This window comes from Loxodonta africana, chromosome 12 (assembly GCF_030014295.1).
Source record: "Loxodonta africana isolate mLoxAfr1 chromosome 12, mLoxAfr1.hap2, whole genome shotgun sequence".
Taxonomy (NCBI): Eukaryota; Metazoa; Chordata; class Mammalia; order Proboscidea; family Elephantidae; genus Loxodonta; species Loxodonta africana.
Genome location: NC_087353.1, coordinates 11,758,180 through 11,830,268, shown reverse-complemented (window position 1 = coordinate 11,830,268; position 72,089 = coordinate 11,758,180).

Below are 72,089 nucleotides of genomic sequence, written 5' to 3'. Positions count from 1 at the left end.
AAAGCGTTTTCGTTGGCTGATTTTTCAGAAGTAGCTCTCCAGGTCTTTCTTTTGAGGCACCTCTTTGTGGCCTCAAACTTCCAGCCTTTTGGATAGCAGCTGAAGACGTTAACTGATTGCACCATCAGGGACTCAAGGTACCCAACATATACCAAACATTTAACACTTTCACTGTAAACAGTCACCCGGCAATGCCAACATGAAGCCATTGCCAAGAGTTACCTGCTCCCTGAGATTCACCCAGGCTCCTGGAGCTGAGGTGATGGTTGGGGAGAGGCCAATGGGTAGGGATAGGACAATACAAGGCTCAGACATATCTGTAGTTAGAAAAAAAAAAAGAAAGAAATTAGAAGTGTAGATTTTTTTTACTTTGACATGACATTTTGACAGAATTTTGTCAACATCCCTTTGCCAAAATGGCTGGCTTAGAACTGCCATTTCAAAATCTCCTACTGTGCCCATCAACTTTCTGCTTTTTTTCCCCCCACGGATTATCTTTACTTACCTCCCCACATCCTTTCTAAACAAAAAAAACCCAAACCCATTTGCCGTCAAGTCCATTCTGACTCATAGCAACTCACTGCCCCATAGGGTTTCAGGGAGTGGCTGGTGAATTCGAACTGCTGACTTTTTAGCTAGCAGCCCCATTCCTAACCACCCATCCTTTCTAGTGGCTATAAAATTCATCAAGTATTCCAGTTTGAGAAACAACAACAACACAACAAGAAGCAATAAACAAACTTCTGTGAACCTTGTTTTCATTTTCTAGGTGACATTCCTTTCCTCCCATCCTTTTCAACTCAGTTATTTCCTCAAAGAATATTTTACTTTGTCAAACTTGCCATTCTTGCCTTCTATTCACTTCTCAGTCTCTTGCAGTTTGGCTTCTGTGTTCGTTTTTACTGACACTCCATGTCATCTGTGAGCGCAGGGCGCTTGTTGGCTGTCCTCCCTCTCCTGAGCACCCCTGAGGCCCAGGAGATGCGGTGAGCTGCTGGCTGACTCATTTCTGTGGCATCCTGTGCCTGAATCAGCAATCAGTTGCCCTCCGCTCACTCAGGATACAGCATTCCACCATGTATAATAGAGTTCTGACGGAACTCTCCGCTTGTACCTTTCCTTGTGCAGAGTAAGAAGCGGTTCTAGACTTTGTATTCCTGCCTGTTGGAGCGTGTGGTGAGGCATCTAGACCTGAAATCCCTCCCATGTCAAATGGATCCAGATAGGAGCCAGGCCTGGTATCTACATGACCAAGATGAGAAATATTTTGAGACATTAACATGTATTTTTTTTTTTCTCCGTAACTTGCCCTTTCTTGTCCTTTTACTCTGTGGTGAAAAGGAGCCCTGGCGCAGCAGTTAAGCACTTTGTTGCTAACCAGAAGGCTGGTGGTTCAAACTCGCCCAGTGGCTCTGCAGGAGGAAGACCTGCTGATCCGATTCTGTAAGTATTGCAGCCAAGAAAACCCCGGGGTGGTTCTCTCTGTCACTTGGGTTGCCGTGAGCTGGAACCGATTCCACAGCATCTAACAACAACCATGTTGGAAAACTGACTTAGCTTGAGTCTCCCTGCCTCTTTTTTTCTCCCCAATAACCTAAACCTTCAGTCGGCAGAGGATTTTTGAAAATAAGATTATTTTTTAGACACAAGCGGTAGGGAGAGTGAGGCTTCATCTTGAGAGAGAAAGAGATTTCCTCAGGCTTGGGAGATTGGAGAAAGTACTAAAAAGAAAGGAAAAAAAAAAAAAAAAGGTGGGGGGGGAGCGAGGTAGAGCCTCCAGAGAGAAAAGGAGAAGACCCTCTCTTTACTCTGCAGACAATACTTTTGAAGGGACGGGGGAGTAGCTTCCTGTGGCAATGGCTGTGCCATGTATCTATGTAAATAAGATCATGGGAAGCCCCACAAAGGCATCCTGTCCTGGAAGCTGCAGAGACAGCCATGTGGAATTATTGCAGTCATGATAGGGGATGTCTCAGAGAAGACCTGTCAGGACTGATGATGGTTCAAGATCAAATAATCTTTCCACAGCCTGATCTCATGGTAGTGCTTAAGCCACTAGAATTATGGCATACCCCAGAAGAATTGGCTTTAAATGTGCTGTCAGCTTGGAGTAGGAAGTGAAAGATTTAAAATAGAACTTAAAATTAGTGAAATTGAAAACAATAAAAATAAAAATTATTTTGCACTTGATTTTGAGAACCCACTTTATACTGTAGAGTCATCCTGTCATGGGTTGGAAGTGCTTGGACCTGGAAGGTAAGGTGGCCCATCCACAAACACACTGTCGAGGTTCAATGTTCCATTCTGCACTGAAAGAATCATGTCTATTAATTCCAATATTTTCTCCCCTTCCTAAATGCTCAGAGTTCTTGTACATCACCCTCAGCGCATGAAATCTCAGGTTGTTGAGCCACGGCTAAGTGGTACCTGCTTTGCAGCAGCCTTTCTCACCGTTTAATACAAGGTCAGAGATCTGTCTTTTCACCCTCTGTCTTGCCAGGGGTTAGAAATTACGTGTACTTTCCAGCCACTCTATGCTGTTAAATAACTTTCTAAGACTAACAGGCATAATGAGCTAATGTCAATGCATTTTCAGTTTTAAATCACATGCAAACGATAGTGGACCATTTTAAGAACTTTATGTCCCTTCTTCATGGCTTGTTATTGTTATTCTCTCATAGTCTAGTGGGCTGGAAGTCCAAATTCAGGGTGTCAGTTCCAGTGGAAAGCTTTTTCTCTCTGTTGGCTCTATGGGAAGGTCCTTGTCATCAATGGTCCTGTGGTCTAGGAACTTCTCTGAGCAGGAACCTCAAGTCCAAAGGATGTGCCCTGCTCTCAGTGTTGCTCTCTTGGTGGTATGAGGTCCCCAACTCTCAGCTTTCTTCCTTTTCATTTTGTCTTGTAAGATAAAAGTTGTGCAGGCCACACCCCAGGGAAAGTCCCTTTACATTGGATCAGGGATGTGACCTTAGTAAGGGCATTACAATCCCATCCTAATCCTCTTTAACATAATCTAATTTTGCCTCATTAACCACAGGCAGAGATTAGGATTTACAACAAATAGGAAAATTGCAATCACAAAATGGAGGACAACCACATAATACTGGGCATCACAGCACCCACCATTCCTACTTGTCCATCCAGAATCTTCACAGTTGATAACATGGTGACCTTTATTATGGCCCTCTCCATATGGGAAGAGATTCTGAGAACTATCACTTCTTGTGTAGGCCCCACTTTTCCCCCGTTGACTTCATTTTACCAAAGTTAAAAGGCATGGTGGCACATGTCCTGCATAGTTTTACACGTAGTGCGATACTTCCCTGAGGTTCAAAAACCCCTCTTCCTGGAAACTCTCCTCCTGGAATGAGGTTCTTTCCTTGAATCCTACAGATCGTTAGTCAGCTCACTTTAGGGAGAAATCAGAAAGGATCAGCCTTAAGCTTTCTCCAACTTCTGTCTCTGTGGATAGGACCCCATACTATCCCATGATCCACGGTCGACACATGTGCAGTGCCTGAAGCTGACTCTTAAAGGCGGAAGTTGATTACTCCTTTCTTCATAGTGGCTACTGCTTTTACAGCTCTTCTTTGAGGCATGCATCAGTACACAAAGAAGTGATGTGTTACTTAAAAAATGGAACATTTAAAAAATACAGTAGTATAGAAACTAATATAATCAATGCTTAGGCATCCACCATTGAGATTAAGCACGTGTTACTATGTTGGCGTATTTTCTTTGGCTCTTTTTTTAAAAGAAAATAAATGAAAAATATGGCTATTGCCATGTTCTTACTTCTTATTTTCCCAGAAATACCCAACGTCTTATGATGACATATGTCTACGTAACCATTTCCTTGAAAGAACTGGACTAAATTCCTCCCCCCCGCCCCCACTCTGTCACCTTTCCTGTAAATCCAGTCGGTAGCCTTGGCCTACCTGAGAAGGTAGACTATATGAAGAAGAACAGGGCATCAGGATTGGAGGAAGACTCATTAACAACCTGCTATATGCAGATGATACAACCTCCATTGTTGAAAATGAAGAGGACTTGAAGCACTTACTGATGAAGATCAAAGACCACAACTTTCAGTATGGATTACACCTCAATGTAAAGAAAACAGAAATCCTCACAACTGGGCCAATAAGCAACATCATGATAAATAGAGAAAAGGCTGAAGTTGTGAAGAATTTCATTTTGCTTGAATCCACAATCGATACCTATGGAAGCAGCAGTCAAGAAATCAAACAATACGTTGCGTTGGGCAAATCTGCTGTAAAAGACCTCTTTAAAATTGTCATGGATTGAATTATGTCCCCGCAAAATATGTGTATCAATTTGGCTAGACCAGGATTCCAGTATTGTGTGATTGTCCACCATTTTGTCATCTGATGTAATTTTCCTATGTGTTTTAAATCCCATCTATATATGTTAATGAGGCAGGGTTAGTGATAATTATGTTAGTGAGGCAGGACTCAATCTATAAGATGAGATTGTGTCTTAAGCCAATCTCGTTTCAGATATAAAAGAGAGAAGCAAGCAGAGACACATGGGGACCTCATACCAAGTAAGCAGCCCCAGGAGCAGAGCATGTCCTTTGGACCTGGGGCTTCTGCACAGAGAAGCTCCTAGACCAGGGAAAGATTGATGACAAGGACCTTTCCCCAGAGTCAACAGAGAGAGAAAACCTTCCCCTGGAGCTGGCACCCTGAATTCAGACTTTTTGCCTACTAGACTGTGAAAGAATAAATCTGTTTGTTAAAGCCATCCACTTGTGGTATTTCTGGTATGGCAGCACTAGATAAGACAAAAGTGTTGAAAAGCAAAGACAGTCACCTTAAAGACTGAGCTGCACCTGACCCAAGTCATGTCCAGCATGTGAAAGCTGGACAATGAATAAAGAAGACCAAAGAAAAGTTGACACCTTTAATTATGGTTTTGGTGAAGAATATTGAATATATCATGGACTGCCAGATGAATGAACAAATCTATCTTGCAGGAGGTACAGTCAGAATGCTCCTCTTAGAGGCAAGGACTTTTTTTCCATATCAGATAACATTTACAGGTCCCAGAAATTAGAACCTGACACCTTTGGGGGTTGTTCTCAGCCTACATACTGTATCACAGTCCTGTCTGCCTCTGGCTCCTCTGAGGTTGGGGTTGGTGTGTGGGTTGGGGAGGGGAACAGAAGAGGTAGGAAAAGTCTTCCTCAAGTGCCCAAATATAATTCTGCTTTGGTGCCTTCCGGGTTTGGTGGATTCCCAGTGTTGATTTGTTATTTTATTTCTTTCATACTTTCTTGGTTCCTTGGCTCTGGCCCCCTGGGAACGTCTAGCAGGAGAAGCAGAGCAGCACAAGCCTTAAGAGGTCTTGATCATGCGAAGCTTAGTTAACATCTCTGTCCTTCATATTCTTCAATTTTAAAACAGAAATATCAATAGTATCACCTCATGGGGGAGTTGTGAGGGTTAAATGTAAGGATTTTAACACACATAAAATATTGTATAGAATGCCTGGGAACACAGCACCTGCTAAGTGAGTGCTGATCGTCATTATTATTATTGCCACCGGCTTGCACTTACCACCCAGGACAAAGCCTCTCTTTCACAGGCCACTGAAGAGTCCTCCCTCTGTCTAACAGTACACCTGCAACCCCTGATGAGTTGGCCTCTTCCCAATAGGAAGTCCACTTGGAAGTAATTACCACAAAATATATTGTACATATAAAAGTACACATATGACTTGTAGGTACAGTGGTTAAGAGCTCAGCTGCTAACCAAAAGGTTGGCAGTTGGAACTCACCAGGTGCTCCTTGGAAATCCTATGGGGCAGTTCTACCCTGACCTGTAGGGTTGCTATGAGTTGGAACCAACTTGACGGCAACGGGTTTGGTTTTTTTGGTTTATGTACAGTTAAGAATAAACTGTTCCCACCAACAGTTTAAGAAATATAACATTACCTGTACCTTTGAAGGGCTGTGTATATCCTGCTCCCCTCATCTTCAAAAATAGAGGTAATTCCTCTTGATTTTATATTAAACAGTTCCTTCCTTTTCTTGAAAGGATACAATCTCCAAACTTTCTACCATTTAATTTCGCTTAGTTTGATCTATGAATAAAATGGGTACTACTGACTGTATTCTACATTGACTTGCCTTTTTTTTTTGTTTTACTTAACATTTGGTTGAGATTTATGCATGTGGTTGAGTATAATTGCACTTTATTATTATTAGAGCTGTCACTGTTGAATACTATCCCATTGTCTAAGCACACTATGATTTATCCATTCTACTTTTCATGGGCATACCATTATTTTGCTACCGCAAAGAATATTGCTTTGAACGTTCTTATACATGTCTCCTGGTGCTTCTGAGCTAGAGTCTCTCCAGGGTAGATGTCTGGGAGTGGCATGGCTGGGCTGTGGGGAAAGTGAAAGTTGAACCTATGTAAGTGATGCTGAAATGTCTTTTCCAAAGTGGTGGTGTCAATTAATACTCCACCAGTAGTATAGAAGGATTGTTTCACACCTGTAGAAGAGTGTGTTGTTTCTCACTACTTATCTCCTTCTCCTTCTAAGGAGAATATAGACCCCCATCTATTGCCACCTTCCAGGGCTTCCTTGTTGTTAGAGTATATTTTCCCAACTTGTAGTCAGGCTTTGTCATGTGACTTGTTTGAGCCAATAGAATGTGAGCCGAAGGGACGATGTACCAGTTCTGAGCTTTAGGAGATTATCAAATGCCCTTCCCCTTGACCCATGCCCTTCTCCTTGGCCAGGAGGGCAGCGCATCAAACATGGAATCTCTCCTTCAGCTTGAGTCTCGTAGTGAGAAGACACATGGAGCAGAGATGTAGTAGCCAATTCACAGCCACAAACATATAAAATAAACAATAAATAAATGAGATTCTGTGGCTGCTTATTACAGCAGCAAAAGCTGACTAATACATCCTTCTTAAAGCTGGATATCACCAGACTATAATTTTAGCATATCATGGTGTGGTTATAATATGCTTTCCCAGTTCACTAATGGAGTTGAGGGTTGTTTTTTTGTTTTCATTTTTCTGGCCACTCATGTTTCCTCTTCTGTTAAATCTGTTAAATGCCTGTTCATGTCTTTTGCTCACTTTTTTAAAATTGTGTTATTTCTATTTATTTTTTTCATATTTAGGAGTTCTTTATAAAATCTAGATGCTAATCTTTAGTTGAATATGTGTGCCACAAATATTTTCTCCCATTTTATGCATATGATATCTTATGTTGAACAGAAATTCTTAATTTTAATGTAGTTAAATTTATCAGTGCTTTCTTTATTGTCTGTGAATTTTATAGCTCTTTTCTTTACTCTATGGCCATAATAAAATTCTCTTGTTTTTTTTATCTAAAAGGTGTACAGTTTTGGGTTTTACTTGTAGGTCTTTAATCCATCTGAAATTTATTTTCAAACAAGGAGTAAAGTAGGGATCACATTGATCTTTTTTCCCAATATATAAATAATTATCTCAGCCCTATTTATTGAGTAGTCCATTATTTCTCTCCTGAGTTTTAATGTCCTTTCTGTTGTTTAGCAAGCCATTCTATATATATCATCCATTTTATAGTTTCTCTATTCTGTGCCATGCGTCTATTGGTCAGTTTTAAAGGCTATAAATTTATCACGTATTTTGCTGACAGGGTGATTTCTCTGTTCTCGCTTTCCTATCCCCCTTCTTTTAATTCTTTTTATGTCTTCAGAATATTCTTGACAATTCTTGTCTCCTTAATCCTCTGTATGAATTTTAGAGTCAGCTCATCAAGTTCTATGAAAGATTTCATAGGATTTTAATAGGAACTGCAATTAATTTATATATTAATTTAGAAATGATTGCTGTCTCTATGATATAGTCTCTTTAAGCATGCACTACACACACATACACACACATATGTGTATATACATGTCTTCTTTTTGTGTCTTTCAACAAGGCTGTATAGTTTTCTCCATAACAGCCTTGAAATTTTTGCTACATTTCTTATTAGGTTTCTAATTTCTTGTTGCTATTAAAATGGTATATTTCCCTCCCAACTTTTTATTTTAAAACAGTTGGAACCTATAGGAAACTTACTAGAAAAATATCACAATGAACACTCATATGCCCTTCACCTAGATTCACTGGTTATTAGCATCTTTTCATGTTTGCTTTATCTCTTTTCTTGTATAAGTGCTTGCTTTTTGCTAACATCATGACATGTTACTTGAATGTGTATTAGGCAAGAACAAAAACATTGTCCTAAATAAACAGAATGTAATTACCACACGAAAGGAATTTAACATTTGTATTGTACTATTTTTTTTAGTGGGTTATTGTACTATTATCCAACATAAGGTGCCCTGGTGGCGCAGTGGTTAAGTACTCAGCTGCTAACCGAGAGGCTGGCAGTTTAAACCCATAGCCACTCTGTGGGAGAAAGAAGTGGCAGTCTGCTTCTGTAAAGATTACAGTATTGGAAACCCTATGGGGCAGTTCTACTCTGGCCTATAGGATGGCTATGAGTTGGAATGGACTCAGTGGCAATGGGTTTGGTTTTGGATTATTCAATATACAATCCATATCAAATTTTGCCAATTGTCTCAATGATTTTTTTTTATAGCCCCCACTTATCTGATTCAGGATTCAATGAAGGGTTACACATTGTGTTGAGCTGACATGTCACCTTAGTCTTTTTCAATTCTGCTATTCCTGAGATAAAGAAAAAAAATTAAAATTCCATGACACGTACATGTTTTAAGAGTCCAAGCCAATCGCTCTGCAGACTTTTCTCAGTTTGTATTTGTCTAATTGTTCCCTCATCATTAGATCCAGGTCAAGCATTTTTGGCAGGAATGCTATGTAGGTGACGTGTGCTCTTCCCACTGAATCGCCTTTTAGGCACGTGAGATCAGCATGGCCCGTTATTGGTGATGTGAAGCTGAACCACCTGGTTAAGGAGGCATTGGCTGGGTTTCTCCATCCGAAAGGTACCTTTTCCTGTTCCTAATTAATAAGGGATCTGCCAGGTGATTCTTGAATGCTGTGACTATTCTGTTCCCTCATATTCTTTTACCCAGTGGTTTTAGCACCCATTGCTGAATCTTTTTTGAATTATTACTATGCTGGAGGCAAAATGGTGATTTTTCTATTTTTATCATTTCTTTCTCATTCATCAGTTGGCATTCTACCATTATGAAGACCTTTCTCTCTCTTCTTTCCTGAAATAATTTTAGTGTCCAAATGGATTCATGGATTCTTCCTGTTTAATTCAAAGAATTATAATCCATTATAATTATAATCTGTCATTATTCATTTTGATGTTCAAATTATTCCACGTTCAGACAGTGGGATCCTCTTCAAACTGACTTCTGTGCCTTTTTTTTACATGTTCCAACCAGTTTTTGAAAATTAAGTGGTATATTTTAAAGACTGCATTTTTATATTTGTTTATTGCTTGTGTAATAGATCTTGCTATGTTGACCTTGTATTCAGCAGCCTTGTTGAACTCTTCTGTTAGTTCGAACATGATAACTGGAAATTATTTTGGTTTTCCATATTGATAATCATTGTTTGTGATAATGACAGTTGAGTTATTTCTAAGTTGTACTTCTTATTTCTTCTCTTACTGAGCTGGCCAGAAGCTCCTATATGAGCCAAGTCCTTTATAAGAAAGAAAATTTACAGGCACTTTGTCTTCTCCCTAACAATGAAGTTTCAACATTAAATATGATATTTGTTCAGGGTTATTACTTGCTATCCTTTTTCCCATTAAGGGAAGTCTCATTTTGAATCACTAATGGGTTTTGATTTTTATCAATTTGCTCTGCATTTATTGAGATAATGATACATTTTTCACCTTTAATATATTAATGTGGTAAATTACAATAATATTTTTTTGAGAATGGGAACCATCCCTACAAATTGTCAGAATAAGGTTTATTTTGTATTTTAAAATATATTTTTATATTTAGCTTTACAATGTTTTATTTCACCTGTTTGCATTTATCTGTGCCATCAGCTTACATTTTTCCTTTCTTATATTTCTCTCTTTTTTCAGTATCTAGTTGTCTGAAATAGTTTGCATTTCAGTAGTTTGTGATTTCTGTTCGTGAGTGTATGGAAAAATGTACTTTTTAATAATCTGGGCCTGTTTCATGTGCATGTGGCACAGTGGTTAAGAGCTATAGCTGCTAACCAAAAAAGATCTGCAGTTCAAATCTACCAGCTGCTTTTGGGAAACGCCGTGGGGCAGTTCTACTCTGTCCTTTAGGGTTGCTAGGAGTCAGAATAGACTTAATGGCAATGGGTTTATGTGTCTGTGTGTGTGTGTGGCGGGGGGAGTTTAAAATACGCATTAAATTTCTTAAGCGAATGTATATCCATTCCGGTTCCTTTGACTTTGTGAGTAAGATTGGTAAGCTATAATGCTCAAGAAAGCTCTCCAGCAGGAGCGGACAGGAAAGCCGGTCATAGGAAACCCAAGGTCGAGAAGGGAGAATGTTGACATGTTGTGGGGTTGTTAACCAATGTCATAAAACAATCTGTGTACTAACTGTTTAATGAGAAACTAGATTATCCTGTGAACGTTCATCTAATGTACACTAAAAAAAAAAACTAAAAAATTCTCCAGAGATGAGTCCAGATGATACAGAATCAGAAGGGGTGAAGGAGTGACAGTCATGGGACACTGGTTACATTCAGAAACAGGAAACTACGCTGCTTGCGTCTTAGAGGGGTCTTGTTCTTGGTCATGCACACCCTCTCTCAGGGATCATCAAGTCCCCAGTCCTGGCATGGGATCTGTAGCTCAAAGTCTCTGTTATTTGCTGTGAGCTTCCCTTCTGCAGGCAGGGGAAGTGTGAGTGCTGAGTCCCTTGTGGGGATAGAGCGGATGTGAACCAGAGGAGAATCTTCACGCTGGGCTGCTGTCTGCTTTCTTCTCAGGCATCTACAAAACAGACCCATCTCAGACTCCGAGGACTAGTCTCCTGTAGGACTGCCCCACATTTTCATATTAACTCTCGTTAACAAAGGATTTTCTTATTATGCAGAAAGAGGTTTTTGCTCTCTCAGCCCTGGGCTGTACTAACCTTGCTGGCATTAACAACAGAGGGCTTCAAGCCTAACTCATCGTCTTTATCTAAGTGCTGGGGCTCTCCGACGCTGCAGAGGTGTGTGTGTGTGTGTGTGTGTGTGTGTGTGTGGTGGGGGAATTAGAGGCCAGTCCTGCTTCACACATTCATCCCTCACTGCACCTTCTGCTACCTTAGATTCCATCGAATGAGCCTGCTTGCTGTCCTTGGAATCCGTCCTCTTTTCCTGCTTCTTGCCACTGCTCTTGCTGTTCTTTGTGTTTGGAAGGCCTCTTCTCTCCCCCAGTATTCTAGGAGTTGAAATCCTCCTTCTTCTTCAGAACCCACAGAAAATGCTGTGTTCTCCCTGATGTATCTCAGCTGGGGATAAACATTGCCTTCTCTTTTAAGACTGATCACATTCTGCCTTGAATTATACATGTGCGCAGCAGAGGGCTCCTTTAGGATAAGGATTATAACTTATTTATCTTTAGCTCTCTCCTGATAACTCTCCTCACCCCAGTACCTAAGACAGTGTCTGGCATGTAGAAGGCACTCAACAGTTATTTATTAAATTGAATGTTAATTGAGTCTCCTTATTTAGATGTTTAATGATATTGTGCAATTCAGGGATAAATTATCCAATCTTCAGGTGTAGAAATGGGAGCTCTCTGCCTTGCATCCTGAGGCTAAAGTAATCCCATCCTCCTTTCATCACCTTGTCTTTCTGTTTCCCAACCTTGATCTGGCATCCTCTCACTTCTCACCCCGCCGTAGCTGCTCTGACGGGGACCTCTGTGCCATTCTCAGCCTCCCGCAGCTCCGAATGTGAGCACACTGGATCATTTGCGGACCGTGTGCAGGGTGTTATTGGATGCCTCAGAGCAGTTTTCCCAGATCAGGGAGGTGAAACGATTTTAGCTGCGTTCTCATGCGTGTCACATCGCAGCAGAATTAGTACAGGGGCTTGAGAAACGACTCCTCAACCCTACCATGTCTTGAATTATCCCATGGGGTGTTGGAAGTTTTCAAAACAGAGTTAATTGCAATTCGTAGTAATCACACACATATTTAATGGCTGTGCAATACTTCGCGTCAAGACGAATGTTACAAAAATCGAAGTGTCAGAACTCTAGGAAGTTTGTGATGCAGAGCAATTGAATTATTCTTCTCTGAGAAAGAAAAAAAGCCCCCGGAAGTCATATGACACTGTACACATGAAAGTCAAGTAAGCTCATGTGCTGCAGTCAAAGACCAGTCCCCGGGACGTTGGAAGCCTGGGCCTGCCGCCTGCGTTGGAGACCGGCTCCGAGAGCCTGGTCCGCGGTGGGTGCGTGCCTTCACCTTGCTGAGGCTTGGTTTCCTCAACGCTAGGGTTTGGTTTTTTTTTTTTTTTTTTTTCTGGTTCTGAAATCCCACAGCTCTTTTATTGGTCTCGGTTTTTAGATTATGATGATTGCATTCAATCACATGCATATTTTATTCAATGCCATGTTTTTAAAATACTATGTGGATATTTTATGACACCTAAAAAGGAAGAAACAACTTCCTGTCTCTGCTCATTTCCCTCTTTTGCAGAGACACCTTTCCTTTCTCCTTGCTCACCAACCTCCAGGCACCCGGGGGCCCAGTGCTGGCCTGCCCTGCTTCATTTTTCTTTTAATAAGTCACAACTGGCGTCACTTCCACCTAAGCACTTTGTTGTCTTCGCTTCCTCATAACAACTCTGAAGCACGTAAGGCAACTGTCGTTCTCATTTTATAGGTGAGGATCCTGGGGTTCAGCGGGTTAAACGACTCATTCAACATCCCAGCTGGTTAATGCTGAATCCAGGCTTTGATCCTGGTTCTCTGACTTCATGTTGAGAAGTCTCATGCCATCCCACTGATACAAGTCACTTTAAACTTGTGCCATTTTACCAAATCCAACCTTGGGATTCACTGGTCTCCACCTACTGCCTTCATTTCATCCCTTTCCTTCTTTTTTGGATACTCTCATCTTCCCATCTATCTAAATGTTAAAAAGCCTTCTTGTATCCTGAGCTGGAGATGAGTCCTGCCCCTCTTTGAACTCCCCAGCACCATTTCTTCCCTTCTCATACGGCATTTCATGCTTTATACCTGGTATAAGAATCTTATGTCTTTTGACTCCGGTTCCAGATTGTGAGTCCCTTCAAGGTAAGTGGACTGTGATAGTTACGGTCGTGTGACAACTTGGCTGGGCCATGGTTCTCAGTGGTTTGGCAGTAATGATGTAGTTTCAGTCATATAATAATGTAATTGCCTCCACGATGAGATCTGATATAATAATGTAATCACCTCCATGATGGGATCTACTGTGAGTAGCCAGTCAGTTGGAAGGGAGTTTCCTTGGGAGTGTGGCCTGCATCTAGTATAGGTGGACTTTCTGGTGAGGCTCTCTGGCTTTTGCTCGTTCTGGATTCTGCAACTGGGTCCTGTTCATCTGACCTCCAGTTCTTGGGACTTGAGCTAGCACCTGGCCTGCCGATTTGGGGATTTTTCAGCCTCTGAGGTCTGGATCTTGGGTTCACCAGCCCCTACAGCCATTTGAGTCAGGAGTAGCCTCCAGCCTGACGCATAGACTTGGAATTTTTCAGCCTCTACAATGTAGTGAGCCATTTCCTTGATCTCTCTCTCTCTCTGTATATATACATATGTATACGTATATTCACAGAGAGACACTTCACTGATTTTGCTTCTCTAGAGAACCCAGCCTAAGACAGTGACTGTGTAAGTTATGGTCTGAATTGAGACAGTTCTGGGAGGGAAAGGGAGTACTACTATTAATTACACAAGAACAACAAATGTGACCTTGAATGGTCCCAGGCAAACCATATTATGTGGACACTCTATTTGAGGATAAGGAGGTGTCTGGGTCATTGTTAAATAAGTGAAAGGATGAATGTGTTTCTCTAAGTTGGAGAACATGTTTTTTTAATGTGCTCTTGTGGTGCAGGATGCATTCTAAGTACCCATAAGTGTAAGATGTTACTGTCATAATTACTATTGTTGCCAACTGTTAAGAAAACATTAGACATCCATGAACAATAACAAAAATCAAACTCATTGCCATCAAATCAATTCCAACTCATAGTGACCCTATAGGGCTTCCAAAGCTGTAAATCTTATGGAAACAGACTGCCACATCTTCTCCCATGGAGCAGTTGGTGGGTTCGAGCTGCTGACCTTTGGGTTAGCAGCCCACTGCTTTGACCACTGTGCACTAAAGGGACTTCCATTTCAACATCTCAAACAATAAAACTTAAAATTTACTCATATGTTTACGTCCTTAAGAGCAAATTAGAAAACTTTCAAAATATTAATACTAGGAGGGACCATATAAGTCTCCTAGTCCAAAGACCATATTTTCTGATATGAGAAACTAGAGTCCAGAGATAGAATGAAGAAGCCAGGCCTCCCGGTTCCTGATCAAGTTACAATTCTTTTCTTGTTAGAACTGTCCAATAAGAAGATGAATTGAGTTATGTTCTCATGTAATGGGTGGAAGATTAATGCCAAATCACTGCAGTATCTTAAGTGGGGTAAATAACTTGAAAAGACATTAAATTAGAAAATAATTTTACACTTAGCATATAGAAAAGACTATAAGCCAGGCAGCACATATGGAAGTAAAATTTATACAATTGAACAGTGTAAATTATTCCAGATAATATCTGAATCTTGGAGACTCAGGGAAATTTAGTGGCAGCACTGCTGGCTGTGAATGCCCACCCAGAGACCCTCAGGCAGGCAAGCATGAGCAGTTGGGTTCCAAGCTCATGGGTGGACTCAGGAAAACGGCACCTCTGGGACCATCACAAGATTTCCAGCAGCTCCCTCTTGCATGTGTGTGCACGTACACACGCCTATCTAATATTTGGCTGAAAGGCGGACTTTAGGAGTGGTTTCAGTACTGAGTTAGCACAGTGTATAGGGCCATATTCTTGGGGACTCCTCCAGTCTCTGTCAGACCAGCTGCGAAGATTGATGAATTCCAAGATCGGCAGATGAGACCACAGGTAAGCTGCTAGGTCAGGTCCCAAGAACCAGAGGTCAGATGAACAGCAGCCAGCTTCAGTATTCAGTGTGAGCAAAAGGCCCGAAGCCCTGCCAGAATGTCTGGTTATATTAGATGTAGGCCACACACCCAAGGAAATTCCCTTTCGCCTGATTGGCTGCTCACAGCAGATACCATCATGGGGCTAATCACGTATCAAATCTCAACAGAGAAGTGATCACATTATACGACTGCCAGAACACTAAGAATCATGGCCCAGCCAAGTCGACACACAATCTTAACCATCACAGTCCACCCCTTGTCAACTTGGCACCTGTACACATCTCCTTAGACTGTACATAATCTCTGAATAAAGACAATTATAACGTTAAAAAAACAAAAATCTGAATCCTGGAACTCTTGACAAAAATCAAGTTTTCTAAAGAATGTGGTATGTGTATAAATGTGTGTGTGTGGGGAGGTGTTTATCCATTACCTTCATAAAGAATTGAAAATATTGTGAACTCTTTCATTTATTTTATCAATGCAAACTACTTGGCTTCTGAATGATCTGTCTTCTAATTCTGAACAAAGTGGTCATACCCTTGACAGCTCCCCGCCTGACCTTATTCTGCACAGACTCACTTTCAATCACTTCATCTGGTCCAGTACAGCTTATTTAGGAGCTGGGAGTCACTGCTGGGTTAGTTATTAAGTGGCATAAATCAAGTTGGCCTTCTTTTGCTTCTGAGGAGAACTGACCCACAGTTTTGGAACCTCAACAGGAAGATCTTGGATAAAGTGGTCCAGGGAATTCCACTCTCTTCTTTCTGAGTGCTGTTTTTACACTACAGGTTCATGTACTCATGGTTGGGCCAGGGGACTGCCTGTGTCGTCTCCTTCAGCCATTGCTAACCCATGTGGGAACCCAGGTACTTCGTTGTCCTGAGACTATTATCCAACTGGGTAGTGATACTCTCCAAGGGTCCGATTTCTTTAGAGGACTGTCATAAGAATTCCTGGGTGGCACACATAGTTAAAAACTTGGCTACTAGTCAAAAGGCTGGCAGTTCAAATCCACCCAGAGGTGCCTCGGAAGGAAGTCCTGGTGATCTCCTTTTGAGAGATCAGAGCCGCTGAAAACCCTGTGGAACACAATTCTGCTCTGAAACACACGGGGTCACGGTTGGGGCAGGCGGGACGGCAACTGGTGTTTGGTGATAAGGTCAGCAGGTAAAGATTCAAAGACAAAATATATCCAAAGATATATTTTAATTGTAAAACACAGGGAAATTTAAGTTAAAGATGACAGAATGAAACTAAATCTTAGAATTCCTGCTCCAGTACCTGATGAAATAAATAAAACTAACTAACTAACTAAATAAATTGCAGCATGCACTGACAGCAATTAAACATTAAATCTCACCCATAAATTTTAAGGTGAGCAGCCAAGCAAAGGAGCCGAAGGCTGTAACACAGCTGGTGATGGCTCCATACTCCACCGTTCTCTTCCTCTCCCCAAAGAAGTGCAAGGAAAGGAGATAACTCAGTAAAATATTACAGTTTCAAATTTTGAGGAAACCCAGCTTTGGACTGAGTAGTTTTTCTTCCAGAAAACTGTTAAAGACACTGGTAAAGAGATTCAGAAAAATCAGAGAGAAAATGGGGAGAAACTGCACATGTCTTCCTATTGAGAAAGCATCTGAATCCTAAACAGAATAAATAAAGACAAATGTACCTAGGAACATTGCAGCAAAAAATATTAAGGACAAAGAGAAAATCTTAAAAGCTGTTGGAGAGAGAAAAACAGAGAAGGGGAGAGAATGCAGATAACAATAAAAGTTAAAGCTCATTGTCAATAGCAGGTGGTAGAAAAAAATGTACTAATGACTTCAGTTGGTTGAGAACAAGCAATAGGTTACTTAAAATGCTATACCATGCTGACTATAATTCAAAATGACGCCAATATAACGGCATTTTCAGACATAAGATGGGCCCTTACTGAAAGAACTACTAAAGAATATACTTCAGCAAGAAGAAAATTGAATCTAGGTTGGAATTAGAAGAAAAGAGCAATGGTGATTAACAAAAGAACTAAATCATGTTGGTATGAAAATGTAATAGGTGCTCTTTCATAATTTTGAAGCACAATGGACTGAACACACTAGACAATGATAACGTGGAAGTTGGGAGGGAGAGTTACAGCACAAACGTGGATTCATGTCTTTCTCTTATTTGGAGGGAGTGTATGGAAATTGACTTATATTAGGAAAATATAAAATGTATGGAAGTTAAGTATAAAGAAATCAGTAAAATAATAGAATGTACTACGATTTGCAAGCAAGCAGAGGAGAACTAAAGATTGAAAAGAAAATGATTTATTTAATAGAAGGCAGAAAGGGAGAAACAAAATTAAAATTTTAAAATCGTAAATGAAAAATACAGACTAAGGTGGTAGAAATATATCGGTAATCACAATAACTGAAAAGACACATAAAATTTACTTACTGAAAGACAAAGACTTAATATTGAAAAAATCCTGGTATATATGTTATGAGACATGCCTAAAGCATATTTATACTTAAAGGTTGAAGATGAAATTATGTAAAATGTATAACAGAAGAAATATTAACTGAAACAAAATTAAGATGGTTATTTTAATATGTGATGAAATATATCTTTAGGGAAAAATTATGGGTAAATTGATGATAAAAGAAGCAATTCATTGGGAACTTACTACCCTTACAACCTCGTATAACTTTATAAAAAAAATAGTCTTGCAAAATACATGGCAAAACTCAACAGAATTACAAATAGAAATAGAAAAATCCTTAATCATTTTGGGGGTTATTAACAAGCGACTGTCAGAAACTTATAGATGAAGTTGACAAAAAGTCAACTTATAAAGTGTTTAAATAATATAATTAATTTTGATTATATGTACACACATGTAAGCAACAAATTGAGAATGTACATGTTCATTGACAGAGTATTTCCCCAAAAATGTTTGTGAATTTGATCACAAAAGAGTTCTCAATAAACCCAAGGAATTTATATAATAAAGACCATCTTGGCTGATAATAACACAATAAAATCATAGATGAATGGTGAAAAAATATTTCTCTCTAAAACTATGTGTTTGGAAATTAACCTTACATTTATTAAAGAGAATTAATGCTTATGATCTGATCCCATTTATTTAAAATAACATGTATGTGCACGCTCGTGTGTGTGGGTGCGTGTGTGTGTGCATAAGGATACGTGAAGGGCGTATATGAGGGATGATCATCAGCAATTGTAGATGGTCTTTTTGGAGTGGTGCAATTTAGGTATTTTTACATTCTTCATTGTGCTTTTATTTAGTCGTTGCTTTTCCATATATCATTACTTGTCCATAGAATTTTCGTTGTGAAAATAATTTTCTAAATGGCTTATGTTTTAATGATAAATGGAAACGTTTTAAAGTTGAATGGAAAAATGAAATATTTAGTATTGAACAGCAATGAATGCACTATGCATCAAAGTAGTTAAGGGAAGCTCATATCCTTATACACGTACTTAAAAAATGATAAAAGTTAATGAACTAAGTGCTTAATTAAAGAAAGTAGGAGAGGAGCAACTAATCCCAAATGAAGCATAAGGGAGGCATAACAATTATAAAAGCAAAATTAGTAAAAGAGGAAACAGAGGACAACTAGAGATGACTGAAAATATTAGTTCTTTAAAAATTAGAATGAAAATATTGATTTAAATAAAAAGAAAGAAGATGCATACAAACCGATATTAGAAACAAACACGTATAAGATGTAAATACAGATATTATGGTGATTAAAAAAACAAAAGAGAATACAAGCAGTCCTCGATGTGCACTGTTGCTATGTGCACAATTTTCAGTTACCGTGGGTGAGTTAAATAGCACCAGTCCCCCACAGGCACACAGTAATTACTCATTAAACTTAACCAGACATGGTGGACAGTGGTGTGTGTTTGCTTACCTACATAATCCAGGATATTTTTATTCATATTTGGCTCTTATATATCGTTGTGACATTTAGGTGGTTGTAGATAGAGTTCATGCCTTCAGTATAGATTATACCTTAACATAGAGGAAACAAAAATCCTCACAACTGGACCAATAAGCAACATCATGATAAATGGAGAAAAGATTGAAGTTGTCAAGGATTTAATTTCTTTTGGATCCACAATCAATGTCCATGGAACAGAGGTCAAGAAATCAAATGATGTATTGCAGTGGGCCAACTGCTGCAAAAGACCTCTTTAAAGTGTTAAGAAACAAAGATGTCACCTTGAGAACTAAGGTGCGCCTGACCCAAACCACGGTGTTTTCAATTGCCTCATGTACATTTGAAAGCTGGACACTGATTAAGGAAGACCGAAGAATTGATGCCTTTGAATTGTGCTGTTGGTGAAGAATATTTAATGTACCGTGGGCTGCCAAAAGAACGAACAAATCTGTCTTGGAAGGAGTACAGTCAGAATTCTCCTTAGAAATGAGGATGGCGTGACTTTATTTCACATACTTTGGTCGTGTTTTCAGGAGGGATCAGTTGCTGGAGAAGGACATCATGCTTGCTAAGTAGAGGGTCAGTGGAAAAGAGGAAGACCCTCAACGAGAAGGACTGACAAGGTGGCTGCAACAATGGGCTAAAACATAGCAACCATTGTGAGGAGGGTATAGGACTGGCTGGTGTTTTGTTCGGTTGTAGTGTCTCCCTCTGTTGTACATAGGGTCCCTGTGAGTCAGAACTGACTTGATGGCACCTAACAGCAGATAGAGTTCTACAAAATATTCCTCAGATAGAGTTGTATTTACAGATACAACTCTCTATAGATAAAGTTCTACATACACCCACCTAAATGGGGCCCTAGCGGCGCAGTGGTTAATAACCACAGCCTGCTACAGCTGCTGACCAAAAGGTCAGCAGTTCTATTCTGTCCCACAGGGTCGCTATGAGTTGGAATCCACTCGATGGCAATGGGTTTGGTTTTTTTTGAAATGTTGCAATAGGAGTTCTTGGGTGGCACAGATGGTTAAGCGCTTGACTACTAGCTGAGAGGTCAGCGGTTGGAACACACTCAGAGGTACCTCGGAAGACACCCCTGGCCATCTGCTCCTGAAAGGTCACAGCCTGGAAAACCCTATGGAAAAGTTCTACTCTGTACACATGGGCTCACCATGGGTTGGAATCAGCTCAGCAACTTAAAACAAGATAGAACTATTACGTACACTATCTGGTAAATAGTTTATCAATGTAACGGTTACTCTAGTTTACCTGTTTGAATTTGAATATTCGATTACAGAAAAGCTCAGGATTGACTCACAATCTGTTCCTATCTTCATTACCCTCATTTGTAAATCAAATATTTTACGATTCCCTAGCCTTTCAAATTCCAGCTTCATTGATTTTTGAGCAGAAATTAATGGGTGTAGCTAACCTGTGAAGAAACCATGAATGGAGATGGAGAGAGAAAACCCAGAGACTGAAGCAAATTTGTCTCCAAATATCCTGGCAGGCAACCTAATCTATACTCATGAATGCTAGTCCCAAGAGATAACTAGCACGTGAATATTTTAAAGATTTTGGTCTCCTATTGATTTGTGGCATGTCAGTATCCAACCGATTAATTTAATTTGATGCAAAAACATGAGAAATTTGGAGCAAAACGTATCTTTGAGCAGGGGTGCTGGGTAGATAGAATGTGTTCACCATTTGAGAGAAAACTTCACCACCTACTGGCAGGGAGAAAAAAGAGCAAATGCAACGAATATCTTCCATCTTAGTTTTGCAGAGGCATATCCACTTAAGAGATTTGAGGGAGGAAAGGCTTTTTTTTTGTCTTTCTCTAAAATTATGGAAGGAGTAGTCTATTGCAGAAAAATCTGAATTCAAAAAAGACTAATCATACTCAAGCAAAAATATTAGTAATCACCTTTTTAATGTTTGTTTTCCAAATATACCCATTGCTGTTGAATCGATTCCAACTCATAGCAACCCTATAGGACAGAGTAGAACTGCCCCATAGGGTTTCCAAGGAGCACCTGCTGGATTTGAACTGCTGGCCTTTTGGTTAGCAGCCAAAAGCTTAACCACTGTGGTACTGAGGCTCCATTCCAAAATATAATTAGCTTAAAAAAAAAAAGAAAAGAGTTTGTCTTATTGCCTTTCTTTTCCCCTAAAGCTCTATGATTGAACAGAGGGTCAAGTACTCTTCTAATATTCTGGATTCTGTAGAGTTAGTATAACTCTTTAAGAAATTTACACATTTATATCATCAGGTGAATTTACATATTCCTTGGTTCCTCTGTGATCTATGCTACTTATTCTTTAGTTTACAGATTATTATTATTTTTAAGTTTAAAAGCATTAGTGGTAACAAAAATTCTCTTTGACTAAAAGCCACACCATTCCCAAACATTCCTGTTACCTCCTTTCAAACAAGGAATGGCTTTTGTGGGATCGATTCCCAGAGATAGAGTTTTAGCAGAGAATCATCTGTCCCTTAGAAGGAAAAAATCTCTCTTGACAAAATTCCCCTTTGAAAGAAATAAAATATGTATGCATGAGTAACAACTTTTATATGCAGAGACATTGTTCATAAATGCAGACAGTTGACCCTCCAAAATATGACTTGAGAGAGGTGAGTAGTACCATATTAACTTTGCCATATAATATAGTAGTTTTTACTATATAGGTGAAAAAAAATCCTTGCTCAGGAAAAGTAAGTTACGAACTAGGAATCAATTTCCTAAGGCAAAATGCTTGCCATCTCTAGTAGACAGGATTCTAAAGTGTCTCTCAAGATTCCTGCTCCATACTGTATACGCCCTGTGAAGTGCCCACCCCTTGAATGTGAATGGGACCTGTGAATATTGTGGTCAATTCCTTGATTAGATTATATGGCAAAGTTAATACGGTACTCACTCACGTAATTACATTATGTAAGACTTGGAGCCTTGGTAAAACAGTGGTTAAGAGCTTGGCTGATTATCAAAAGGTTAGCAGTTTAAATCCACCAGCCATTCCCTGGAAACCCTATGGGGCAGTTCTACTCTGCCCTGTAGGGTCACTATGACTCAATGGCAACAGGTTTGGTTTTTTGGTTTAAGATGGAGTCTTACGTAAACACAACAACAAGAAAAACCTGTTGCAATCAAGTCAAGCTCTGCTGTGTCCCATAAGGTCACTGTGAGTCAGAATTGAAACTATGCAGTAATAAATATATGTTATTTACAATAATTTTTTATGCAGCAATAGAAAACTAATACATCATCTAACTGTTCAAAAATAAGGAAGTTGTCTCCTGGACTTTTTTTTTTAATTTGACTTTAATATACTATATATCATATTCTATTAAGGTTACCATTAAATACATATTAAATGTGTTTGCTTATGTCTCCCGAAGTGAGTGTGAAGAATCTAGCCCCTGATGATCTAAGCCCTTTCCTTAGATTCGAATGTTTAAAGCTTGCAGAAACTCTGAGTAGCAGGTACTCTTATCCCTGCTTTACACAGAAGAAAGTGAGAGTTTGGAGAAGTTAACTGACTTGTTGGAGTTGATCCCCCTAGAAGTGGAGATGAGGTTGAAGTCCAGGTGTCTGGGACTTCAGAACCTTGCTCTTTCCACTACACCTCACTGTCTCCTATAAATCCGACTGTATCAGCCCTATACCCTTCACGGTTCAGGAGGCTTCCTTCTCTGCTTGAGTGATTTTTCTGCATTGCACCAATATCATAGGATTCATTTAGGAAAGGCTACTGACCAAAACTGTTATGTTTGTTCATTCAGAGGGGTTTTGGCCTCTCTGTCCTGTTGCAGGAAACCCTGATGGTATAGTGGTTAAGAGCTATGGCTGCCAACCAAAGGGTTGGCAGTTTGAATCCACTAGGTGCTCCTTGGAAACCCTGTGGGGCAGTTCTAATCTGTCCTGTAGGGTCACTATGAGTTGGCATCAATGGCAGTGAGTTTAGAGTTTTTGAGTCCTGGTGGCATAGTGGTTAAATGCTACGGCTGCTAACCGAGAGGTCGGCAGTTCGAATCTGCCAGGCTCTCCTTGGAAACTATGGGGCTGCTCTACAGTTCGAATCTGCCAGGCTCTCCTTGGAAACTATGGGGCTGCTCTACTCTGTCCTATAGGGTTGCTAAAAGTTGGAACAACTCGATGGCAGTGGGTTTGGTTTGGTTTTTTACGTTGCACCTGGGACGTACCAGGAGGCTGCTCTGAGAAACCTCATGAAGGACAGAAGAAGGAAAACGTGGAGAGTGAAAGCCAGAGGTCAACAGAGAGGCTCCGACCACCTGGATTCTCAGAACAACATCATATTTAAAACGTACCTTTTTACTGGGAAGCAATCATGATGGGTTCCTATTAGATGAGTGTAGAACAATGATTATTGTCTACTAAACGGAAAAACTATTGCCATTTTGGTGTTTGCTGCCATTAAACTGTCAACAGAATTTTGCACCTTCCATCAAGAATGGTGTCGGTTTTTCAAAAAGAGGAGACTGAATGGAACAAAGAGATTGGGAGCCAGACGGGCTAGGATTTTATAACCAGCTCTCCACTTTGTACCTGTGTGAGCCCAGGTAAGTTTATGATCCCTCAGACCCGATTCTGCATGCTCCCTCACCCTTTCAGCTGCCAGAATCCTCATCTCTGCGTAGGGGGGCTTTGTATCTGAAGAGGGGAAGGCCTGTCTGCCAGAGAAGTCACACCCTGCAGGAAGGGATGACTCCAGGGATTTGGTGTATACATCCTTGGTCCCTTGCCTGTCAGCTGGGGAAATTCTGAGGCACGTGTTTACGCTGTTTCCCTGAATTTTGCTGCAGGATTAAGTCTCAGTCTCTCCCTGTGTTAGCTGGCTTCATAATGCATCATTTATTAGTTGTCTTCTCATTCCTATATGGCCTCCTCTCTTTTCTACTATATTCTGTGCACTTCCCAGGGAAACTCAATCCTCGTCTCCCAGCTTCCACGATAACCCAAACTCAGACTAGCCTCTTTGAGTGTCAGTTCTTCTCACTGGAAATCGGCGATAACGATTACCCTGAAGATGTGAGGGCTGGGAGATACACGGGGTGGAAAGGGCTGTTTGTAGCACTGGCATGTCAGAAAAAAAACAGAGGCTTCAATAAATATTCGTTTCCTCTCTTTAAGGGCTGTATCCAACTTGCTGTTAGGACCCAGAGCACACTCTGTGTTTGCTCAAATATGTATAAAGTGCTTTGGATACCTTCTCCAATTTTAAGGAGAAAATAGGAAACTGCTTTCCTCTACATAATTTTCTTCCTCGTGGACTTCTAGGCTCACCAGCATTACTGAAGCTCTGAAGAATTTTTAACAGTTGAAAAAAAAAAAAAGTTAAGAGTTGGAATATTCAGATAGGATTTTTAAAAGCGTGTTATAGGACAAAGTCTAACAAAATTAATGTCTTTATTTTAAACAGTAGGCTATTAATTGCTGTTGCTGATACTTGTAGGAAAACAGCCATTTCTTCCTTGGAGGGATTTTGCAAACAGTGGCAATGCATCTGGCCCCCGTTGGCAGGAAGAGACTCTGTCCAGCCAGCCTGTCCTGGTGCATTACGTATCCAGGACTAGGAAGCTCCAAAGTGGCTTTTATCCACCATTTTCTTTTATTTGATACCCCATTAAGGGAAAGGGACAGATTGGGTGTTCTTGCTGCAACCTGGAAGGAATTTCATTTTTCTCCTCTTGTCGAAACGAGAAATATCTAAAATCTCAGCATTCTACATGTCTTTGATTCAAACGGTGACGGGTGAATTGGGTGGCAATCTGAGGGAGACAGTGGGGAGGTTGCACAGTGAGCACCTCACCAATGCAGAGTCAGGGCTCCTTACACATTTATGTTGCGATTCCTGCCCACGGCAATTCCGATTAGCTGCGGGAAGCCAGGTGGGACACTAGCTCCTAGCTGCCAGCAGTCAGTGCTGCTGAAGCATCTAGCTCCACCACCATTTCTGCGATTAAATCTGTTGAAAGAAGGAGAGAATTTATGTTGCTACATATAGTATGTTCACGTATGAATAGGAAATTTGACTCCCAATCATACTACCCTAGGAGATATTATTAATAAACCTTGGTGCATGCATGTGGAATCCCATGTTTGGATTATGATCAGGTCCTGGTAAATCACTTTAGAGGCTATCTAGCTATGTAAGCCAAGGAGACACAACTTACTTCCAAAGGGTTTCCTGGGCAAAGGCCACATTTTACAGCAAGGGTCAATGACCACTGGCTGTTAGATTCAAGAGGTGTTCTGCTTGTGTATAAGCCTCTTTCCCAGGTAATTTCTTGGTCTTTGGTCTTGGTTTCCCCTCTCTCTTCCATAATAAACTGCTGCTGTAGAGTTAATTCTGACTCATAGCGACCTTAGAGGACAGAGTAGAACTGCCCCATAGGGTTTCCAAGGATTGTGTGGTAGATAACGAACTGCCAATCTTTTGGTGAACAGCTGAGCTGTTAACCGCTGTGCCACCAGGGCTCCTCTCGTATGTCAAATTGATTTGGCAGTTTGCTTAATCTGTTCTGGAGTTCTGGATGGCACAAACAGTTAAGCGCTTGACTACTAGCTCAAAGTTTGGTGGTTCGAACACGCACGGAGGTGCCTTGGAAGACAGGCCTGATAATTTGCTTCTGAAAAGTCACAGCCTTGAAAATTCTATGGAGCAATTGTACCCCGCACACTTGGGAGGTAGTGGTATTTTTAGCTTAAACACAATTATGGATTTTCTTTGTTGTAAACAATTTTATATAATGAAAACTTCATTTTGATTTTCTGACATGACGTAGTATTCATGGCCATAATTAGATTTCTTGAGTCTGACACTCTCTTCTGGATCCTTATGCTTTTGAAGGGAATACCTGCTTAGAGAGGTTTTAAGCAATGATAGTGAAGCGATTCAAATTAATCAGTCGTGACTGATTTAAATGAAGCCTAATTGCCTACATTGCGGTTGCTTGTTTGTCTAACAAACCCGAATCAGGCCAGTTGCACAAAACCCCTCGCAGAATGCTTTACCCTGTGTCGCCTGGTCTGCTGTAACTGGTCACTTTGGAGCCTGGATACCCAGTCTGTTATAGTGGGGTCATGGCTGGCTTTTTAATATTTAGGAAGAAAATAAATGAGAAAGTTCTTCTTGGCAGGTGATGATATTCCCAAATTTCCTCCTCAATGTGCATAACAAAAATGGATTGCTGAATCAAGTCCGTTGGGGATCGAGTCTCTTTTGTCATTTTTTTCTTCGAATGTGCACCTTGCACTCTGACAGAAAATTGCTCATTAATCCCCATGGAATGACCAATTTTCCAATGTAGTCACTCAAGGGTACTAGAGCTATAAAAAATATCTAAAGACCCTGGCTGCCATTAATTGCTTGCTGTGGCTTTTATTAGGCAGCATCTCCCCACAAAGGACACCGATTCCCCGCTGATCATTAGCTCCAGTGTGTGTTTGCTTTCTTACCAAATCGTGGACAGTGCCTTCTAAGCTCAGTATGACAGGATTTTTCAGGGCATAAAACGGCCAAGTTCTGGAAGTGGATTTGTAGTCGTTTAGTAGTGGCGTGAGGGCATCCGTTTGGCAGTGTTGCATAAAAAAGAAGGCAGTTTTGGGAACAGGATGCGTATTTAACGTATAAACTCTTTAGGTACGGGAGAGGCAAGTATAGCCTGAGAAAGAGAGAATATAGGATCAAATACTACTGAAGGAAAAAGCATTAGTTTCAGAATAAGGGAAGAAAGTGACTGAGTTGGTAACCAACGTACGAGGTCACTGACCTAAAGACAAGGCTCTGAAGTAGTGGAAGACACTTCTGACATCAGCTGTTGGCTGATGTGTGTGAGTGCGGTCACACTGAAAGCGGGAAGTTCCAGGGTGTATATTATGAAGGCACCTATTTCTGGGGAATGGTTTAAGGCCTAGTGGTCCGTCTAAGTAACTAAACTTTGAGAAATTTTCTTAGTATCTGTGTCTCGGACTAGCAAAATGTTTCCTAGTCCAAGTCTTTTCCTTTCACTGAATGGGTTGTAAAAGTGTTCCAACCTCAGGGAGACAGTATTAAAAACTGGAGGCTCAAGATTTCAGCTCTGTTATATAACCTTGGACATATTGTTTATGCATTCTGGACTCTGTCTTATCTGTGAAGGAAGAAAATATTGCCTACCTCTCATAATTGCTGTGAAAATCACATCACTATATATATGAAAGCATTTTGTAAATTGGAAAGGTGTAAACAAATATAGGAAACCCTGGTGGTGTAGTTGTTAAGTGCTACACTACAGCTGCTAACCAAGAGGTTGGCAGTTCAAATCCGCCAGGCACTCCTTGGAAACTCTATAGGGCAGTTCTACTCTGTCCTATAGGGTCGCTATGAGCTGGTATCGACTCGACAGCAGTGGGTTTGGTTTGGGTAAACAAATATAAGGTGTTCACATACAAGGTACTGATTACAGTTCTGACATAAAATGACATAAAAGGCATTCTGAAACACTCACCAGGCTTCTCTCTAATGTTTAATAAAAATAATGCAAAGCACAGAGTTTGAAAAATTAAATAGTACTAAGAGACTTATAATGATATTCATCCCCAGAGCAAATTATTTTCAACTCTTCTTGAAGAGTTATCATAATGTTACTAAATAACATGCTTATGTTGCCATAATTGATTGATCAGTTTTAGGCATTATTTACCTATCTTCATCTATAGAGTCATTATGATTCAGAATCAACTCCATGGCAATGGTTTTTTTTTTGTTGTTGTTATCTTATGTATAAGTATTTATTTTTCCGATACTAAACCAAAAAAAAACCAAACCCGTTGCCACTGAGTCAATGCCAACTCATAGCAAACCTACAGGACAGAGTAAAACTGTCCCATAGAGTTTACAAGGAGAACCTGGTGGATTTGAACTGCCAACCTTCTGGTTAGCAGCTGTAGCACTTAGCCATATGCCACCAGGGTTTCCTTTCCTGTTTCCTGTACTACTCCTTCCTAATTCCCTTCCTTCCAATATTGATGTCACTATTTTTAGTTAAATCAGTAATCACTGTATCATGAAAATGTATAGTGTTCTTTGTAGAACTGAGAAATGTGATATGATTTCATTCTTTTTGTGTGTGTGTGTTTTATTTGCAGTTAATGCATCAGTCTTTCCACTTGTAATTTTTCAAATGAATATTATCATCTTTTTCCAGAAGCTTTATTGTATAATTTACCATATTATTTAACTGTATAAACTAGTATGCAGTGATTACATTCTTGCTGTTATAGTTTTCATTTTTTTCCCTTGATTTGATAATTGCATTATTTTCTCCCCCTTCTTTAATTTTCAAAACAAGTATCTTTAATTCGTTCCAGATGATACGTCATACAGTCTCCCATGTCATCTACTCTCTCCAGTTCACAGTTTTCCTGGAGGCTTCTGTTTTCAGTTCCATTTTGGTTTCTATTTAGCTAGGTTTTGTAGCTCTCATCTTAGGACTTCTCTTCCCTGCTCTTCTAGATTGCATCTGTTTCTTAGAGCACTTTCTTAATTTATTCCTTTGTTTTGCTGGGTCACACCCTCCAGCCATTTCCAAAGAAAGGGTTCAGGGAAGATACACCTTTTGATTGCTTCTATGTCTCAAAATCTCTTTAATCACTTTATATACTTGATTGGTAACTTATTGGTGTTGTTGTTAGGTGCCATTGAGTCGGTTCTGACTCATAGAACTGAGACACTGCCTGGTCCTGCGCCATCCTCACAATCATTGTTATGCTTGAGCCCACTGTTGCAGCCACTGTGTCAATCCACCTCATTGAGGGTCTTCGTCTTTTTTGCTGACCTTCTACTTTACCAAGCATGCTGTCTTTCCTCAGGGACTCATCCCTCCTGATAACATGTCCAAAGTATGTGGGACATGGTCTCGCCATCCTTGCTTCTAAGGAGCGTGCTGGTTGTACTTCTTCCAAGACAGATTTGTTCTTTCTTTTGGCAGTGCGTGACATACGCAATATTCTTTGCCAACACCACAATTCAAAGGTGTCAATTCTTCTTTGGTCTTCATTGTTCATTGTCCAGCTTTCACGTGTATATGAGGTGACTGAAAACACCATGGCTTGGGCCAGGCACACCTTAGTCCTCAAGATGACATCTTTGCTTTTCAACACTTTAAAGAGATCCTCTGCAGCAGATTTGCCCAATGCAATGTGTCTTTTGATTTCTTGACTGCTGCTTCCATGCATGTTAATTGTGGATCCAAGTAAAATGAAATCCTTGACAACTTCAGTCTTTTCTCTGTTTATCATGATGTTGCTTATTGATTCAGTTGTGAGGATTTTTGTTTTCTTTATGTTGAGGTATAATCCATACTGAAGGCTGTGGTCTTTGATCTTCATCAGTAAGTGCTTCAAGTCCTCTTCACTTCAGCAAGCAAGGTTGTGTCATCTGCATAACGGAGGTTGTTAATGAGTCTTCCTCCAACCCTGATGTCAAGTTCTTCTTTTAGTGCAGCTTCTCAGATTATTTGCTCAGCGAATAATAGCTTGGCTGGGTAAATAATTCTTCTAGACTTTTAATTCAGCATTGCTTTTGAGAAATTTGATCTTGTTTTGAATTTTTAATCCAGAATTGTTAAGAAATCCATTTCATTCTTGTTCTCATTTTAGATTTGATAAGGATGTCCCCTCATCCTGTGCCCATGTTTTCTGTAATTCTTTAACATATGTACATATATATATATGTATATTTTTTTTTCTTCTGATATTCTGAAATTTCATTAAAATGTATAACTGTGGAAACTGTTTAATTCCTGTTCTGGGCACTCAGCTGACCCATTTGTTATGGATTGAATTGTGTTCCTCAAAAATATGTGTTGTAAATTTAACCCTCGTACCTGTGATTAGAAGCCCTAACCACAATGGTTAAGCGCTCAGCTGCTAACCAAAAGGTCTGCAGTTCAAACCCACAAGCTGCTTCCTGGGAGAAAGATGTGGCAATCTGTTTCCGTAAAGATTACAGAGTTGGAAACCCTATGAGGTAGTTCTACTCCGTCCTATAGGGTCACTATGGGTCAGAATCCACTCTTTGGCAATGGGTTTGGTTGGGTTCTTTAGTATACCTGTGGTTATTTGGGAAACCCTGGTGGGGTAGTGGTTAAGAAGTACGGCTGCTAATCAAAAGGTCAGCAGTTCGAATCCACCAGGCACTCCTTAGAAACTTCATGGAGCAGTTCTGCTCTATCCTATAGGGTCACTGGGGGTGGGAATGGACCCAATGGCAATGGTGGTTATTTGGGAATAGAGTTTTCTTTGTTATGCTAATTAGGCAGTATTTAGGTGTGTATTAAATCAATCTCTTTTGAGATCTGAAAGAGCAAAGAGAAGAAAGCGTAGATGGGGGATGACAGATGCCATACCACGTGAAGATCAACAAGGAACCTAGAAACAGAAGCCAAGAAGAGACGAGTACATTCCCCCAGAGCCCATGGATAAAAAAGCCTTCCTCTAGATACCATGACCTGAATTCGGACTTCTAGCCTTCCAAACTACAAGAAAATAAATTTCTGTTTGTTAAAGCCTTCCACTTGTGATATTTCTGTTATAGCAGCACGAGATGATTAAGATACCATTTTTTATCTCATGAATTATATTTTTTCATTATGGGAAATTTTCTTGAATTATTTTTTCCATGACATGGTCTCCTTCTGTGTCCTTTCTCAATGTTCCCCCCCTCCCCCAAATCTCTTGGTTAAATATTAGGCATCCTGGATTAATTACCTAAGTCTCCAATATGTTCTCACATCACTTCCATTCCATCTTTTTGTCTCTTTACCCTGCTCTCTCAGAGATTCTTTTTCAATTTTATCTTTCAAACTGTTTAAGAAACTTCTAAATTTCTGCTGTCATATTTTTACTTTGTGAGGTTTTATTTTTTGTCCTCAAGTGGTCTGATGTTTTATGGATGAAATATTTAGTTATATCTCTGAAAACACTAAGATGTTTTTAAGGTTTTCTTTTATTCTCTACATTGTGTCTCCTTCCTTATGCTTTTTATTTTTTCTGTTTTACTTTGTGTGTGTGTGTGTGTGTGTGTGTGTATTAGAAAGTTAAAGAGTAGAATGCCTACTCTCTATCTGTCTGTCTGTCTCACTTCCTGCCTGTATATCTGTCTTCTCTCATCTATCTGTCTGTCTGTCTGTCTGTCTATCTATCTATCTAAACATCTATCTATTTACCTGTCTATGTGTCATCTACCTACCTACTGGAAGCTCTGTGTGTGCATGGGTGGGCCTCATCACATCCTGAGCATCACTGTACTTGATTGTTCACTGGGCTGATCATTTCATTAGGAGACTGCTCAACATCAATAGGTTGAGATCTCCCTGCACCTCCCTCCACCCCAGACTGTTAATTTTCTCCAGAAAGGAATTATCTGATTATCTGTCTGGGTGCAAATGTGGGGGAGGGCCTAGTTGTTTAGCTTTTCTATTGGCAGACTCCCAATTCTCCAGTGTTTAGCCCCACACATACACCCACCTACCTTGTTAGTGGTGACATTATGTACCATGCATCTCCTATTCAAATTCTCTAGAAAATGAGGCTCTGGGCTCCTGGCTAGGTGATCAATATCAAATTGCTATACTGAGAAAAGGTGGTGTAAGTTCAGATTTCCAACCAAAATCTCTGTTATCACCCCATGTTTTGTGTGTGGCTATCCTTTCTGAGTCTTGAGCCTCTCTGGGTGTCTCTAGAGAGAACTGTTGTTGTTGTTAGGTGCCATTGAGTTAGTTCTGACTCATAGCGACCCTGTGTACCACAGAATGAAACACTGCCAGGTCCTTCTCCATGCTCACAATCATTGTTATGCTTGAGCCCAATCTTGCAGCCACTGTGTCAGTCCATCTTGCTGAGGGCCTTCCTCTTTTCTGCTGACCCTGTACTTTACCAAGCACGCTGTCTTTCTGCAGGGACTGATCCCTCCTGACAACATGTCCAAAGTATGTGAGACTCAGTCTCGCCATCCTTGCTTCTAAGGAGCATTCTGATGGTACTTCTCCCAAGACAGATTTGTTCATTCTTTTGGCAGTCCATGGTATAGTCAATATTCTTCACCAACACCACAATTCAAAGGCCTCAATTCTTCTTAAGTCTTCCTCATTCATTGTCCAGCTTTCGAATGCATACGGTGCCATTGAAAATACTATGGTTTGGTTCACACATACCTCAGTCTTCAAGGTGACATCTTTGCTTTTCAATGCTTGAAGAGGTCTTTTGCAGCAGATTTGCCCAATGCAATGCATTTTTTGATTTCCTGATTGCTACTTCCATAGATGTTGATTGTGGATTCAAATAAAATGAAATCCTTGACAACCTCAATCTTTTCTCCATTTATCATGATGTTGCTTATTGATCCAGTTGTGAGGATTTTTTGCTTTCTTTATGTTGAGGTGTAATCCATACTGAAGGCTGTAGGTTTTGATCTTTATCAGTAAGTGCTTCAAGTCTTCTTTACTTTCAGCAAGCAAGGTTGTGTCTTCCCCATAATGCAGGCTGTTAATGAGTCTTCCTCTAATCCTGATGCCCTTTTCTTCTTCATATAGTCCAGCTCCTTGGATTATTTGCTCAGCATACAGATTGACTAGGTATGGTGAAAGGATACAACCCAGACACACAATTTTCCTGACTTTAAACCACACAGTATCCCCTTGTTCTGTTCAAACAACTGCCTCTTGATCTATGTACAGGTTCCTCATGAGCACAATTAAGTGTTCTGGAATTCCCATTCTTCCTAATGTTAACCATAACTTGTTATGATCCACACAGCTGAATGCCTTTTCATAGCCAATAAAACACAGGTGAACATCTTTCTGGTATTCTCTGCTTTCAGCCAAGATCCATCTAACATCAGCAATGACAGCCCTCATTCCACGTCCTCTTCTGAACCTGGCCTGAATTTCTGGCAGTTGCCTGTCAATGTACTGCTGCAACCGCTTTTGAATACTCTTCAGCCAAATTTTGCTTGTGTGTGATATTAATGATATCGTTCATTAATTTCTGCATTTAGTTGGATCACCTTCTTGGAAATAGGCCATGGATCTCTTCCAGTCAGTTGGCCAGATAGCTGTCTTCCAAATTTCTTGGCACAGACAAATGAACACTTCCAATGGTGCATCCTTTCGTTGAAACATCTCAATTGATATTCTGTCAATTCCTGGAGCCTTGTTTTTCGCCAGTGCCTTAAGTGCAGGTTGGACTTCTTCCTTCACTGCCGTTGGTTCCTGATCATATGCTACCTCTCGAAATGGTTGAACATCGACCAATTCTTTTTGGTATAATGAATCTGTGTATTTCTTCTATCTTCTTTTGATGCTTTCTGCATTAATATTTTCCCCATAGAATCCTTGACTATTGCAGTTTGAGGCTTGAATTTTTTCTCCACTTCTTTCAGCTTGAGAAATGCTGGGTGTATTCTTCCCTTTTGGTTTTCTATCTGCAGCTCTTTGTACATGTCATTGTAATACTTTACTTTGTCTTCTCGAGCTGCCTTTTGAAATCTGTTCAGTCCTTTTACTTCATCCATTCTTTCTTTTGCTTTAGCTGCTTGATATTCAAAAGCAAGTTTCAGAGTCTCTTCTGACTTCCATTTTGGTCTTTTTTTCTTTCTTGTCTTTTTTAATGGCTTCTTGCTTTTTTCACGTATGATGTCCTTGATGTCATTTCACAGCTCATCTGGTCTTCAGCCATTAGTGTTCAAGGCATGAAATCTTGTCTTGAGATGGGAGAACTAGATCTCTTCTTATTGGTGTCCTCTGCAAGCACTTCATTTTGTGACCGCCTCCCCTCTGCTAACCCACTCTTCTTCATGTACTAACATCAAATGAAACTGCTTGTCTGCTAATATCTCCCTTTTTCATTCTATTTGACCCTAAGAATTTTTATCTTGCTATTCCTTTAAATTTTTAGAGGTGAGATCACAAAAGAAAGGAGATATAAATTTATGTGCACAGCCTTTCAAATTTAACAAACATCCATATGACTTCTTTTTGCAGAAATGTTGTTGAAGGATTGGGTTTCAGTTGAAAGAGCTGAAGCAAAATTAAGGACCGAGCACCTTCAGGTATAAATGTTTGGAGACTTAAAATTTTATCTTTGGCAGAAGAGTAAATCCTATCCTTAACCTGATATAATTGTATTAGGATAGGCCCACAGGTTCAGGCAAGGAGAAGCCAGCTAATACCCAAAAGAAATAAGATAAGGGGTAAGAAGTGGAATGATTTCTCAGATGTGTTGAGTTAACCCATATAACTGTTACCATATTTCTCTACTGTCTGATTCTTGCTCTCATCAGTGAAGATAATTCTTCTCAAGGTTGTTGGTCAATGTAGGACATGAAAAGAGCTGGGGAAAATGTGTGGGCAATTAGGTTTAAAAAGTTGAATTTCTAAAGTAATAAACCAAAATGAATCAAATTTTATCGTTAGCGTGGGCAACATTTGGTCAAATTGCTGGTGAAAAATCAAGGTAAGAGGTGGATAAAAAGGCTGATAAAGGAAGATGTGACTTTTATGGAACTTTCATATTTTTGCACACAATGTTGGCAAAGGGGTGCCCAGCTCTATTTTATTTTATCATAGAAGATTTTGTGTAACAAATGTTTTAATGATTTTGGGGTCACAGAGAAAAGAATGTGAGGGCATGGTGAGTTGACCAAGAGGCAGTGGTTCAAACAGACTAAGGGGATACTGTGTGGTTTAAAGTCAGGAAAAGTGTGCATCAGGGCTGTATCTTTTACCGTGTTTATTCAAATTGTATGCTGAGCAACTAATTTGAGAAGCTGGATCATATGAAGAAGAACCTGGCATCAGGATTGGAGGAAAATGTGTTAGCAACCTGCGATATGCAGATGAGATAGCCTTGCTTGCTGAAAGTGAAGAGGACTTGAAGCACTTACAGATGAAGATCAAAGGCTACAATCCTCGATCTGAATTACACCTCAACATAAAGAAAACAAAAATCTTCAGAACTGGACCAGTAAGCACCATTATGATGAATTGTAAAAATTTTTAAGTTGTCAAGGACTTCATTTTACTTTAGCCCGTTGTTACAGCCACTGTGTCAGTCCAGCTCATCTAGGGGTCTTCTTTTTCACTGACCTTCCACTTTACCAAGCATGATATGCTTCTCTAGGGACCAGTCCCTCCTGATAACTTGTCCAAAATATGTGAGATGAAGTCTCACCATCTTCACTTCTAAGGAGGAGTATGGCTGTACTTCTTCCAAGAAATATTTGTTTGTTCTTCTGGTAATCCATGGTATAGTCATAGAAAAATATGTAGGTATAAACTTAATAAAAGAAGTGTAAGACTCTGTCTTAGTTACTTAGTGCTGCCATAACAGAAATACTACAAGTGGGTGGCTTTAAAGAATAGAAATTTATTTTCTCATAATTCTGGAGGCTAGAAGTCGAAATTAGGTCATCAGCTCAAAGGAGGGAGCTTCCTCATAGGTAGCCCCAGGAGTTCTTTTGAGTTCCTCGGCAACTATTTTTCCTCTGTGTGTGTCTATGTGTCTATTATACTCTTTTTATAACTCAGACACTTCTGAGTTATTAGGTTTAGGACCCAACCTATTCTGTACGACTTCATTAACATAATAAATGAAAACTCCAATTTCCAAACAGGGCCATATTACAGGTACAGGGTTAAGATTTCAACACATATTTTTGGGGTCACAATTCAATCCATAACAGACTTAGACATTGAAAACTTCAAAATATTGTTGAAAGGAATTAAAGCTGTAAGTGAATGAAAAGACATGCCATGTACATGGATTGGAAGACTTAATATTCTTAAGGTGACAATACTTCCCAATTTGATCTAGAGATTCAATGAAGCTGTTATCAAAATCCCAGCTGGTTTTTTTCATAGAAATTGAGGAGCTGATCCTAAAATTCATATGGAATACAACGGATACTGCATAGCCAAAACAATCTTGAAAAAGGACACCACACCTACTCCTCACTTATCCACATGGTTAGGTTCCAAAGGCCAGGTCATTATGTGAAAATCAGCATTATGCAAAAATGGAGGATGACCACATCAGGTCACAAAATGGAGGATGACCACATCATTGCAAAACTGCGAAATTACGTCATTACATAACTGCCAAATTACATCATTGCATAATTGCCAAACCACTGAAAATCATGGCCCAGGCAAGTTGACACATAACCTTAACTAACAAAGCCAACATTTATTCTTGCCTCACACCTTGGCATTTGTTATGGTGGGACATACATTGCTAATGTGCAAAATAGTAGGATAATACATTTTTTACTATTACTGTAATTGTGAAATATCAGGTAACAAGACAGTCAATAAGTAAGGAGTAGGTGTATTCAAAGACTCACACTCTCCCTGATTTAAAAAACTTACTACAAAGCTATAGTAATCAAAACAGTGTAGTACTGGCATAAGGATATGCATATAGATTAATGGAACAGAACTATAAGCTCAAAAATAAACTCTTTAATTTATGGTTAATTGATTTTCAACAAGGGAGCCAAGAGGAGTCAACGGAGAAAGAATAGTTATTTTGACAAACGATACTGAGACAATTGCATATCCACATGGAAAAGAGTGAAATTGAGTCCTTACCTCACATCAAATACAAAAATTAATTCAAAATGGATCATAGACTTGAATGTAGGAGATAAAACTATAAAATCCTTAAAGAAAACTTTGGAGTAAATCTTTGTGACCTTGGATTGACCAACGATTTCTTAGATTTGACACCAAAAGCACAAGCAATAAATGGATAAATAGATTAACTGGACTGCATAAACATTTTTTAAAAATGTGCTGAAAACGATTCCATCAGACAATGAAAAGACCACCCACAGAATGGGGGAAAGTATTTGCAAATCATATACGTGACAAGGGACTTGTATCCAGAATACATACAGAACTCATAACTCAGTAATAAAAAGACAATAGCCCAACGACAAAAGGGTAAAAGATTTAAACAGACATTTCTCCAAAGCAGATATACAGATAGCCAACAAACTCATTAGAAGATGTTCATCATCGTTAGTCATTAGGGAAATGCAAATCAAAATCATCAGGAGATACCATTTCTAGTCAGAGCTGACTCAACAGCAGCGGGTTTAGGATGACTAGAATAAAAAAAGATGAAACAAAAACAAAAACCAAGTGTTGACAAAGTTGTAGAGAAATTGGAACTCTCATATACTGATGGTGAAAGTGTAAAGTGGAGCAATCACTTTAGGAAACAGTTTGAGGGTTTCTCAAAATGTTAAAATTATCAGATAATTTAGCAAATCAACTTCTCGATATATATTCAAGAGAAATATAAACATATATCCACACAAAGAACTAGTACATGAATCTTTATAGCAGCATTACCCATAATAACCAAAGAGGGGAAGCAATCAAATGCCCACCAGCTGATGAATGGCATAAATACAGGAGGGTATTCCACACAGTGAAGAAGCCTGGGTGGCACAAACAGTTTGTGATCTGCTGCTGACCTGAAAGTTGGTGGTTCATAACTACGCAGTGACATCATGGAGTAAAGGACTGGTGAGCCGCTTCTGCAAAGATTACAGCCAAGAAAACCCTATGGAGCAGCTCTATCCTGTAACACATGGGATTGCCATGAGTCGGAACTGACTTGATAGCAGCAATAGGTATCCATTCAATAAAATATTACCCAGCAATAAAAAGGAAAGAAGTACTGATAATGTGAAAGCATGGATGAAGCTTGAAAACATTATACTTCATGAAAGAAGACAGTCACTTTTAAAAAGCCACATATTGTATGATGCCATTTATATAAAATGCCCAGAATAGGTAAATCTATAGATACACAAAGTAGATTAGCGGTTGTCAGTGGCTGAGGGAAGCGTGGTGGGAGAATATGGAGTGATTACTAATGGGTTCAGGCTTGTTTTTGCGAAGTGACATGTTCTAAATTTAGGTTGTGGGGATGGCCACACAGTCCTGTAAGTCGATTAAAAACATTGAATTGCACATTTTAAATGGAGGAATTCTTTGGTATGTTAATTATATCTCAGTAAGCTCTATTGGGAATGAAAATGAAGAGTGTAAAACCCCCAGACTAGAAATGGTAGGACTGAAAAGAGAATAATAAAAACCAAAAAACCAAACCCAGTGCCGTCCAGTCGAGTCCAACTCATAGCGACCCTATAGAACAGAGTAGAACAGCCCTATAGAGTTTCCAAGGAGCGCCTGGCGGATTTGAACTGCCAACCCTTTGGTTAGCAGCCATAACACTTAACCACTATGCCACCAGGATTTTCCAAAAGAGAATAGATTCAGTTTATGCTGATGATCATATGGCGCCCTCACATAAAGCTTTCCTGGGTCTCCAGTTGTTGATGTCGCCTTAACAGGGCTCAGAGACTTGCATGTCTAGCCCCTGCTTACTCTGCAGCCTTGTTTCTTCCCACTTCCTGACTCGTGTTCTTTCCTCAGACCACACTGACCATCTCTCTGATTCTCCGAAGGCTTAGAATACACTTCTGACCATCCTCTTCCCTGCCTCCATCCCCTCCTGAATAAATCTTCGTCTTCCAGTCAGTATTTTCTTTGGTCTTCCATCACCACCTTCTTCAAACTTAGCCTCAGACTATATCATTCCTTCTAACTTCCAGTGAAGTCAGTAAGCCCCAAGGGAGGGGTATTGAGATTTGGAAACTTAAGTAGGTTTCAGTTTTTTTCCTTCCCCTATAGTATAAACTGGAAACCCTGGTGGCGTAGTGGTTAAGTGCTATGGCTGCTAACCAAAGGGTCGGCAATTCAAATCCACCAGGCGCTCCTTGGAAACTCTATGGGGCAGTTCTACTCTGTCCTATAGGGTCGCTATGAGTTGGAATCGACTCAACAGCACTGGCATAGTATAAACTATTTATTTCTTTCATTTACTGCTTCTCATTTGTTATGCAAATTTATTCTTTTAAGTGCTTTGCTGTGATAGGTTGAAAAACTGTAAGAAGTCTGGAGTTAGGTCCTCATTTCTAATATGTTAGACATAATATCTGGATTTTGTCTGTCTGCCTTTGTGTATCTGCAAATAAAGTATTTCCCTTTCTCCTTACACTGTAGATAACAGGGGGATGGCAAGCAGTTCAGTATCTACCGGTGATGGGATTCTAAAAAAGAGAAACCAAAGCCCATTGCCCTTGAGTTGATTCTGACTCATAGCAACCCTGTAAGATAGAACTACCCCTCAGGGCTTCCAAGGAGCCAATGGTGGATTCCAACTGCCGACCTTTTGGTTAGCCCCGAGCTCTTAACCACTGTGCCACGAGGGCTCCTACAAAAAGAAAAGAATATTAATTTAACAACTTGGCAATTAAAGTATTATGGCTATTATGCTTAAAGTATATAAAATAATGGAAATTAGAACATATATTCATTCGATTGCAGGAAATATCATTGTCCAAATGCATGGTTTAATATTATGCAGGTGAATCTACCAATTGACTGTGTTTCAGACTGAATGCCGAGCAGTTTGCAGGAAATCTCAGGGCCCGTGTTTGCCTATCTGGAGGTTACACGTCACTTACTGGTAGTGTAGGGAGACAGAACCAGAAGGGACTGGGGTGTGTTTTGTGGAGGAGCCTCTGACAGCCTGTATTTATCCATTGGCTATATGCACATCTTCCTAAGCACTCATTTAGCTGACAGTCTGGGAAATGACAGTGTTCTAATTAACTCCAACCGGAGAAGGTTGTGCTGCGATCTGAAATCCCTTTGATTGATATGGGTGCAATTAGAGCCCAGCTACCTCTCAGCACACTGACGTGGAGAGACGGCTGAGGGAGAAGGCGGCTGCGGACCGTCTGCAGAGCCGGGTCGCTCCCTTCTGTGTGGAGGTGGTTTTCGTTCCATGGCCGTAATTGGATTGTCATGGATGAAGGAAGATGCCTAGATGTCTCATCCCAGCCTTCCCCAGCCTCCAAATCAGGGAATTTATTAATTTCGTTAGAATACAAAGGAAATGCACGTTATCCTTTAGTTTTCGCAGCTATTGTTTTATTAAGGGGTTTTGAGGACTTTGAAGTTTATTATGCTAAGTGTCACTGATTTTTTTTAATACTTACGACATATATTGACAGAAGTATCCTTATTCATATTTATCTTTAAAAATGGCTAGATGTTATGTGTAAAATCATGTGATTAAAATGACACAAGTAAGGATGAAATCTAGACTTTTGGATGGTTTGTACAGATGCTTGTATGCCAGGTAAAAATTCTTCTCTTGAGAACTGAATTCAGCAATTTAACATTTTGAGTACCTAGTCTGTGCCAGGAACTACAGTAATATTAGGAGCTAAGAAGACCACCTTTGGACTTCAGGAAGTGTGGAGACACAGATAAACCATCGAAGCAAGAGGCCTAGTGGCATCAATACTGAATGGGGGCCTAATTGAGGGATTTTGACAGTATGGAAGAAAGAGTTGTTCATTCTGATTGGGAAAACAGAGAGATTTCAAGAGTAGGGGCAAATGATTTGGTCTCCGGTGGATGAGAATAGTTTCAATGAGGGAAGAATTGGGCCACAGGGGTTCCAGGCTGCATAAAAACATGACAGTAAGAAGCCACTTTACACGATTCGATACCAGGGATTTAGCTGCGTGCTGATGGGTGGTGGTGTTAGTTGCCCTTGAGTCAGACCCAACTCATGGCAACCTCATGTATAAGAGAAAGAAATGTTGGCGGTGCTGACCCAGCTCCATGGCCGTTGGTATGCTTGAGTCCACTGTTGTGTCAATCCATCTCACAGAGGGCTTTCCCAACCCTCGTTGACCCTCTACTTTACCAACCATCAGGCCCTTTTCTATGGATTGGTCTTTCCTGCTATTGTGATCAAAGTAAGTGCTGAAATGCTGGAGAAAGGATTGAAAGGATTCGGTGGTGGAGGTGACAGCAAAGGCAGAATGAGATCAGATTACATGGGACCTCAAATACATTGGTTTTTTTTTTTTTTTTCTGGCGATGGTAGAGAATCATTGCAGGTTTTCCGTAGATGAAGTACATGAACTGATCTACATTTTAGGCAGGCAACATTGTCCTCACTGCAAAGCAGGGAGAGACTGAAGGCAGGAGAACCAGTCAAGAGGTTATTGCAATTGTCTTGATGAGAGATTATGAGAGTCTAGACTAGGCCATTATTGTTGCTACTTCTTCAGGTCAGGGTAATTGCTGCTCCCTGGAGAAGTGGCTGGTTAGGGTGACAATCCAGCCTTCCTATGGAAACTGCTTCTTCTTAAGCCTCTGAATTGGATTGAAAAGAAAGTCATTTATTGCCTTGGTCCTTGGAAACCAGAGTTCTGATTAATACCAAAGAAAGCAGACATCGACAAAGAAAATGATGAGAACAAGTTTTATATCTGAAAGTAAGTGAGAGCTTTGAATTTTCTGAAGGTTGTGGAGTCTCCTTCTAATACTCCTTTCAGTCCTCATAGTGTGTCTTCCTTAGGAGGGAAGCAACCTCAAAGCCACAGTCTTTAATTTGCTAAAGAAGCACAGATGAAAATGATGTTTTCTTTGAAGTGTTAATTTACTACTTAAACATTTTAATGACCTTACTGTTTTATGTAAATAATACATACCAAACCCATTACCTTTATGTAAATTCTATCTTCAAGCAACCCTATATGACAGACTACAACTGCCTTATAGGGTTTCCAAGGTTGTAAATCTTTACAGAAGCAGATTGCCACATCTTTCTTCTGCAGACCAGCTGGTGGGTTCCAACTGCCAATCTTCTGATTAGCAGCTGAGTGCTTTAACCACTGCACCACCAGGGCTCCTACAAATAATGCATGCATGTTATAAAAACAAGCAGCATAAGAGAGAACAGAAACCATTGCTTAAATCTTTCACCCAGAATCAACCGTTCTTAACATTAGGTAACCCAGACAGTTCTCTATTTTTGTGTCCTTGTAGAATGACCGATAGGGATAGACCGAGAGTTATTGTTGTTATGTGCTGTCCAGTTGGTTCCCACTTGTAGTGACCCTATGTACAGCAGAACAAAACACTGCCTGGTCCTGTGCCATCCTCACAATCGTTGTTATGCTTGAGCCCATTGTTGCAGTCACTGTGTCAATCTATCTTGTTAAGGGTTTTCCTGAGACTGAGAGTTAGAAATAATATTTCTATAACCATACTATACATGTCATTACATTTTTTAAATTTAATTTTCCTGGAATCCAACAATAACATTTATTTACTATGCTTCAGGTAAATGTTTCTTTACCTCAAGAAATGTTAAATCCTAAAATATTATTCTAAAGCTAAGGAAAAATATTATGAAATGTTTAATAAAAGATAGGAATTATTATATTTTAACTGAATGTTTTAATATTAGATATTATCTACTTTTGGCTATGAAAGATGAATGAATTAGGTTCTTACAATTCTTACCAACTTCCATTCCTTCCCTTCTCCAAATTTTTGTGTTATTAATATTATTGTTTTAATATTGTTAAGGTTTCTGACATTTGCAGAATTTCCACAGTAGTGTAATATTTCACTAATAGATTCAATAAGATCAACCATGTAAATTGATAGTCTTTCCTGAGCCTTTTAAGGATTGTGCAGATAGTAATTTCTTCTTCATTTTCAGGGCAATTGATTTTTTGTTTGTGTTTTACTTTGAAAGGATTTTACTTCTTGTGATTGACTTTCAGGGATGAGATATGCGTATGAACTAATAAGCCTGATTTTATGTTTGTTTATGTTTTATGAATGTGGTTCTTTCTCTCCATATATATGTTGTTGTTAGGTATCGCAGAGTTGGTTCTGATTCATAGTAGCCCTATAGGACAGAGCAGAACTGCCCCATAGGGTTTCTGAGGACCTGCTGGTGGAATAGAACTGCGGACCTTTTGGTTAGCAGCTGAACGCTTAAGCACTGTATCACCAGGGCTTCTTATAAGTAGTAAAAAAAAAAAAAAAAATTTTTTTTTTTGAGTAGTAGGTGGGTCAATATTTATTATGCTGATTTTCCATATGAGAAGACCATGACTCGAGGAAGGTGAAGCAAATTTTTCCAAGCCTGCGCAGTGTTAGGCTTGAAAGGTAAACCCTGGTCTGTCTGCCTTCAAAGTTCTTTTATGCCTTTTTCAGAATGATGACATTCTAGAATCTCCATTGTATTTTCTGGGATAATATAGTTGATCTCATCTTAGAGGCTAGCTTCTAAACAAACTTTTCTCTAAACAAAGAGATGATAATTTAGCAGGATCAATTTTTTTTTTTTTTTTTTTAAAGAGCAGCAATTTATTGAAGCAAAAGCTGTAGCTGGAAAAATAATCTACAAGCATTAAGTAATCTGTGATCTTTATCTTTTAGTTTCAACATCAAAAATGGAACCAGTGGTTCTGTTGCCCCGGTTACTTTTTTGTCAGTGCATTTTCTCTTTACAAGGTCATTTCTACCCTTGTTAAGCTTTACTGAAGCTGCTTATGTCAGAAGGCATGTGGGGAAAAGGATTTTATATATTGATTCATTTTGTGTGTGTATGTGTGTGTGTTTGGCTTATGACAGTCAAAGGTGACGGTAAAGGGAAGAGCTTGCAGAGTTCTTACCGTGTGCCAGGCATATGTGGTAGATTAATTGTTAAATGGTTCCATTTCTTTATTATACCAGGTGTTTATGCCTTTTTGCAATGTTACTTTGTACCTTTCCCCATCAAGAGATGGAGCCTGTTTCCCCACCCCTTGAATCTGGGCTGTAGTTGAGATTTGCTTTAATCAACAATAACGATGAAAGCGACAGTAGGGTAGTCTTGAACCTCAGCCTCAAGTAGCCTGGCTTACATCTGCTTCCTGTCTTGGACCACTGCCTTCCCCATGAGAACAAGCCTAGGCTAGCATGCTGGAGGATGAGAGACTGTGTGGAGGAGAGCCATGGCTGTCTCAGACAAACCAATAACCACATAACCTTCAAACATGGCAGTGAGCCCAACCAAGACAGAAGAACCATTCAGCTGAAGCCTAGACTTGTGAGCAATAATAAATTATCATTTGAAGGCCCAGAGATTGGAATGATTTGTTAGGCAGCCTTATTTTGGCAACAGATAATTTATATATCACAGTTTTGGGTATTTCATATTCATTATTAGGTTTAATCTTTACTAATAAACCACGGTGTTACTAATGTACGCATTTTTGCAGACAAGTATTCTGAGGTTCAAAAAGATTAAGAAACTTTCCCCACATTGCAAAGCTAGGAAGTGGTAGAGTTTATAATTGATGGCAGATTTATCTTATTTCAAAACCCAGTCTCTCTTCTTTGCCACACTGGTTCTGAGGAGCACTTATGAGCATCAGGCTTTAATTCCATGTAAAAAAGCTGGCGGAAGGAATGAAGGACTCAGTCCACCATGATTGCAGTTCTGTCTGTGGAGGACACTTAGAAGTTTACTGTTCACTTATGGCCAAGCAAGCATTTTTATTCTTCTTCCATCTATTTAATTTTCTAATGTGCCGTGCTCTTTGGGTTATTTGATGATGGGATGAGTTGACTGTGGAATGTGGAGTGTTCTACTTTTGAGATTTGCTCAAAGAGGATGACTGGTCCATGGGGTGAGATGGTGAGAGGTGGGATAGAATAAGATGAACTTCTAGGCTGTTCCCCGTCTCAAGACTCCAGCTTCATTGACTGCAGTATCACAAATCTAAGGAAGCTCATTGTCTTGCTCAAGGGACAATAAGAACGCTAAGTTCTGACACTCACCAATTCTCTGATCAGGATGTACTGGGAGGAAAAATGTGGTAGTAATCACAGCAAGCATCTTTTGCTTTCTGGGCGGAAGACCCTCACAAAGAAGTGGCCTGATCTGTATGGTGTTGCTTATGTCACTTGGAATGGGGTGTTGGGACGTCACTGTTAATTTATTTCTGACTCTGATAGATCAATCCCCATTTACATCATAGCACAGTTTTTTTCCATTTTCCCATTAAAAAAAATAGATTAAATTAATTTTTAAAATTCCTTCAAAATCACTCCATTCTTTAAAGTTTCTAGTGTATAGATTCCAGAACAATAATATTTTACATATATTGTGTTTACATTAGAAATACATAAAGCAAGGTAACAAGAGAGAGTTAAAAGTAAAGGGATGGGAAAAAATATATTAAGCAAATGTAAGCAAAGAAACCAATGATAAAGGAGGGAACAATTTTAATGGCAAGGCAGATAGAGGCAGAAAGCATTGAACCAGACAGAGAAAATTATTCTATATTAATAAAATATATGAACTACAATGAATATGTAACAATTGTGGATATTCATGTGACAAATTGTATATTTTCAAGATATCAAGAGATAAAAATGTTAAAAGTACTAGAAAAAATAAACATACAATAAGGAGTAAGCAAATTCAACATTTAACTTGGTCTTTGACAGTAGGTAAAATGTAAGAAGGAAATACAGAAATTCTGAGCGATACTATAAATAATACCAAGATAATTGTTATTTATATTTATTATATCATTTTAAATTAAAATATAGGATAAATGTTTGGAAGAATCGATCATATGAGGCTATATTACAGGTCTCATACCTCAAATGTATGGAATGTTTTGACTGGAGCAAATCACATGTTTGCTTGGTGAGGTGTGTGTTCATATCTTAGCCTTGCACAATGTGATAATGATTCAGGTGCTGGGAAGAGAGGAGCTATTTTCCGGGAGCATCTGTCATAGTCTGGCATGAAGTGATAGGGATTATTCAATTCTTATTAGTTTAATCAGGAAGAAAGATAAAATATTTTGTTCGTGAAGACTTATTTTAGATCTTAGCTTACAAATATCGGATTGTGCTTGTTTTTTAGCCTCAGTTCACAAGTGCTCAAACTTTGACCTGAGGGATGCTGAAATAGGGGGGAGAGGGTTTGGAGAAAGGAAAGATAAAGTTCTGACTGAACAACAGCAACACACACAACCAAACCAAACCAAACCAAACCAAACCAAACCAAACCAAACCAAACCAAACCAAACCAAACCAAACCAAACCAAAATAAGAACAAGTAAACATACTCATAAACACTGAGAAAACTTTTAAAACATTTAAGAAAAACCAGACCAAAAACTTACCTCACACAAACACACAGAGAAAACAAATAAGCCAAACCAAACAAAAAGCAGAACCTCAGGCTCGTCAATGGTAAATTTTAAGTAACACTATGTTTTTGAAAGAGTGTTTAAATAAGTAAAGGTGGGAACATGAGTTACATTTATTCAGTATCATGGGAAATGATATATTACAATTTAAAAATATTGTTTCTCTTTGTCTTAGCTACCTAGTGCTGCTGTAACACAAATACAAATATCAGAAGTAGGTGGCTTTAAAAGACAGAAATTTGTTTTCTCACGGTCGTGGAGGCTGCAAGTCCAAATCAAGGTCTTGGCCATATTGACTACTTTCCTGTCAGTAGCCCCAGGCGTTCCTTGGTTCCTTGGCTTGTAGATGATCTTCACATGACATCTGTCTGTGTGTGCCCACATCTCTGTGTGTAATCTGCTCTTTTTACAACTCAGTGATTAATATTAAATTACATCCACTGGTTTAGGGACCAGAATTTCAATCCGTATTTTTGAGGGGACAATTCAATCTATAGCACTCTTTGTCAATGCCATTGCTGAATTCTGAGACCTATTCGTGGCCAATCTAATTATGGTTTTTGATAGCAGAAGACAAAGCTCCAATCTGAAGCCAGTCTCTTTCTGCTTTGCATAGCAATTTCCATTCGAAACTCTTTCAGTCTTTTATGAAGCTGACATTGGGTTTTGTAGAACTTGCTTCAATCAGGAACAATTGAAGTGATGAAGCTAATGCCTCAGAAATAGTCACTGGTTGCTGACTGTGGTGTTCATTGCTGTGCCCGTTCGCTTGTGACCAGAGATCAACCTTACGTTGGTGTGGTTCTGCTGCTGCCAGTAGTGTAGAATTAGCCACAGATGTGATACTCACAATACTTGAGGATTTTCCAATACCTGGGATTCTGTCCTGGCCTTTTCTAGATTCCTAAATACTCACTTAGGGAAAAAAAAAAAAAATCGTAATTGAACCCTGTTTTTATTTGGAAGAAATTCCAAATCCATCAAGTACACCATGATTCGAACAGACACAAATCAGCATTGTTTAAATGTGAAAAAACTGCACACTCCAAGGCTGAAATGGACCAAGAAGATATGAACCTTAGAGGAATTTTCCTGGCCAAGACATTGGCAATTCCAGAATGCTGTTCTGAACCAGGTGATTGTTGCCATAAGAACAGGAGAATGCAATGTAGACAGATCTAATTTTTTAAAAAATACAGAGCCATTTTATTTTTGTGAAATAGTCTATTTTTTCAAATGCTGGGCCATTAAAAAATTTCTCTGTGGTTTTTAGAAAACATGCCTGTTGGTTGGATACAGCTTGAGGGCTGCCAGTTGGAGACCTCTAGAAGGGTGGACTTCAGGACACTGGATAAAATTCAGGACACAGGCATTCTGCTCTTCGCTTAATAATGTTTTGTGCCTTGGGCGAATTGCTCCAGCTCTTGGATTGTCAATTTTCTTAAATGTAAAATGAAGCTCTTTATTGCATTAGGTGGACGAGCTCTAATACGTCTAGTTCCTGTTGTGTTGTTATGTGCTGTTGAGTCAATTATGACTCTAGTTCCCAGGCATCAAAAATCTAACACGTTCTGAACTGAATCCTCTTTTCCTCTCAAGGAGTCTCTGGGTGGTACAGATGATTAATACACTGGGCTGCTAACCAAAAGGTTAAAGGTTCAAGTCCACCCAGAGGTACCTTGAAGAAAGGCCTGGTGATCTGCCAGCCTTCATCCTGTTGCCAGAGTGATCTTTTTAACATAAGCACTTGACCAAACCATTTCAAAATTATGTCCACAAAATTGTTCTTAGAATAAAGTTGTATCCCTAGTGAATAACGTAGTCATTTAGTGACACACAAAAACATATGGTGGATGAAAAGACAGATGAATGAAATTATTCTTTGTTAAATCTCATTTTTTTATGTACAGTAGTAAAATGTTACCCCCTTTTGGACATTGGTTTAATTATTGGCTCAAAAACTTTAATGGCACTTTGTGCTGGATCAGAGAATATTTTGATTTTTGATTGAAAAAAATTTTAAAAATATGACATCAGATCTAGTTTTTTATTGGCCGAGTAGTCAACCCTTGAAAAATAAAGAAGCCTACTAATGTACACAATTAAGTAAAAAAAAAAAAAAATTATGGAATGTATAAAACATCATCTAAATTATTTTTATATTTTAGTTAAATGTATGGCTTCACTACAGTCTGGGTGTGTCCACCTTAAAACAAAATCTTAATTCTTTAATAGATATATACAAGCCAGAACATTTTTTCCTTTTAATTTTGGAAATAAACAACTCGTCATTTGGAATATTTTAATAATGAAATTCTTTGTAATGTGAGCCATGCCTGCCTCCTTAGTTTTTCTGTTTGGGGACCACTCACACATTGAATTTCCTTAGAAAGTTGTGAAACATATACATTCCACAACACCCAGATACTTCTCTGTTGTGAAAGAATTCATGGTGGCTGCCTTACCACAGAAAGTCTGTTTGTCTCATTCTTTTCTGGCCAAATCGTACGTGAAATGGGGAGACAACTGTTTTATTGCTAATTTCAGTATTCAATCACTGGCGAGCGCCCTTCCTCATAATGGCTACCCTTAGTGCGACAAAATGTCAGCGAGGATGCGCAATGAAGCCCTTGGAATTAGCCACTCATGGTAATTATAGGTTCCACTGATGAATCCATCTAACTTTGACCTGGAAAGAAAAGTCATAAATTCACATATATGAACAGGAGGAGTAGGTGAACTGCTACGGGGGGCTGCATTTTTATTTTATTTTGGTTTTTTTTTTTTTTGGTGCTCCTTGGCTCTGCAAACTCCATCTTGTCAGGATTATTTTCAGGTTATTTGTCTAGAGTTGAAAGGAAGGCAATGTTATTTATTTTGTGGATTTACATGCTATTTCTACAAAATAATCTCTCTTTAAAAATGTATAAAACATTGTATTAAATCAGAAAGGAAATATTAGTTTTGGTGTCGTTTGTAATCCAGGTAGATTGAGCAAGGCATTGTTGGAAAAGGACTGGACTGCATTTCAAAAGGAGAGCAATAAAAACCACGTAGTCTGTATTGCAGAAGTGAGCAAAAAGCAAAATATGAAGGAATGTCACGCCTAATCCGTGGTATTAAAAAAAGGAGGGAGACTATGTATCCTTTGGCATTCAACTGCACTGTTGTCTTCTATCAAAGGGCAGCTGGTAGGTCAGAAAGGGCACTACATTCGAAGTCAGAAGATTTAGGTCCCAGGTGTGGGCCTGCCAATGACTGGTTAGAGGACGCTGGGCAAGCGAATTAACCTTTTAGAGTCTTGGCTTCTCAGCTGTGAAATGGGAATAATGATTGACAGGGTTACTGTGAGACTCAAATGACATGATGTATGTGAAATGGTTTTGAAAACCAAAACAGGCACATGTAAGGGATTACTATAGTTTTTATTGCTACACTAATTTTAGTAACGAATCCAGATCTGTGACACTATCATTGTATACTCCTATTTTACGAACTCATCTAGAGTCCCATATGCCTTCTCTGGTAATTAAGAGCATCTCATGACTTCTGTGTCTTGTAGAATCTAGCAGTGTAGACAGTGTTTTTGCTGATGTCAGAAGCAACGAAGAGAACATGGATGATTCTTTACCAAAGAAATCATTATTCATTATTTTTCCTTATTTAAATTATATTATTGAAAATTTTATGATGTCATCGGTCAGCTTAGACTCACAGGCTGACATAATTTTAGAGGTGGCAGGGAACTAGAGATATAAATTCCCAGTACCTTATATTATTACCATGAAAATTGACACCCAGAGAGGCTAAGTGACTCATCCAAAGATACAGAGCAAGTTAAGTGATGTAGATTGACTCTCAAAACCTTCTTTGAAGATTCTCCAATTTTCTGTTCGAGTTTCTTGACTAATGCAATAAAAATCAACTCCGTATAAAGTTAAACAAAAGAGGGAATTTATTAGAATGACCTAAAAAAACAACAGGAAACTCGTGAGCCAGAGAATTAATTCAAAGGGATATCTAGAAGTTGTGTGGCTGAAACAATCAGACTGGGATGCTAATACTTGCTGCCACAAACAAACCCCAAATATCCTTTATCAGTAGGTTCAAAGTCCTAGAAAGGAATATCCAATTAACTAAGCATTGCTGGAAACCCTGGTGGCACCAGCTGCTCCTTGGAAACTCTGTGGGGCAGTTCTACTCTGTCCTATAGGGTCACCATTAGTCGGAATCGACTCGACGGCAGTGGGTTTGGTTTTTTGGTTTAGGGCATTGCTTGAAGCCTAGCAGCCAGATGATGGGAGGATGGACCTCCCCGATCAGCTTTTGAAGTGGGGGGTAGACATTGCAATCCGCTAATAATATAAGTGTGGGAATGTTACCCAAAGTGGGGAGGCTTGAATATTGAAGAGAAAAAAAAAAAGAGAGAGAGAGAAACAGCAAATGTTCATCAAAGGCCACAGTTTTGGATGTACAAGATCCATTCACTCTTTCCTAAAATAGCTCAGCTGTCCTTCATACAACCAAGTGCACCCTTCTCCTCCCAAGGGAGCCCACTGAAACTATCATTAGTTATATCATCAGCTCTAAGTGCATGGAGTTGCCCATTCTTTCTCTGGTTCAGATTTAATCCCTATTTAATATCTTGAATATATCAGCAATAGTGTAAAGTTAAGCACTGCCAATGCATCTTAGGTGAAATAAAAGGAGAAATGGACAAGAAAAGCAAAATTGCTTTTATAAAGCAAAAGAGATATGTGTAGATGCTACAGTTCTGCTTTCTGCAGCTGACCACCAAGGTCAGAGCTTGTACTTAGGGACATCCATTCCATATTCTCTTTAACCTTAGTCAGTGCCTTATCTTAGACCAATCGTGGTTCCTAAATAAACTGAGTCCTTGGTGAATAGTACTGCACTAATTTTTGTGAGTGAAAATGGTTTGAGGAAGCAAGATGACTAGGTTCCATTCGGAGTCTCTGCTCTTTGCATTATGTAGCAGAAACCTTATATTTACCTGATAATCAGACTTAAAACCTCAGCTAATACTGTGACCTCCCCCGTGAGACCAAGAACTTGGTTTGGCTTTCTTCCCTTAAACGTTGTGGCTTTTATCTCCCACCTTCTGACACACATGTGTCTTCCCACAGTATTTGATCTATCTTTACTCCTGGGTTTTCAGATCCTATTAGCATGATGCCATTAGTAGACTAACCAGCATTAACATTTGTTAGATGGTGAAATCCCTGAGGACTAAATTTTTGGGCAGGAAAGAATAAGGACACATGCAGAGAGAGAAAGAATTCTACTGAACTTGCTACGTGAAAATGAACTGCTTTGGGTGGGTGTTCTCTGCTTATTGGGTCTTTTGTTTCAGAAGTTTTCTACCAAGTGCTAGCGGCTAGACTGATTCACTCCATTAAGGACCTGACATTTGGAACAGCTGCTACAGTTCCAGTCCCCCACTTTATTAAGCCTACCATGGTCCTTTGCCATTCTTCAAGTCACTTTCATCTTCTGCAGTACACAAAGTGAAAATTTGAATTTCTAGAAATCACTACTCCTACATCTTTCAGGTCTTTGATGATGGCATTAATGCCTGTGAGCACACAAAAATGGGCTATTTTCTTTGGTTGTACACTCGAGGTAATGAGCCCTGGTGGAACAGGGGTAAAGCACTTGGCTGGCAATGAAAAGGTTGATGATTCGAACCTACCCAGTTGCTCCGTGGAAGAAAGAACTGGCAATTTGTTTCCATAAAGACTACAGCCAAGAAAACCCAGTGGGGCAGTACTACTGTGTCACATGGGGTTGCCGTGAGTCAGAATCAACCTGACAGCACACCACACCACCACCACCACCCACGAGGTGGGAGTTGGAAGGAGGCTTTCATTCAAACATAATACTCCTCACACCAGGGAACCAGTGTAGAGAGGCTGGCTGTGCTGAGGATAGTTCCTTAAATTATATGCCTTATAACGGGTTAAATGTTGTTGATGGGTCAAGGTCCCAGGAGGCTTACTATGACATGGACTCGCCTCAAAGGGAAATTTATCATCTGAACATTGAAAGTTTGATGAACAGCAGGGACATTCTGAATCCACAGAAATTAACTCAGTCAGTGACCAAAAGTCCTTTGTATATTTCACTTTTTTTTTCTTTTTTTTTACAGTGTTCAGCTATCTTTGTAAACGATCACAGGTTCTATTGGGGACAGTGAAGAGTATTACTTATAATATGCAATTTTATTGTTGTTTATAGGGATCTTCTTCAAGGTAGTAGTTTTTTCATTGTTTCTGGCTTCCGCATTTGTAAACGGATTCACGTATGACGTGGGTGAGGGGCTGTGACTCTGTTGTGGAGATTTTTGTGAAATCTCTATTCATTATACCTGGATGTGCTTTGGTTACACAAATTGGTAAAATCTTTGCGGTTGTGCCATTTACTTTGGTCCTGAGGATTCTATGATTGCTTAGCCACAGTCACACTTTACAAATGAGACTTTCGTGATTACCATGCTGGCTTTGTTTCCTATTATGGTAACAATGTCCACTGTTATTCTTCTGAAAAAATACTAAATACTTTGACTCCGGGGCCCTGGGATCCTTCCATCTGCCCAGAAACAAACGAATGAAAAAAACCCATTGCCTTCTAGTTGATTTCAACTCATGGTGACCCGATGTGTTACAGAGTAGAACTGCTCCATAGGGTTTTCTTGGTTCTAACCTTTATGGAAATGGATAGCCAGGCCTTTCATTCCCTGTGTCACTGGGTGGGTCTGAACTGCCAACCTTTAGGTTAGTGGCTTAATGCAAACTTCTTGTGCTATGCAGGGACATTGTTCAGAAATCAGGGAGTTAAAAATAGTCTGTGTCTTTTCTTACAAAGAAAGGATTGACTCTAGTATAATCAGAAAAGCAAATTATTGGCAGAGTAGCTTTCAGAATAGTTGGGAAAGTTGTAGGATCAGGCTAGAAGAACAGGATTTCTTCCATCTCAGGGCACAGAAGCAAGCTTCTTACGTAGATTGTGACTCCGCCATTGCCATACAGTGGATATCACTGCGGTATCTCTGCTACTGGGCACAGCTTTGTTCTCTGGCAACATTGTTACTAGACAGTAGATGCCACTTCCACAGGTGGAACCAGCTCTAAGCTATCTTCTGCTTCTTTGAATCTTTCACTTTATGCTCTAAGCCCCAGAGAGGAATGTTTCGTTGGGTGAACCTAGATCGTGGGTCGGGGAGAACAAGTATTTGACCTTTATGATTTCCATAGTGGATAGTGAGACTCTGCTTCACAACAAAATCCAAATAATAGTGGATTACTCAAATGTAGGAAGGGAGTTCAAATGACAAGTTGCCAAAATTTTGCCAGATTTTCCTGTAGAGTCTTTTTTTAATTCACCAAATGGCAACCAGTATCCAATGCAGTATCTACCCGTAATGCTAAATTCACCGTCCTTCAATGAGCAGCCTTGGGATCGGATTCCACAAATATTGCCAGTATCATTAGCCCCTAGAGAACAACCACTAAATTATCTTTGAAAATGCTGGAATCCCTGAACAATGTATGCCTCACTATCTTCATAAAAAGATACTGAGCCTTTCTGAGGGAATGTGATTGCATGTGTGTGTGTATGTGTGTGTGTGTAAGGCAGTGAACAGATCATTCATTATAAATTAAACCCATTGCCGTCTGGTTGATTTCAACTCATAGCGACCCTATAGGACTGAGTAGAACTACCCCATAGGGTTTCTAAGGAACTGCTGGTGGATTCGAACTGCTGACCTCTTGATTAGTAGCCATAACTCTTAACCATTGTGCCAGCAGGGCTCAACCAGGGCTTCTCATTATTAATTAGTATCTGCCAAAATCTTTGAAAAACTTATTCTTCTGTGTTTTACTTATGCCAAAAATTTCTGAAACTTCAACCTTTTTTTTTTTTTTGATGGACTTCCATTTCAGTGAACTGCTGATCAAACTGTCAGAACCACTTAGATCTCATTTAGCCACCTCTCTTAAACCAGAATCTCTGCTAGTTGTCCCATGTATTCTTTTCCTGTGGCTCCTGTTACAAAGTACCACAGACTAGATGACTTAAAAACAGAAATCTGTCCTGTTATGCTTCTGGAGACAGAAGTTTGAAATCCAGGTGTTGGCAGGGTCATGCTCTTTCCAAACCCCTAGGGGAGGATCCTTCCTTATCTTCTAGCTCCTGCTGGCCCTGGGCAGTTCTTGGCTCATGGCAGTGTAGCCCCAGTCTCTGTGGTCTGTGTCTCTTCTTAAAGGGACTCAAGTCATACTGGATTAAGGGTCTACCCTAATCCACTATGACCTCGTCTTAACTACTTCTGAAACTAAATAATTCCTTACTTATTTACTTAATTCCAAATAAGGTCACATTCTGAGACTTTTGGAAGGACATGAACTTTGGGGGGGACAATATCCAATCCAGAAAGTACTCTTACTGCCAAATTCACCGAGATATGACAGTATGTTCTTCCCTCATTCATCGAGTACTCTTAGAATCCAATTCCACAAATATTGCCAAGTCTTGCCAATATAAATTGGTGAGCTTTTATAATTATATTTAAAATTTAAAACATATACTACTGAGTTTGAGTCTGTATTTGGCTCTCTGGTGGACATAATGGGAATGGAATTTAGTTACAGGTCTGAAGGCAAGATGAGGTATGTATTTGTTAATTGTGTGTGAGTTGTGAGTTGGGCAAGATATCAGACAGCCAAAAAATGCCATTACTGAGTTAAGATGTGAACTAAGGTAACCAGTGTTCACTCATTTTTGTTGGGTCTTTAGTGTTAGGTACTGAGGAATACCTGAAATTGTGATAAAGAGTCAGAATGTTACTCAGGGTGCAGCACTCAACAACCAAAAGATTCAAACTGTGTGCCCCTGAGGGAGTCACATTTTATGCCTTAGCAGCAATTTCCCCTTCCTTGTAAAAACAAGGTGATACGTTGTCATTGAACCCAGCTTCCCCAGTGGTCCTTGGTAAAAGACTGTACTAATTTGCAAAGAAGTTGGAAATAGGATTGGAAAAAGTGTCCCTTGTCAGTTCCTTTTGTGACTGCACGTTGTAGTGAGCTGATCTATTTATAGATTTGTCCTACTCACTAGATTCTGAGCTCCTTGACATCACCAGGGAACGTATTCTACTATCATCACAGGCACAGAGTAGGCTCAATGAATGTTAGTAAAGTAAGCAACCTCTGTAAAATATGCTAGTGAAGCTTGAGATGCAGCATTACCTAAGTCAAAGCTCAGGTCTACACAATCACCAAGTTCTACAAAAAACTGCAGGTGCAAATTTTAGACAAACATCAATAACACATTACGTTTAAGTTTTAGGCATTTGGGCCCAACTTTATGTCAAATGGCAAGATGAGATGAAGGGCTAGAGCTTATTTTACTGCCTCTGAAGCTACGCTTGTCTCTTTTGGGCCTTTCTGGTTTGGAACTAAGAGGGGAATGTAAAATTCTTGAGCAAAACTATGAAGCAAATTATTCAAAAATAAGACACTTGGTTAGAACTCGTGGAGTGGCACTGGAGGCAATGGGATTGTACTCTGTAATTACTAGGACAGGCAGCTATTCAGGATGGGCCTGTCTGACAACACAGAGCAATCAGAGAAGGGCAACTTGAACCAAATGGCTGGTCATCATGATTTCAAGTAGTTACCACCAGTGATGGCGTGGCAATGTTCTCTTTTAGACAAGAAGTGCAAAACCAGCCACCACTCATTCTATGGGTTTTTTTTTTACTTTGTACATGGGAAACTTACCTTCTTCCATGAGGGATGATAATGACTAAGGGGAAGTGGTCTGGGAAGGGGCTGTGAGACTTACTAACACTGTGCCGTTTGTTTTTCCTTCATAAATCCCTGATTTGCCTTCTGCCACAGGCAGGAAAATAGCCAACACTTAGAGGTCAGAGGGCTGGCTACTCATCGTTTTGTTCTGCTTAGTCACATTTGTATGCTCTTCAAATCTGAGCTTCGGGATGATTTTCCTCTCTACTGAATAAAACAGTAATGACCTTAACCTGAGCTTGATCAATGAACACACATTTCTACTCTTTCCTTCATTTTCAAGCCACCTGAAATTTGCAAGGGCAGAAATGGCATTCAACAAAGCACTCGGCAGACTCCATCCAAGGTAAGTCTCTATTTAAAGCACTTGGTAGACTCCAGGAGATGCTGGAAATCAGGTCATGGGACAGAGCCTCAAGAGCCTGGGAATCTCTTCCCGACTGTGCTAATGATTTGCAGTGCCTTCCTGGGACTGTGTCACTCTATTTCTGAATCTCTTTTGCCATTATGTGTCTAGCCATCCACGCTCAGGAAGCAGTGGGACTGCTGTGAGAGGCTCGGTGGGAGAACAAGGCCATATGCTTCTAGACATTCCACTCCAGACATGCTAACTCTTGACTTAGGAAGATCAGATGGTTCATAAGTGTATTTGGACCTGGCAGATTTCTTGTAATTTTGTTTTCACTCTGAGGTTTCAAATGAAGACATTAAAGATTGGCATCTATGGGTTCTGATTACTTGGGATTTTTAAATTTTAATTATTAGGAAAGGAGATTTTTGAAAACATTTTTAAAAAATTGCTACAACTTTTAAAAAGTTTTTATTATGAAATAAATTTAAACATGCACCAAAGTAAAAGGATTAGTATGATATCCTCCGTACCCAAACTCAGCTTCGACAGTTAACTACTTGTGACAGTCGTGTTTCATCTCTCGTGGAAGCAAGTATTTGGAAAGAGACCTTTTTTTTTTTCTTTTTCTCAATGAGAGGTTTTTCTCTTCCAAAATATTTATATGGCAACATTATATATATACTGCCACGTCTTGCCAATATAAATTATATATATTTGTTGTTGTTGTTGTTAGGTGCTGTTGAGTTGGCTCTGACTCATAGTGACCCTATGCACAACAGAATGAAACACTGCCCAATTCTGCCCCATCCTTACAGTCATTGTTATGTTTGAGCTCATTGTTGCAGCCACTGTGTCGATCCACCTCGTTGAGGGTCTTCCTCTTTTCCGCTGACCCTGTACTCTGCCAAGCATGATGTCCTTCTCCAGGGACCGATCCCTCCTGACAACGTGTCCAAAGTATGTAAGACGCAGTCTCGCCATCCTTGCTTCTAAGGCGTGTTCTGGTTGTACTTTTTCCAAGATAGATTTGTTCGTTCTTTTGGCAGTCCGTGGTATATTCAATATTTTTGGCCAATACCACAATTCAAAGGCATCAATTCTTCTTCGGTCTTCCTTATTCATTGTCCAGCTTTCACATGCATATGATGCCACTGAAAATACCATGGCTTGGCACACCTTAGTCTTCGAGGTGACATCTTTACTTTTCGACACTTTAAAGAGATCCTTTGCAGCAGATTTGCCCAATGCAATGTGTCCTTTGATTTCTTGACTGCTGCTTCCATGGGTATTGTTTGTGGATCCAAGTGAAATGAAATCCTTGACAACTTCGATCTTCTCTCTGTTTATCATGATGCTGCTTATTGGTCTGGTTGTGAGGATTTTTGTTTTCTTTATGTTGAGGTGTAATCCATACTGAAGGCTGTGTAGGAAAAAGGACCCGGCAGTCTACTTCTGAAAAGAATTAGCCAATGAAAACCTTATGAATATGTATATGCATATATATGTATATGTGTGTGTGTGTATATATATATATAAACCAGTTGCCATGGAGTCAGTTCTGACTAATAGCAACCCTACAGGACAGAGTAGAACTGCCCCATAGGGTTTCCAAGGAGCAGTTGGTAGATTCGAACTGCTGGCTTTTTGGTCAGCAGTCAAGCTCTTAACCACTGAGCCACCAGGGCTCCATGTATATACACAATGCACAAACCTTATATGTAAGTGACCACACCCATTTTCCATAGCGCATGTCAAGACATAAAACATTTCCAGCACCTCACAAGCCTTCCTCATGCTCCTCCTAGCCATTACCCTTTCCCAGTTAAAAAAAAAAAAAAGTATCCATTTTTCAGATTTCTATCAGTATAGATTAGTTTTACCTGTTTTAAATTATATGAATGGAACTATATTGTATATATTCTTATATGTCTGTCTTTGCGCATTCAAAATCACGTCTGTGAGATTCGTCCATATTATTGTGTTTCAGTTACTTGTTCATTGTCACTGCAATGAAGTATTCCAACAGGTGAATATACCACAATTTATTTATCTGTTCCATTGCCAGCCATTCCATGGGAGAAAGATGTGACAGTCTGCTTCTGTAATCATTTACAGCCTTGGAAACCCTATAGGGCAGTTCTACTCTGTCCTGTAGGGTCACTATGAGTCAGAATCGACTTGACGGCCAAGGGTTTGGCTTCTTTTTTTATGGACCTTTTTTGTCAGTTTTTGGATATTACAAATTATGCTACTATGAACAGTCTGACACACGTGTTTCAGTGTACCAATGTCCCTGTTTCTGTTGGGTATATATCTAGGAGTGGAACTGGTGTATTCTGAGGGTATGCGTGCATTCAGTTTTAGTAGGTACTGACATAGAGATTTCCAAAGTGGCTGTACCAGTTTACCCTTCCACCAGCATTGAATGAAAGTTCTAGTTGATACATACCTTGCCAATACTGATATTGTTTTTCTTTTTCATTTCTGCCATTCTGGTGTATAGTAAGTAGTACATGGAACTGTTATTTAAATCTGCATATTTTATGATGGTTAGTTGTATGAGGCTATCTTCATATGCTTATTGATATTTTCGTAAAGAGCTTGTTCAAGATTTTTGTCCATGTTTAAATGGGTTGTCTGTCCTCTTTGTTGATTTATATGAGTTATTTATATATTATGGATACAGATCCTTTTTTTGACATTTGTACTGCAAAGATCGCTCACACTCTGGCTTGCCTCCTGATGTCTTTGGATGGACAAAAGTTCTTAATTATTAAGAAGTATAATTAATCAATATTCTGGCTTAAGTTTAATGTCATTTTTGTGTTTTGTTTAAGAAATTTTTGTCTATTCCCAGGCTATGCAGATATTTTCCTATGTTATCTTCCAGGGGCTTTATTGATTTATCTTTCACATTTAGGTCTTCAATCCATATGGAATTGGTTGATAATTTTATATGGTGTGAGAAAGGGCTCAAGATTCAATGTTTCCATATATGGGTATATAATAGGTTGATCAGAATATAATGAAATTATCATCATTTCCCCATTATATCATGGTGGTGCCAATCCTGTGAGCCAGCAGAGGTCTCCAGCCTGCTTTCTCATCTACAGATTTGGGACTTTCCAGCCCCCACAATTTCATGAGCCATTTCCTTGAAGTAAACCTCTCTGTCTGTCTGTCTATCTATCTATCTGTATCTATCTGTCTGTCTGTCTGTCTATCTGTCTACTTATCTATCTGTCTATCATCTATCATCTCACTGATTTTGGTCCTCTAGAGAACCCAGTCTAAGATAACACCTTTACAGAAGTACAACCAGAATGTTCCTCAGAAGTGAGGATGGCAAGACATTGACTTGCTTACTTTGGACATGTTATCAGGAAAGACCAATGTCCAATCTCTAGAAAAGGGCATCATGTTGAGTAAAGCAGAGGATAAGAGAAAACTGCAGAAACCCTCAGTGAGACGGATTGAGACAATAGTTACAACAATGAACTCACACATACCAGCTACCGTGAAGATGGCATAGTAGCAGGCAACGTTAGGCAACATTTTGCACTCTTATACATTAGGTTGCCATGAGTTAGAGCCAGCTTGATGACAATCAACGACAATGCCTTTACAATACTGAGTCTTCACATTCGTAAGACTAATATATTTTTCCATTTATATAGGTCTTTTAAAATATTTTGAGATAAAATTCACATAACATAGAATTCACCATTTTAAAGTGTACAGTTTGGTGGTTTTAGTGCACAGGTAGCCCCTGACTTATGACATATTTCAGTTATGACAAACTGTATTTATGAGTGCCTGATTTCTTTCTTTTTTTTGGTACATTGTATCATTAGTAATATATACTACATACAAAGCCACAGCACGTAATTTGCTGTTATCGTTCTCAGATGTTCACACGCAGATGTCCAAATTTATGGTTTATAAAGATATTGATAATAGAAGGCAATAATAATGAAAACTGAAAAAATACGAGATATTGGGCTTACGTCAGAACCGACTTACATTGCAGTAGTCGGAACGGAACCTTGTCATAAGTCCCTGTTGTAAATCGAGGGTTACCTGTATTCATACAATATTATACAGCCATCACCACTATCAAGTTCCAGAACACTTTTATCATCCCAAAAAGAAACTATGTACCTATTAAACAGTCACTCCTCATTTCCCTGGTCCTACAGCCATTGGCAACCGCCAACCTATTTTCTGTTTCTGTGGAGTTGCCTATTCTGGACGTTTCATATGAGTGGAATCATACATTATGTGGCTTTTTGTATCTGGTTTCTTTCACTTAGCGTAATGTTTTCAAGGTCCATCTATGTTGTAGCATGTGTCAGTACTTTATTCCTTTTTATTAGTGAATAGCATTCCATTATATGGTTATACAATGTTTTGTTTCTCCATTTATCAGTTCATGGACATTTGGGTTGTTTCCACTTTTTTGATACTATAAATAATGATGCTATGATGTTCATGTACATATTTTTGTGTAGACATACGTTTTCAATTCTCTTGGGTATATATTCCTAAGAGTGGAATTGCTGGATTATAAGGTAACTTTATGTTTAAATTTTAAGAAACTACCAAAGTGTTTTCCAATGAGGCCGAACCATTTTACATTCCCAACAATGTACAAGGGTTCCTAGTTCTGTACATCCTCTCCAACACTTATTTTCTCTTTTTTCCCAGGGCTGCTGAAACAAATTACCACAAACCGGGCAGCTCAAACCACAGGAATTTGTTCTCTCACATTTCTGGAGGCCTGAAGTCTGAAATCAGGTATTGAAGGGGTTGATTCATTGTGGAGACTCTGAGAAAGAATTTGTGCCGACTCTGAGAAAGAATTTGTGCCATGTTTCTCTCATAGCTTCTGGTGGTTTCCTTGGCTCGTAGATATATCACTCCAATCAATCTCTGCCTCTGTCTTCACATGGCCTTCTCTTCTGTGTTTTTATGTGTCTTCTCCTTTTCTGTCTCTTATAAGCATATTAGTCATTAGCTTTAGGACCAAAAGGTCGGCAGTTCAAATCCACCAGGCGGTTCTTGGAAACTCTATGGGGCAGTTCTACTCTGTCCTATAGGGATGCTGTGAGTTGGAATCGACTTGATGGCATGGGGTTTGGTTTTGGTTTTTCTAAATCCAGGATGATCTTATCTCCAGATCTTAATTACATCTGCAAAGACCCTGTTTCCAAATAAGGACACATTCACAGGTACCAGGAATTAGGACTTGGACGTATCTTTTGGGGGCCACTATTCAACTCACTAGGGAGCCCTGGTGGTACAATGGTTAAAGCGCTTGGCTGCTAACTGAAAGGTTGGCAGTTTGAATTCACCAGCTGCTTCATGGGAGAAAGATGTGGCAGTTTGCTTCCACAAAGATTTACAGCCTTGGAAACCATATGGGACAGTTCTACTCTGTCCTATAGGGTTGCAGTGAGTCCGAATCGACTTAATGGCAGTGGCTTTTTGGTTTTTTATTCTTATCTCAGCACCACACCATCTTGATTACTGCAGCTTTGTAATAAATTTTAAAATTAGGAAGTGTGAATCCTTGAACTTTTTCTTTCTCAAGATTCTGTTGGCTTTTTGGGGTTCCATTCAACCCCATATAAATATTATGACTAGCATGTTAATTTCTGCAAAAAATAAAAAAAAGCAGTTGGAATTTTGAAAAATATTGGATTGGATCTGTAGATAAATTTGGGTAGTATTGTCATCTTAGCAATATTAAGTTTCAAAATCTGTAAACGTAGTATGTCTTTCTGTTTATTTTGCTCTTTAATTTCTTTCAACAATGTTTTGTAGTTTTCAGTACACAAGTCTTGTGCATTTTGGTTAAAATTTTTCTTAAGTATTTTCTTATGCTACTGTAAATGGAATTGTTTTCTTAATTTCATTTTAATATTGTTCAGGACAAATTTGCTGAACTCATTTATTAACTCTAATTGTGTGTGTGTGTGTGTGTGTGTGTATTCTTTAAGGTTTTCTATATATGGGATTATGCCATCTGCATACAGAGATAGTTTTACTTCTTCCTTCCCAATCTGGATGCCTTTTATTTCTCTTTCTTGCTTAATTGTCATGGCTACAATATTTAATACACTTTTGAATAGAAGTGGTGAGAATGGACATACTTATCTTTTTCCCTGATCTTAGAGGGTAAGCATTCAATCCTTCACCACAGACTATAATGTTAACTGTGGGTTTTTCATAAATGACCTTTGTCATGTTGAAGTTTTTTTTCTAGTCTAAATGTTCTGAGTGTCTTTTGAACACTAGATTTCATGCAAAACAAAACAAAAAAACCCCAAACCTGTGGCCCTCAAGTCAATTCCGACTTGCCTCATAGAGTTTCCAAGGAGCAGCTGGTGGATTCAAACTGCTGACATTTTGGTTAGCAGCCAAGCTCTTAACCACTGTGCCACCAGGACTCTGTAAGGATGTGGGGTTTCTTCAAGTGCCTTTTCAGGGCTTATTGTGATGATTCTGCGGAATTTTTTCCTTCATTTTATTAAAATAGTGTATTAGATCGATTGACTTTCATATACTGAATCACCCTTGCATTCCTGGAGTAAATCCCACTTGGTGTTTTTTTTGGTAGTATTCTGTTGAGGATTTTTGCTTCTATACTCATAAGGGATATTGGCCTGTAGTTTTCTTAGTGTCTTTGTCTGGCTTTGGTATCAGGTTAATACTGGCCTCATGCAATGAGTTTGAAAGTGCTTGCTACTCTTCTATTTTTTGGAAGTATTCAAAAAGAATTGTCATTGACTCTTCTTTAAATGCGTGATAGAATTTATCAGTGAACCAACAGGACCATGGTTTTTCTTTGTTGAAAATTTTTGATTACTCTTTCAATCCCTTTACTTGTTATAGCTCTGTTTTGCTTTTCTATTTCTTCTTGCATCAGTTTTGGAATTCTTGGAATATTTTTGTGTTCTTGGAATACACGTATAGCATGCTGATTTTCAGTATTCCTTCTTTTCTAATTTATGCATTTATATGTCTAAATTTTCCTCTAAGCACTGTGTTAGCTGCACATTACAAGTTTTGATGTTTTGTATTTTCATTACCATTTAGTTAAAATTGTTCTAAATTTTTTGTAATTACTTCTTCTGCCCGTAAGTTATTTAGAAATATATTTCTTGTTTTCAGAAAACCTGGGAAATTTTAATGTTCTGCTTTCGTTATTGATTTCTTGCTTGATTACATCATGGTTAGAGAATATACCAAGTGTGATTCAGTCCTTTGCTTTCAAGCTTCGCGCATTCTTTTTACTACATGCTTCTTATAAGCAACATATACTTGGATTTTTAAATACTGATTATAAAACATTTGTCTTTTATTTGGATTATTTACATTTTCAGGTAATGTAATTACTGATATACTTGTTTTTAAGTCTAGCGTTTGAAATGTATTTAAAGTTGCTTTTTGACCAATAATATAGAGAATTTGGGTAAATATTCAATATGAACTTGAAATAGTTAAGTTCATTTTATTAATCATGTTGCTTGTATTTTCTGTATCTTTTCTTTTCTTTTTTTTAATTTGTTCATTTTAACTTTTACTGAGAGAGGTGTTGTTGTGGGTTGAATTGTGTTCCCCAAAATATGTGTGAACTTGCCTAGGCCATGATTCCCAGTATTGTGTGGTTGTCCTCCATTTTGTGATTGATATAATTTTCCTGTGTGTTATAAATCCTAACCTCTGCCTGTAGTTAATGAGGCAAGATAATGTTATATTAAGGAGGATTAGGGTGGGATGTAACACCTTTGCTCAGGTCACATCCCTAATCCAATGTAAAGGTAGTTCCCCTGAGGTGTGGCCTGCACCATCTTTTATCCTACAAGAGATAAAAAAAAAAGGGAAGTGAGCAGAGAGTGGGGACCTCACACCACCAAGAAAGCAGCACCAAGAGCAGAGTGTGTCCTATGGACCAGAGGTGCCTGCACTGAGAAGCTTACAGACCAAGGAAAGATTGATGACAACCACCTTCCCCCAGAGCCAACAGAGAGAGAAAGACCTCCCCTGGAGCTGATACCCTGAATTTAGACTTCTAGCCTACTAGACTATGAGAAAATAAATTTCTTTTTGTTTTGTTAAAGCTATCCATTTGTGGTATGTCTGATAAAGCAGCACTAGATGACTAAGACAGGTGTTTTAAAATTTATCTCTGTAATTGTGGATTTAATTATTTCTTGTTTTAGCCATTTTTTTGCTTTATATGTTTTGGAATTATGTTATTAGGTACTTAGAAGTTTAGAATGTTAATCTTTCTGTTAAGTTATTCTTTCTAATTTTAAGATGTACCTCTTTATCTTTAAAAATACTTCTTGCCTTAAAATGTACTTTATCTGATATTAGTTGAACTAGACCAGAAGTTTTTTTAGAGTTTGCTATATATATATATGAAACTCTGGTAGCGTAGCATAGCATAGCGACCAAAAGGTCGGCAGTTCAAATCTACCAGGCGCTCCTTGGAAACCGTATGGGGCAGTTCTACTCTGTCCCATAGGGTCACTATAAGTCAGAATCGACTCGATGGCAATGGGTATATATATATATATATATATATATATATATATATATATAAAATGAATATAATTTCAGTTACCTTGAATTCAAACTTCCTGCATTCTTTTTACTACATGCTTCTTATAAGCAACATATACTTGGATTTTTAAATACTGTCTTTTGTTTAGGTTATTTACATATTCAGGTAATATAATTACTGATATACTTGTTTTTAAGTTTAGCATCGTGCTATTTTTGTTCCTATTTTTACTATCCATTCATTGTTCTTTGTTTTGTTCTTCTCCTTACTAGTTTTGTTTTCAATTAATTGTATATATTTTTACAGTTACACTTCTCTAGCTCAGTAGTTACATAAACTTTTATTATTCTTTTCGTGGTTGCAGTAAAGATTAAAACATGTGTCCTTGCCTTACTTGGGTCTAACTAAAATCAATACTTATATTCATGAATAATTCAAGGATATTATTTTACTTTAACTCTTTCTTTTTGCTCAATTGTTGTCATATATTTCAATTCATATAATTTAAACCCTGTCACATTAAAAAAATATTAGATTGGAAAATATTCATTTAGAGCTGATCACATATTTATTCTTTCTGGTGCTTTTCATTACTTTCTCCATTTCTGTGCTTCCTCTGGGATCATTTCTGTGGAAAAACTCCTTCAGTTTAATTCTTTTTAGTATTGTTCTGCTCATTAGGAATTCTCTCACTTCTTTTTTGTCTCAAAATGTTCATATCACTTTAATGTTTGAAGATTTTAATCATGGTCCCAAATTAGTTGACTTTGTATTAATCAAGAGAGAGATTACCCTGCTTGGGTCTCACCTAATCAGGCAAACTCTTTAAAAGCAGAAATTTTACCAGCTGATTTTGGGGGAAGAAGACAAACAGTCATATTGTGAGCTGCTTGAGTATAATGTGGCATGTAGGAACTTAGAATGGTTCCCAACCAGAAGCTAGCAAAAAACAACAACAATGAAAAGAGGACCTCAGTAATACAACTGGGAAAAACCAAGTTCTATCAACAATCTGAAAGATTTTTGAAAAGGACCCAGGCCCCAAAGTGAGAACCACAGTCCTTGTCAACACCTTGATTCCAGTGTTGTGAGACCTGAACATAGAATTCAGTTGAGCCCTGTCTGAATTTCTGGTGTACAGAACTATGAGATAGTAAACGAGTGTTGTGTTAAGCCTCTAAGTTTGTTACACAGCAGTATAAAACTAATACAAGTGTTTTTTTTTTTATTTTTTGCTTTTTAATCTTACAGAGAGGTCATAGAGCTTTTTGTGGGTTGATATCTTTCATTAATTTTGGAGACTGTTTGTCCAATATTTCCTTATATATTACATCTATCCCATTTTTCTCTTTTATGTTTCTTGGTTTCCAAAATGATGCATATTAGGCATCTTCACAGTGTCTCACTTACTTTATGCACTTTTCTGTATTCCCCGCCCCCCCCCCCTTTTTTTTTAACTTTCTGTCCTTCAAAGTGAAGATTTTTTTGCGGACCTAATTTCCAGTTTACTAATCCTCTTTTCTAATTTAATGTTAATTTAATTATTTTGCCATTTAATTCTTCTAATATGATGTGAAATTACCTTTTGAACTTTAATAGCTACTATTATCTATTCTCAAGTCTGGAATTCCTATGTGTTTCTTTTAAAAATTCATTACAGTTCTTTTGATAAAATTCTCTATCTCTACATCTGTTTTCTTGAGTATCTTAAACATCGTTAAAAAATACCTATATCTGATAACTCCAATATCGGGTCACTTATGCATCCATTATTTCTTTTGATTTTCTGTCATTTGACCTTATTTCCTGAAATGCTTTGTAATTTCTTGTTGAAAGATGGACACTGCGTATAGAAAATGTTAAAGAATTTCATTTTCTGAATTACATCATTTTCTTCCAGAGGGGATTAAATTCTCTTATGATAGTCCTGTGTAAAGCGTGCACAGACGGTCCTGTGTAAAGCGTGCACAGACGGTTCATTTTTTATTTTCACACAGTCCAACAGCATAGCTTTTCAGGTGTCTCAACTGGAAACTTTGGTGAATCTGTCAGAACTTGCCTCCATGTTGGTGGAACCAACACTAATTTTTGTCTTTCCAGCAACATGAGATTTCTGAAATTTCTTTATAATTTTCTAGCATCTTAGCAAATTGATTTGTGCTTTGTTTTTTGGCTTCATGTTCCATGCATGTGCTCCATAAGAGTTAGTAAAATGCTTTAAGAAGATGTTGCAAAATAGTGGGCTCGCTTTTCTAGCTTTCCCTTCTTTCTAAGATCTTTGATCTTTCAGACCTGGCTGTTTTGGTGGTCCTGGACTCCAAGTATTATCTCTCCAACTCAGTGAACCACCCATCGGTTCTAGGTCATTGTATTCTCTTCAGCCATTATGCCTCAAATTGCAAATTGAGAATGACTGGAGGAAAAACCTGTAGAGAGTCCAGATCACCTCAATTTGTTTCTCTTCTCCCTAGGGTTTTGTCTCCTCTAAATTCTAGTTATTTTTATTTATTTCTGCTTCTTTCAATGCTTATTTTTAAAATTTCATCCAGCTTTTAAATTTTTTCTTCCTGGGGGAATTCTTCTGATCAGCTACTAGAACTCAGTTAGTAGTAAGACTACATTGGCAGTTAAAACAATGTTAATAGACATACTCTAAGCCAATTTCTGTGCATCAAAGAAGCAATGCCAATTCTCTTCAAATACAGCTTGAAATCAAGTTAACTAATGATACTAGCTAGAATCCCAGCTTATCCACTTACATTCTAAATTAGATAATTTCCTTAACATTTCAGCTCAGTTTCCCCGTATTGTAAATTAAAAGTTGTTACAACGATTAAACATAGTCTCACTGTCAATAGCCTGGCACATGATAAGCAATCAGTGAGGTACGCTCTCCCATCTCACTCTTCCTTTTTGCATTACGTTTTCAGGTTCAGTGGATCACTGTATATCGACACCACTCATTTCCATCTAGCTTCAGTAACTTCTTTTTCAGTCTATGGTGTGTGTGAGGGTAGGGGTGGGGAGAAGACTTAAGTTAGAAAGGGATGGTAGTGGGAATTTAGGCTGTGGGAGCCGACTCCAACAAAATTCTAGTGAACACAGAAGTCAAAATTCTAGTGAACACAGAAGTCTCTTCTCCAAATGCAACCCAGGTGGCATTCATTATCCCCACCGGCCAAGAGGGTCAGCAATGGCTCTGGAAGTGAAAGAGAGGAAGGCAGCAATTTCTAGCACAACAGAAGAGGTGGCAGAAGGAACATCAGCCTATGGAGACCCTGTGATGGTGCAATTATGGGACTAGTGCAGGGTGAGATTTCAGTGGCATAAAGTGCAGGTCTATGGAGGTCCCATCATGATGGGGTGATTATGATGTGTGAATACAGTGGCAGAGGCTCTGAGCCTTGGCCAAGCCACACATGTGGAGGGAAACAAAGGGAATAGAAAATTTCATTCCAGTAACTTGATACAAGCTAGTGAGTCATTCTGCTCAAATGTCTGTGGAGCCGCGGAAGGATTAGAGAGCTGATATAGCAGGAGAGCCCCAGAGCTGGAGAGAGAAATAGGCTGAATAGTAAATGCGAGGAGACATAATAGTAAAGATGGCTTTTACTGGGCTGAGGCACAGTCTCTTAAAGGACTGTCTCCAGCCTGAGGAGAGAAAAGGGTTTGAAAGAAGTAAAGAACTTAACTGAATCCAAAGAGAGCACACTTGTGAAACCTCCAAAGCTTCAGGTTTTCACAAAGCATAAGTGCTTACTATTATTCTAGGGCAGGCATACATGCTTTTTTAAAAAAAAAAAAGGGGATTATGGGACTAGCTGTTATGAAAAGCACCGCGTTATCCATCAGTTTATCATGCTGCCATCCTGACTTAAATGCATAATGTCAGAGAGATTGTAAGGAATCCGTTTTGTCTGGGGATCATGGAATAAGGAACAAACGAGCAACATGGGGACTTGGGACAAAAGTCAAGCTGGATAAAGCTGTTTTACCCTCACATCTCCTTTTTTTTTCACTGCTTACATTTCCCAGGAGTATGCAAAATGAGTGGATGAACAGAGTGTATTAGATGCTATATATTTGGGCTCAGGGAAAGCCCCTGATGAAGTCTCATGAAATTTTACCTGCAGAAATTAGTTTAGATTGACTTAAGCACATCTATATGGGTTTCATATTGACAGAGAGACTTCAAGCCGAAAGTAATGATGGATGGTAGAAATATTTTCAGGCCTTGGAAAGTAAGTAGTAGGTGTTGCTATGATAAATATTATGTGTTTCAATTGAAATGTTTTTTACTCCATTTTTTCTGCTGGGCCCTAAATGTCCTTGAGCCATACTAACCTGAATGCAAGTATAAATGGCACAGTGGACTTACCTTTGGAGGACTAACCTTCACAAGTTGCCATTGCCTCACTTCTCAAGAATATAGTTGTTAATCTCCCTTCTCTCTATAATAGAATCAATGGTAACAGAATCATAGAACCTGAAAGTGCAAGGAATCTCTCCCAGATCACTTTCTTCTTTTAGTAGGCAAGGAACTTTAAGGAGAGATATCAAATGGCTTGCTGAAGGTCTTGTAGTTATGGGGTAGAGCTAAGACCAATACCAGGCCTCCTTTTCTCCACCTGCTGGATGCTCCTGGGTATTGATTCCTGTCCTTTTCTAGCCTGCCATGAATCTGAAACTTTATCTAGCCCCTTTGATGGTAACTTGGTTTCATAGTCAGATATAACTATTTGTTGAACCGAATTCAACAGGGAAAAACACTCAAAGTGTGTCCACACCCTACTGATGACAGATTGGTAGTGCCGTCTTCGGAGATGGAGAGCTAAAAGAATATAGCTATGTTGTACTGTTTACCTTTGACATCCTAAAGATGTGTAAGGCCGTAGGGGAAAATAGAGCAGCAGTGAGCTGGAACACCATTGCATGCTGAAAAGTCATCAAAGTTGATCGCCCCAATGAGCATGACCCTCTTTGCAATGGTCTTGGAAGGTGGGTGGGATAGAGACTTTATATGTTTTCCAAGGTGCTCATTGTCAGTTAATTTAACTGGCATTCTGAGTCAGGCAGCTCCGTTGTAATCCCAGAAGGACCAATTAGACCATGCCCTTCATGGTGCAAGGTGGACTACACAGCTCTCTGAGCGTTGCAATGCCACGGCTGGGTGTATCAATCTAAAGTGAGTTTCCAAGGGTCAGGAATCCAATTTTGTCTGGATTATGTTCCTGCCTTGCTGCAGAATGGAAAGCTGTTTTTGTCGGTCAAATAGAGGATGAAAATTACTTAGGTCTGGATTTCATGCCACTTTTCCTTCTAGACAGGAAGATTATTTCAGAATTCGCATGTACTGTGCGTCTCAAATACTTCAGAACATGGAGAAGAGTAACCCCTCTCAGCACATAGTACAAAGAACAGATAATATAACACCACCATTTCCTGAGTTCTTACTATCTATCAGGTGCTTTATATTTATTATCTCATTTAACTTTTTTTTTTTTAAATAGCACTATGAGTTGAGTATTATTATTATGTCCATTTTACAGATGGAGATATTGGGGAAGGTATAGGCTGGGATTTTAATCCAGTTCTTCTGACTCCAGAGCCTTTCTTTGTTCTTTCCACCACAGTTTTTTGTTTTGTCAGAATAAAGGATATTTTTGTTTTATGATTCTCATTATGCAGTTGTATGCTGCTTTAATGTGGGGCTGATGTCAATAACTACCTTTGAACAGTGTTAAGCAGCAATAATTCCTTGTTTATTTTGTCAGTTACAAAGGCCTCACTTCAAAGTACAATTTGAATGCCATGCTGACATATCCACAAAGACAGGAGAGCCATAGCTTTTCATTTCCCACTTATTTTTCATGTGTAAAACAGGGACCCTGGATTTTCAATTGGCTTAGTTTGAATAGAACTTCTGCCTAAAAGAAAGAGAAGAAGCAGCATTAAAAGACAGACATCCATTGAGATCTGTTTTTTCTCCCCCCATAGGTGATAAATAAAGACTCATTTTCCTGATTTACTTTAAAGAGATACTAATTTAGGACTAAAGAGAGAATAGTTGCCTATAGAAAGCTCGTCAAATACACAGCTTGTTCATACAACCAGAATAATTTTTATCTCAAAACAAATGATTAATTAATTATTTTTTCCCCTACTATCCTTTGAATCTGCCCAGTTTTCTCCATTGCCACAGCCATCATCTCAGTCTGGGGCCACCATCGTCTCTTACTGGGATTGCCAAGCTTTTTATCTCATCCCTCTGATCCACGCTCCACCATGAAGCTAAAGTAAGCTTTTAAAACTGTAAACCTTAACCACGTTCCTGTGTCATTGAAAACTTTGAATTGCTTGCCATCGCCTTATATAAAACCAAATTCTTTGGTGAAGACTCAAGCCTCTTTGGATCTGGACTCAGCCTACCTGTCCAACTTTACCTCTCCCATTCTCTAGCTCACAGTCTAGTCTCCAACTACGTGACACTATCTAAAATTCTTCCGAAGGCCCACGCTCTCTTTTGCCCCTGGGACTGTGCACATCCTGCTTCGGTTCTGTAGTCTGCTCTATCTTTGTTCCCTTTCCATGGCTCCTCTCCATGCTCCTACTTAATTTTCAAGTTCCAGAGAAAAACTTACTTCTTTGTAAATACCATCTCTAGCTACCCACTCCTAGCCATGTACCGTTAGGTATCTCTCCTACTTGCTTCTATAACATCCTGTTTTTATCCATTTTACTGGACTCAATACGGGGCATCAATTTTGTCCTCAGAGCCCTCAGAAGGAATCAATAGGGCTGACACCCTGAATTTGGACTCCTAGCCTCCAAAACTCTGAGACAATAAATGTCTGTTCTTATAAGCTATTCAATTTGTGGTACTTTGTTATGGCAGCGCTAAGAAACTAACATATGTACCAAGTTACCTATAGGTGATACAGAAATGACATGAAGAAGACTCTGTGGTAGCCGCTGGCAGTAGTTAGGGGAGCTTCCCTGGGATTGTTATGGAGAGCACTATCTCAGGTTCCTCTAA